Source organism: Oncorhynchus nerka, linkage group LG9b, assembly GCF_034236695.1.
Source record: "Oncorhynchus nerka isolate Pitt River linkage group LG9b, Oner_Uvic_2.0, whole genome shotgun sequence".
Lineage (NCBI taxonomy): Eukaryota > Metazoa > Chordata > Actinopteri > Salmoniformes > Salmonidae > Oncorhynchus > Oncorhynchus nerka.
The window spans coordinates 52,288,946-52,361,034 of NC_088424.1; the positions used below are offsets into that span (position 1 = coordinate 52,288,946).

The following is a 72,089-nucleotide window of genomic DNA, read 5'->3' on the forward strand; positions in this document are numbered from 1 at the left end:
GTCTGGAGGTGAGGGGCCGGTAGGTCTGACTGTGAGGGGCCGGTAGGTCTGGAGGTGAGGGGCCGGTAGGTCTGGAGGTGAGGGGCCGGTAGGTCTGACTGTGAGGGGAGGGGCCGGTAGGTCTGGAGGTGAGGGGCCGGTAGGTCTGGAGGTGAGGGGCCGGTAGGTCTGGAGGTGAGGGGCCGGTAGGTCTGACTGTGAGGGGCCGGTAGGTCTGGAGGTGAGGGGCCTGTAGGTCTGGCGGTGAGGGGCCGGTAGGTCTGGCGGTGAGGGGCCGGTAGGTCTGGCGGTGAGGGGCCGGTAGGTCTGGAGGTGAGGGGCCTGTAGGTCTGGCGGTGAGGGGCCGGTAGGTCTGGCGGTGAGGGGCCGGTAGGTCTGACTGTGAGGGGCCGGTAGGTCTGACTGTGAGGGGCCGGTAGGTCTGACTGTGAGGGGCCGGTAGGTCTGGCGGTGAGGGGCCGGTAGGTCTGGAGGTGAGGGGCCTGTAGGTCTGGCGGTGAGGGGCCGGTAGGTCTGGAGGTGAGGGGCTGTAGGTCTGGGTAGGTCTGGCGGTGAGGGGCCGGTAGGTCTGGCGGTGAGGGGCCGGTAGGTCTGACTGTGAGGGGCCGGTAGGTCTGACTGTGAGGGGCCGGTAGGTCTGGCGGTGAGGGGCCGGTAGGTCTGGAGGTGAGGGGCCGGTAGGTCTGGCGGTGAGGGGCCGGTAGGTCTGGAGGTGAGGGGCCGGTAGGTCTGGCGGTGAGGGGCCGGTAGGTCTGGCGGTGAGGGGCCGGTAGGTCTGGCGGTGAGGGGCCGGTAGGTCTGGCGGTGAGGGGCCTGTAGGTCTGGCGGTGAGGGGCCGGTAGGTCTGGCGGTGAGGGGCCGGTAGGTCTGGCGGTGAGGGGCCGGTGTCGGCCTTATCATATTTAAATAAAAGTGATTAAAAAAATTCTCAATTTACAATTACATTCAGCATCAGTATGTTTGATTGAATCAAATGGTGGATGATAATAATAGGATTGAACTGTAATGAATGACTATAATAGGATTGAACTGTAATGACTATAATAATAGGATTGAACTGTAATTAATGACTATTATAAGATTGAACTGTAATGAATGACTATTATAAGATTGTTATGGAGACCAGATTCATTTCCAAATCGTTTTTATTTTTCTATCACTATACTGAATGAGAAGTTATTTTCTGTCCAGTTATTTTCTGTCCAGCTCCGTCAGTTCTTGATCCAGCGTATCCATTTCCTTTCATGTTGATGGTAAATTACGTTTGGTTGGACAGATTGATCCTCTAATAAAAGAAATAGACGACACTTTTCAACTAACTTCCCGATTCACTGAATGACTACTGAAGAGTGTCTGGCTGGTGTCAACGTTTGCTTTATAGTTTTCTATTGAATATCAAGGTATTTGTTATGATTGACATGTCCCTCTGTCTCTCTGCAGGTCTGCCTTACATCTCAGGTCTGATGGGCAGCGAGGATCAGGACATCTCTGAGGACAACTCTTACCAGCCTAGACCAACGGTCAACTAAGGAACTACGGTGGGCAGAGGTGGACAGAGTTACCTGGACTCTACTGTAGTAGAGACCAGCCAGTCCCACTTATCCCTGGGTGAATAACCACTGCAGAACCCAGCCTGTCTCTTCAGGGATTATAGTTTAGCTCTGTGGCCTCTCCAGGACTCACTCGGGCATCTTAAAACTCTCAACTGGAACAACAAACATTTTAGACTGAAAAGTAATCTCACCGTAGTGTTCACAAACAGCCAACTGGACTAGCAGTATTCCTCTGAACTTTCCTTCTGGACCTGACCAGTAGCTGTTCTGTACTGTAGGGGAGTTGGGTTGAACAGCAGCCATCAGGACCCATTTCTACTATAGATCAATATGTTGCTTTGCTGTCGCAGAGTATCGGTCAATTCGGTGTACAGCATTACTGTCAACATGAGGGAGGTTCTACAGTAACAGTCCATTGTCTCTCTCTCTCTCTCTCTCAATCAGCACCTTCTCACAGTCATACTGCAGTTGATTCAGTGGGTTGATTCAGTGGGTTGATTCAGTGAGTTGATTCAGTGAGTTGATTCAGTGAGTTGATTCAGTGGGTTGATTCAGTGGGTTGATTCAGTGGGGTTGATTCAGTTGGTTGATTCAATTATGTTGATTCAGTTGGCTGATTCAGTTGGTTGATTCAGTTGGTTGATTCAATTATGTTGATTCAGTTGGCTGATTCAGTTGGTTGATTCAATTATGTTGATTCAGTTGGCAGGATTCAGTTGGCAGGATTCAGTTGGCAGGATTCAGTTCAACAGTGCCTATATGATTGAGTACATATCTACACTGACACACACACGGGTCCAGGATACGTACATACCCCTCTTGAGAAAAGTCCGATAATACACTATTATACCATCTGTTGTGAATGTCCAAAAACAATACATTATTGAACTTAATTGACACACGATTTATGCTGATTACAGCCCGCTGGGCATATACACTGGTTGAATCAGCGTTGTTTCCACGGCATTTCAATGAAATGACTTGGAAACAACATGGAACAGACGTTGAATGGCCGTCTGCCCAGTGGGAGGTGACCTGTCATCAGAACAGCTTTTGTTTGGAGGTGAGTTGTCTGCCCAGTGGGAGGTGACATGTCATCAGAACAGCTTTTGTTTTGAGGTGAGTTGTCTGCCCAGTGGGAGGTGACATGTCATCAGAACAGCTTTTGTTTTGAGGTGAGTTGTCTGCCCAGTGGGAGGTGACATGTCATCAGAACAGCTTTTGTTTTGAGGTGAGTTCTATTGTGTGTTTTATTCCAGTGTTGGGAACATTTAGTTCCAGTGTGGTAGTCATTGAGTGTTGTAGTAATAATATGACATTGTGTTGCTTTAAACTACATGTTGTGTGTTTTTGATTACGTGTTCTAATGTAAATTGCATTGCAAGTAAAAATAAGGATTTGTGGGGGAATTTATTAAATTTAAAACGAATCAGGATTGTGAAAAGGGATACCTTGCGATATGGATAAACTGAATGGAATAAATACTGAGCAACAATATAAACGCAACCATTTTACTGAGTTACTGGTCATATGACTTCGTTAGGGCCTAATCTATGGATCTCACATGACTGTGTAGGGCCACAGCCGTGGGTGGTCCTTGGCGAAGGACAAATGCACTGTGTAGGGCCACAGCCGTGGGTGGTCCTTGGCGAAGGACAAATGCACTGTGTAGGGCCACAGCCGTGGGTGGTCCTTGGCGAAGGACAAATGCTCTGTGTAGGGCCACAGCCGTGGGTGGTCCTTGGCGAAGGACAAATGCTCACTAACAGGGATGTAAAACACATTGTGCTCAAAATTAGATAGAAATAATATTTTTGTACGTAATGGAACATTTCTGGGACTCTTTACATGTTTACATCTTTACAACTCTTTACATGTTGTGGTTATATTTTTGTTCAGTGTATATGAATAGTAGAATATAATTCCTGGGTGATATTCAGGTTACTGGACAGACAGAGGTGATTCTACGTCTCAAACAATAGAACTAGAATCATTAGAGCAGAATCATTCTAATTCTACAGGGGAAACATTTTGCACAGGGTGACTAGGAAACTGCCTTATAGGAAGGAAAACATTTTATCTCTTGAAAAATTGTTTTGTATTCATTGCTTTTTATTTCCAATATATTGTGAAGTGACTTTTTTTTTCTTTCCTTACTGTTCATGTCTCTGTTTTTTTGCTCATTCTCTGGGAAGTATAGTAAACATATTTCACACTACTGTCATACACTGTGTGTTTGTTTGTCTACCTTGTCAGAGTTTCAATCTCCCCAAATGAATGCAATCCCTGATGAGAGCCTGTCCAGTAGTGGAACGAGACCCCAGGAGGCTGGTGGCACCTTAATTGGGGAGGACAGGCCCGTGGTAACGCCTGGAGTGGAATGGGAGCAAATACATCAAACACATGGTTTCCATTCTATTCGCTCCCTTCTGGACATTATTATGAGCTGTCCTCCCCTCAGCAGCCTCCTGTGGAGACGGCGTAATGAAATACGTCACAACGTCAACAGGGCATTAGCTGACAGTTGGCCAAGTATTCTAAACTTTGGAAACGGCGAGATTATTTGGAGATTGGACGGTAGTTATCTAAGTCAGAAAGATCTCCCCCTTTATGTAAAGGGAGGACATTCCAGATCAGATGACACTAGAAACAATTGTCAAGTTAAAAATGTAGGTCAGTGATTCTGCAATAAGTGGGGCAGAGAGCTGCAATAAGTAGGGCAGAGAGCTGCAGAGAGCTGCAGTAAGTAGGGCAGAGAGCTGCAGTAAGTAGGGCAGAGAGCTGCAGTAAGTAGGGCAGAGAGCTGCAGTAAGTAGGGCAGAGAGCTGCAATAAGTAGGGCAGAGAGCTGCAGTAAGTAGGGCAGAGAGCTGCAGTAAGTAGGGCAGAGAGCTGCAGTAAGTAGGGCAGAGAGCTGCAGTAAGTAGGGCAGAGAGCTTGTTTTGTAGGGCAGAGAGCTGCAGTAATAGGGCAGAGAGCTGCAGTAAGTAGGGCAGAGAGCTGCCTTAAGTAGGGCAGAGAGCTGCAGTAAGTAGGGCAGAGAGCTGCAGTAAGTAGGGCAGAGAGCTGCAGTAAGTAGGGCAGAGAGCTGCAGTAAGTAGGGCAGAGAGCTGTCATAGGGCAGAGAGCTGCAATAAGTAGGGCAGAGAGCTTGTCAGAGTTTAGGGCAGAGAGCTGCATGCAAGTAGGGCAGAGAGCTGCAATAAGTAGGGCAGAGAGCTGAGGCTGTAGGGCAGAGAGCTGCAGTAATAGGGCAGAGAGCTGCAGTAAGTAGGGCAGAGAGCTGCAGTGGAAGTAGGGCAGAGAGCTGCAATCAAAGGGCAGAGAGCTGCAATTCTAGGGCAGAGAGCTGCAGTAATTAGGGCAGAGAGCTGCAGTAAGTCAGGGCAGAGAGCTGCAATAAGTAGGGCAGAGAGCTGCAATAAGTAGGGCAGAAGCTGCAAGTAGGGCAGAGAGCTGCAGTAAGTAGGGCAGAGAGCTGCAAAGTTGGCAGAGAGCTGCAGTAATAGGGCAGAGAGCTGCAGTAAGTAGGGCTAGAGCTGCAGTAAAGGGCAGAGAGCTGCAGTAAAGGCAGAGAGCTGCAGTAAGTAGGGCAGAGAGCTGCAATAAGTCAAGGACAAAGCTGCAGTAAGTAGGGCAGAGAGCTGCAGTAATTAGGGCAGAGAGCTGCAGTAAGTAGGGCAGAGAGCTGCAATAAGTAGGGCAGAGAGCTGCAGTAAGTAGGGCAGAGAGCTGCAGTAAGTAGGGCAGAGAGCTGCAGTAAGTAGGGCAGAGAGCTGCAGTAAGTAGGGCAGAGAGCTGCAGTAAGTAGGGCAGAGAGCTGCAGTAAGTAGGGCAGAGAGCTGCAGTAAGTAGGGCAGAGAGCTGCAGTAAGTAGGGCAGAGAGCTGCAGTAAGTAAGGCAGAGAGCTGCAGTAAGTAGGGCAGAGAGCTGCAGTAAGTAGGGCAGAGAGCTGCAGTAAGTAGGGCAGAGAGCTGCAGTAAGTAGGGCAGAGAGCTGCAGTAAGTAGGGCAGAGAGCTGCAGTAAGTAGGGCAGAGAGCTGCAGTAAGTAGGGCAGAGAGCTGCAGTAAGTAGGGCAGAGAGCTGCAATAAGAAGGGGTCAAGTGAATCAGCACATTTTGGATGTTTTAACATTAGTCTTTAGCAAAGCCTTTAGTACATCATAGACATCAAATGGTTGAAATTAAAATAAAGTATGTTTAGTCTGTTAGTGCATCATTTTCTACAATCTGTTCTGACTGCAGGGCTCCCTCTAGTGGGAATGATATGCATTTTCAGAGACTATCCTTTCAAACAGGTGGCCAGCTGAAGCAAAACAGCTATTAAAAGCACCACAAATCACTGCACCATGGCATGAGCAGGCAGTGGTGGATAAAGTATCCAAATGTCATACTTGAATAAAAGTAAAGATACCTTAATAGAAAATGACTCAAGTGAAAGTCACCCAGAAATACTACTTGAGTAAAAGTCTAAATGTATTTGGTTTTAAATACACTTAAGTATAAATCATTCAAATTCCTTATATTAAGCAAGCAAGACAGCACAATTTTCTTGTTTTTTTTAAATATACGGATAGCCAGGGGCACGCTCCAACACTCAGACATCATTTATAAATGAAGCATGTTTAGTGAGTCCTCCAGATCAGAGGCAGTAGGGATGACCAGGGATGTACTCTGTTTAGTAAAAAATCAAAATATAATCAATTTTAAATTCAGGCTGTAAACAGGATAAAATGTGGAAGGAGTCAAGAGGTGTGAATACTTTCTGAAGGTGCTGTATCTTTCAAAATGCATCGTCGATGTTGATTAATTAGTGAAGAAATTAAGAATTAAAATAGGCTTCTTCAATAGGAACAGCTTCTGTCTTTTGTTTAAATAGCAGGAAACAAATCATTCAGCCAACATCCTTCTGGTTATTGATTATGGCGATGTCATCTAGATGAATGCAGCTGCCACTGTATTGAAGCCAGTTCATCCTAGTGCATTGCACTTAATTACGGGCGACAGGTTCGGTACACTTAGCATTGTGAATCAGAATGTGTGCTGGCCCTCCTATGGAGAGCCCTTTGATCTCCACTGAGTTGATTTTTTGCAGCTCGTGTGTAGAATGATCTACGATGCACTTTAAAATGTGAAGAATTGGTGCCTCTAGGGCATTACAGACGGTTGTTAGGGCACCCTCTAGGGCATTACAGACGGTTGTTAGGGAACCCTCTAGGGCATTACAGACGGTTGTTAGGGAACCCTCTAGGGCATTACAGACGGTTGTTAGGGAACCCTCTAGGGCATTACAGACGGTTGTTAGGGAACCCTCTAGGGCATTACAGACGGTTGTTAGGGAACCCTCTAGGGCATTACAGACGGTTGTTAGGGAACCCTCTAGGGCATTACAGACGGTTGTTAGGGAACCTCTAGGGCATTCTGTTGTTAGGGAACCCTCTAGGGCATTACAGACGGTTGTTAGGAACCCTCTAGGGCATTACAGACGGTTGTTAGGAACCCTCTAGGGCATTACAGACGGTTGAGGGAACCCTCTAGGGCATTACAGACGGATGTTAGGGAACCCTCTAGGGCATTACAGACGGTTGTTAGGGAACCCAAGGGCATTACATCGGTTGTTAGGGAACCCTCAGGGCATTACAGACGGTTGTTAGGGAACCCTCTAGGGCATTACAGACGGTTGTTAGGGAACCTCTAGGCATTACAGACGGTTGTTAGGGACCCTCTAGGGCATTACAGACGGTTGTTAGGGGACCATCTAGGGCATTACAGACGGTTGTTAGGGAACCCTCTAGGGCATTACAGACGGTTGTTAGGAACCCTCTAGGGCATTACAGACGGTTGTTAGGGAACGCTCTAGGGCATTACAGACGGTTGTTAGGGAACCTCTAGGGCATTACAGACGGTTGTTAGGGAACCCTCTAGGGCATTACAGACGGTTGTTAGGGAACCCTCTAGGGCATTACAGACGGTTGTTAGGGAACCCAAATGGCATTACAGACGGTTGTTAGGGGAACCTCTAGGGCATTACTGGTTGTTAGGGGATTAGGGCATTACAGACGGTTGTTAGGGAACCCTCTATGGCATTACAGACGGTTGTTAGGGAACCCTCTAGGGCATTACAGACGGTTGTTAGGGAACCCTCTAGGGCATTCAGACGGTTGTTAGGGAACCCTCTAGGGCATTACAGACGGTTGTTAGGGAACCCTCTAGGGCATTACAGACGGTTGTTAGGGAACCTTCTAGGGCATTACAGACGGTTGTTAGGGAACCCTCTAGGCATTTCAGACGGTTGTTAGGGAACCTCTAGGCATTACAGACGGTTGTTGGCCCTCCTAGGGAGACGGTTGATTCCTCTAGGGCATTACAGACGGTTGTTAGGGAACCCTCTAGGGCATTACAGACGGTTGTTAGAACCGGTTGTTAGGGAACTCTAGGGCATTACAGACGGTTGTTAGGGAACCCTCTAGGGCATTACAGACGGTTGTTAGGGAACCCTCTAGGGCATTACAGACGGTTGTTAGGGAACCCTCTATGGCATTACAGACGGTTGTTAGGGAACCCTCTAGGGCATTACAGACGGTTGTTAGGGAACGCTCTAGGGCATTACAGACGTTTGTTAGGGAACCCTCTAGGGCATTACAGACGGTTGTTAGGGAACCCTCTAGGGCATTACAGACGGTTGTTAGGGAACCCTCTAGGGCATTACAGACGGTTGTTAGGGAACCCTCTAGGGCATTACAGACGGTTGTTAGGGAACCCTCTAGGGCATTACAGACGGTTGTTAGGGAACCCTCTAGGGCATTACAGACGGTTGTTAGGGAACCCTCTAGGGCATTTCAGACGGTTGTTAGGGAACCCTCTAGGGCATTACAGACGGTTTTAGGGTACCCTCTAGGGCCGTCTCTAGGGCCGTCTGTAACGGTTGTTAGGGGACCCTCTAGGGCATTACAGACGGTTGTTAGGGAACCCTCTAGGGCATTACAGACGGTTGTTAGGGAACCCTCTAGGGCATTACAGACGGTTGTTAGGGAACCCTCTAGGGCATTACAGACGGTTGTTAGGGAACCCTCTAGGGCATTTCAGACGGTTGTTAGGGAACCCTCTAGGGCATTTCAGACGGTTGTTAGGGAACCCTCTAGGGCATTACAGACGGTTGTTAGGGAACCCTCTAGGGCATTTCAGACGGTTGTTAGGGAACCCTCTAGGGCATTACAGACGGTTGTTAGGGAACCCTCTAGGGCATTACAGACTGTTGTTAGGGGACCCTCTAGGGCATTTCAGACGGTTGTTAGGGAACCCTCTAGGGCATTACAGACGGTTGTTAGGGAACCCTCTAGGGCATTTCAGACGGTTGTTAGGGGACCATCTAGGGCATTACAGACGGTTGTTAGGGAACCCTCTAGGGCATTACAGACGGTTGATAGGGAACCCTCTAGGGCATTACAGACGGTTGTTAGGGGACCCTCTAGGGCATTACAGACGGTTGTTAGGGAACCCTCTATGGCATTACAGACGGTTGTTAGGGAACCCTCTAGGGCATTACAGACGGTTGTTAGGGAACCCTCTAGGGCATTTCAGACGGTTGTTAGGGAACCCTCTAGGCCTAGGGCATTACAGACGGTTGTTAGGGAACCCTCTAGGGCATTACAGACGGTTGTTAGGGAACCTTCTAGGGCATTACAGACGGTTGTTAGGGAACCCTCTAGGGCATTTCAGACGGTTGTTAGGGAACCCTCTAGTGCATTACAGACGGTTGTTAGGGAACCCTCTAGGGCATTACAGACGGTTGTTAGGGAACCCTCTAGGGCATTACAGACGGTTGTTAGGGAACCCTCTATGGCATTACAGACGGTTGTTAGGGAACCCTCTAGGGCATTACAGACGGTTGTTAGGGAACCCTCTAGGGCATTACAGACGGTTGTTAGGGAACCCTCTAGGGCATTACAGACGGTTGTTAGGGAACCCTCTAGGGCATTTCAGACGGTTGTTAGGGGACCCTCTAGGGCATTACAGACGGTTGTTAGGGAACCCTCTAGGGCATTACAGACGGTTGTTAGGGAACCCTCTAGGGCATTTCAGACGGTTGTTAGGGAACCCTCTAGGGCATTACAGACGGTTGTTAGGGAACCCTCTAGGGCATTACAGATGGTTGTTAGGGAACCCTCTAGGGCATTACAGACGGTTGTTAGGGAACCCTCTAGGGCATTTCAGATGGTTGTTAGGGAACCCTCTAGGGCATTTCAGACGGTTGTTAGGGGACCATCTAGGGCATTTCAGACGGTTGTTAGGGAACCCTCTAGGGCATTACAGACGGTTGTTAGGGAACCCTCTAGGGCAATTCAGACGGTTGTTAGGGAACCCTCTAGGGCCTTTCAGACGGTTGTTAGGGAACCCTCTAGGGCAGGGCAAAGGCTGGCCCTGGGGGTGGTATGCGGCCCGCGATCTGATTCAAATCGACCCGCGGAATCATCCTCAGATCACATAATGAATTGAGACTGAATTGAGGCCATAGCGGGACTTCCTGTACTTGTTCCCGTCCTCGGGGTTGTCTACGATAGCCCTGTATGTGGTAGCCCTGATGAGGGAGGGCCTAGTCTGCTTTCTTGAGGGTAGAATAACAGTGGTCTAGAACTTTATCTCCCCTAGTGGCTTTGAAGACGTGTTGATGGATGTTGTGCATTACGTGTCTTAATGATGTGAAATTCAAATCGCCAGCAACCGGAAAAGCAGCCTTTTGGATTTAAGTTAGCTTGTTATTTTTCAAGTCCTGAGGTAGAATGTATACAATAGTCACGATAATAGCAAAAAACTCCCTCGGGAGGTGGAAAGGTCGGTATTTGACTATCAGGCATTCCAAGAAGGGTTACACAGTGTAACAATGTCTCAGCCTCCAGTATTTATGCTGTAATAGATTGTGTTGGGGGCCTAGGGTCAGTCTGTTATATCTGGAGTACTTCTCCTGTCTCATCCAGTGTCCTGTGTGAATTTAAGTATGCTCCCTCTAATTCTCTCTCTCTCTTTCTCTCTCCCTTTCACTCTCTTTTCTCTCTGAGAACTTGAGCTCTAGGACCATTCCTCAGGACTACCTGGTCTGATGACTCCTTGCTGTCTCCAGTCCACCTGGTCATGCTGCTGCTCCAGTTTCAACTGTTCTGCCTGCGGCAATGGAACCCTGACCTGTTCACTAGACGTGCCACCTGTCCCAGACCTGCTGAACCCTGACCTGTTCACTTGACGTGCCACCTGTCCCAGACCTGCTGAACCCTGACCTGTTCACTTGACGTGCCACCTGTCCCAGACCTGCTGAACCCTGACCTGTTCACTAGACGTGCCACCTGTCCCAGACCTGCTGAACCCTGACCTGTTCACTAAACGTGCCACCTGTCCCAGACCTGCTGAACCCTGACCTGTTCACTAGACGTGCCACCTGTCCCAGACCTGCTGAACCCTGACCTGTTCACTAGACGTGCCACCTGTCCCAGACCTGCTGAACCCTGACCTGTTCACTAGACGTGCCACCTGTCCCAGACCTGCTGAACCCTGACCTGTTCACTAGACGTGCCCCCTGTCCCAGACCTGCTGAACCCTGACCTGTTCACTAGACGTGCCACCTGTCCCAGACCTGCTGAACCCTGACCTGTTCACTAGACGTTCCACCTGTCCCAGACCTGCTGAACCCTGACCTGTTCACTAGACGTGCCACCTGTCCCAGACCTGCTGAACCCTGACCTGTTCACTAGACGTTCCACCTGTCCCAGACCTGCTGTTTTGGACCCTCTTTCTACTGCACCTGCTGTCTCTAACTCTGAATGATCAGCTATGAAAAGCCAACTGACATTTACTCCTGAGGTGCTGACCTGTTGCACCCTCTACAACCACTGTGATTATTATTATTTGACCCTGCTGGTCATCTATGAACATTTGAACATCTTGGCCATGTTCTGTTATAATCTCTACCCGGCACAGCCAGAAGAGGACTGGCCACCCCACATAGCCTGGTTCCTCTAGGTTTCTTCCTAGGTTCTGGCCTTTCTAGGGAGTTTTTCCTAGCCACCGTGCTTCTACACCTGCATTGCTTGCTGTTTGTGGTTTTAGGCTGGGTTTCTGTACAGCACTTTGAGATATCAGCTGATGTAAGAAGGGCTTTATAAATAAATAGGTTTGATTGATTGATTGATCCAGTACGGCGCCATTTGAACAGATTAGAAATAATCATTAGGACAAGCATTTGTCATCATTGTGATGTCTCCAGATTGAGTTTAGATGTAGTAAACTTTAGCTAACTAGCTAAGATTGAGGCTAGAGCACTCAATTGTTACCTAGCTAAGGTTAGCATTGCTAGCTATTTCTGACCAACATTGCTAGCTGATGGCATCATTGGCATCTCTCTAAAGTAAAGATGACGACTTCATAATGATAGCAAAGTTGTTTTCCATTAATTATTTGTCTACTTTAGAAATGTCATCGTATTTCCAGGCCACTCTAGTGTACATTTGACAAAACCGTCATTAGCCAGAAAGACTTGGCATTTAACCATCGGCCGGACAACAATATGCCAGGGCGTCTGAAGAACTCTCCAGTTGTCATTACAATAACAGACCACCAGGTGGCGATAGTTGTTCTCTCTCGCTCTCTTTTCACTGTTCTCATGTGTAAACCCCTCTAATAAGCACAGTGACTGTAGGGAAAATCAAACCTTGAGTTGATTAAAACCACATTCACATTAAACCTAGAGAATAAATCACAGAACACATGTTCATATGACTCCTATCAGAATACCAATTATCTCTGATTGGACCAATGTTTAGAACCTCTAGTAATGGGGCTGGCTTATTGGCTTGGCTACAGTGTATTGTTAGAGATAGAAGTACGAATGATTCCCAAATGGGCACCCTATTCCCTAAATAGAACACTGCTGGTGGTGCACTATGTAGAGAAAATGGTACCATTCGAAACACAACTTCTAACTAGGCCTGCCTAACGGCTATTTGAAATACCCTGAGAGGTGTAAGTATTAGAGGTAGTTTACAATGACTGAAGAGTGCTGGTTCAAAGAGCATTACATATCCCTCTCAGAGGATACCTAAGGCAATTGTTGTAAAACCGGCATTATAATAATTGTGAACCACATCACATGTGATTGTTTCTACTGGCTCTGCCTAAAGGCCCAGGATTTGTGACACAGGGAGTAGAACACTTACCTCTGTTCTGCAGGATCATCGAATCAGCTGCTCTCACTCTCTTTCTCTCTCTCTGCATTGGTCGGCTACTTTCGTGGCAGCGAATGGGATATTCTCCCTGATTATCATCGCTTCTTCCCAATAACGCAGCAGTTCTATCCACATTCCCTTCTCCACACAGCTCTTTAAAAATATCTCTAATTGACAACAGGAGCATTATTTGTTTCTTGTTAGCAGTGTCGTAGTGGTGGCTGTAGAAGTGGGTATACCCTAATAATTAGGGTAAGTAGGTATACCCACCCACTAATTATACCCTCTTCTCTAGGCACCACTACACCACTGCATAGGGCTGATGGAGAGACAGCAGTCACACACAGCATGATGTTAAAGGATAAGCAGTCCATAAACTCAGACACAATAAGCCAGTAGGTCCCAATCATAAGAATACAAAAACACAACCGTTAACTTCTTGACACACCCATCCCGTTAGCGGGATCATTTTCATCAACACCCGCTGAATTGCAGTGTGCCAAATTCAAATTAAATTACTAAAAATATTTAATTTTCATGAAATCACAAGTGCGATATAGCAAAACACAGCTTAGCTTGTTGTTAATCCACCTGGCGTGTCAGATTTCAAAACAGCTATTCGACGAAAGCATAACAAGCGTTTATGTAAGAACATCTCTCTCAGTAGACAAAACATTACAAACAGCTAGCAGCCAAGTAGATTGGTCACGAAAGTCAGAAAAGCAATAGATTAAATCGCTTACCTTTGATGATCTTCGGATGTTTGCACTCACGAGACTCCCAGTTACACAATAAATGTTCCTTTTGTTCCATAAAGATGATTTTTATATCCAAAATACCTCCATTTGTTTGGCGCATTATGTTCAGAATTACACAGGCTCGAGCGGTCACAACATCGCACACGAAAATTCCAAATAGTATCCGTAATGTCCACAGAAACATGTGAAACGTTTTTTATAATCAATCCTCAGGTTGTTTTTAAATATATAATCGATAATATATCAACCGGGACTGTCGCGTTTTCAATAGGAGAGGGAGAGACAATGGCGGCCCCACTCTGTTGCCCAAGCAAAACTCTGCGAACACCCAGCTATCCACTGACGCGATGTTATCTTTCTCGCTCATTTTTCAAAATAAAAGCCTGAAACTATGTCTAAAAACTGTTGACACCTTGGGGAAGCCATAAGAAAAGGAATGAATCTGGTTGATATCCCTTTAAATGGAGGCAAGGCATCTAATGGAACAGAGAGCTTTCAGGAAAAACAGCACTTCCTGTTTGATTTTCCTGCAATATCAGTTCTGTTATACTCACAGACAATATTTTGACCGTTTTTGAAACTTTAGAGTGTTTTCTTTCCTAATCTGACAATTATATGCATATTCTAGTTTCTGGGCCTGAGAAATAGGCAGTTTCAAATGGGTACGTTTTTTAGCCAAAAACGTTTTTTAGCCAACAATTTCTAAGATTTGACATAATTACAGTTACAGTTCATATAAGGAAATCAGTCAATTTAAATAAATTCATTAGGCCCTAATCTATGGATTTCACATGACTGGGCAGGGGAGCAGCCATGGGTGGGCCTGGGAGGCATAGAGTTTTTACCCACAAAAGGGCTTTATTACAGACAGAAATACTCCTCAATTTTATCAGCTGTCTGGGTGGCTGGTATCAGACGATCCCGCAGGTGAAGAAGCAGGAAGTGGAGTTCTTTGGCTGGCGTGGTTACACGTGGTCTGAGGTTGTGAGGCCGGTTGGATGTACTGCCAAATTCTCTAAAACGATGTTGGAGGCGGCTTATGGTAGAGAAATTAACATAAAATTATCTGGCAACAGCTCTGGTGGACATTCCTGCAGTCAGTATGCCAATTGCACGCTTCCCCAAAACTTGAGAAATCTGTGGCATTGTGTTGTCTGGCAAAACTGCACATTTTAGAGTGGCCTTTTATTGTCCCAAGCACAAGGTGCACCTGTGTAATGATCATGCTGTTTAATCAGATTCTTGATATGCCACACCTGTCAGGTGGATGGATTATCTTGGCGAAGGAGAAATGCTCACTAACAGGGATGTAAACAAATTTGTGCCCAACAATTTTGAGAGAAATAAGCTTTTTGTACATATGGAACATTTCTGTGATCTTTTATTTCAGCTCATCAAAAATGGGACCAACACTTTACATGTTGCGTTCAGTATACTTCCATTCATTTTTTAAGCGTTTCCAGGTTACCTTCAGATTAGTTCCGTGACACTTGTGGGGGTCGTAAAGAGTCGTGAGAGTCTCCATATTGCAACAACACATCATCAGTAGGATAGAACTAACCTGTCTCACCACGGTCTAATCCCAGTTCCCTATTAGTGGGTGAACAATCCAACGCTTGGTGAATTCTGCTTCACAATGACAGGAAGAGCCGACATCGAAGGATCATATTCATTTGTAGCGCGCAACTCAATATTAGGAAGGTGTTCCTAATATTTTGTACACTCAGTGTATATGATTTTTGTAAAACTAATACAGCTCTCTAACAAATACACATTTAACACAAATCCTTTATAGACATGTTTCCCTCTATGAGTCTGCAGGTTGAAATGGTTAGATCTTTAAACATGGAAAACGTCTAAAGAACACTATGAGGCGCTCCTAGAACGTTGCAGCGCTAACATGGTGTCAGTATTCTGTGAATGACAGCATCTCTTATATTGCAGAGGGTCGTTACTAATGGTGCCAGTACAGTGAAGTATTCTGTGAATGACAGCATCTCTTTTAATGCAGAGGGTCATTACTAATGGTGCCAGTACAGTGAAGTATTCTGTGAATGATAGCATCTCTTTTACTGCAGAGGGTCGTTACTAATGGTGCCAGTATTCTGTGAATGACAGCGTCTCTTATATTGCAGAGGGTCGTTACTAATGGTGCCAGTACAGTGAAGTATTCTGTGAATGACAGCATCTCTTATATTGCAGAGGGTCGTTACTAATGGTGCCAGTATTCTGTGAATGACAGCGTCTCTTATATTGCAGAGGGTCGTTACTAATGGTGCCAGTACAGTGAAGTATTCTGTGAATGACAGCGTCTCTTTTACTGCAGAGGGTCGTTACTAATGGTGCCAGTACAGTGAAGTATTCTGTGAATGACAGCTAATGGTGCCAGTACAGTCTCTTTTACTGCAGAGGGTCGTTACTAATGGTGCCAGTACAGTGAAGTATTCTGTGAATGACAGCATGTCTTTTACTGCAGAGGGTCGTTACTAATGGTGCCAGTACAGTGAAGTATTCTGTGAATGACAGCATCTCTTTTACTGCAGAGGGTCGTTACTAATGGTGCCAGTACAGTGAAGTATTCTGTGAATGACAGCATCTCTTTTATTGCAGAGGGTCGTTATTAATGGTGCCAGTACAGTGAAGTATTCTGTGAATGACAGCATCTCTTATATTGCAGAGGGTCGTTACTAATGGTGCCAGTATTCTGTGAATGACAGCATCTCTTTTATTGCAGAGAGTGCCAGTATTCTTACTAATGGTGCCAGTACAGTGAAGTATTCTGTGAATGACAGCATCTCTTTTACTGCAGAGGGTCGTTACTAATGGTGCCAGTACAGTGAAGTATTCTGTGAATGACAGCATCTCTTATATTGCAGAGGGTCGTTACTAATGGTGCCAGTATTCTGTGAATGACAGCATCTCTTTTACTGCAGAGGGTCGTTACTAATGGTGCCAGTACAGTGAAGTATTCTGTGAATGACAGCATCTCTTATATTGCAGAGGGTCGTTACTAATGGTGCCAGTACAGTGAAGTATTCTGTGAATGACAGCGTCTCTTATACTGCAGAGGGTCGTTACTAATGGTGCCAGTACAGTGAAGTATTCTGTGAATGACAGCGTCTCTTTTACTGCAGAGGGTCGTTACTAATGGTGCCAGTACAGTGAAGTATTCTGTGAATGACAGCATCTCTTTTACTGCAGAGGGTCGTTACTAATGGTGCCAGTACAGTGAAGTATTCTGTGAATGACAGCATGTCTTTTACTGCAGAGGGTCGTTACTAATGGTGCCAGTACAGTGAAGTATTCTGTGAATGACAGCGTCTCTTATACTGCAGAGGGTCGTTACTAATGGTGCCAGTACAGTGAAGTATTCTGTGAATGACAGCGTCTCTTTTACTGCAGAGGGTCGTTACTAATGGTGCCAGTACAGTGAAGTATTCTGTGAATGACAGCATCTCTTATATTGCAGAGGGTCGTTACTAATGGTGCCAGTATTCTGTGAATGACAGCATCTCTTTTATTGCAGAGAGTCGTTACTAATGGTGCCAGTACAGTGAAGTATTCTGTGAATGACAGCATCTCTTTTACTGCAAAGGGTCGTTACTAATGGTGCCAGTACAGTGAAGTATTCTGTGAATGATAGCATCTCTTATATTGCAGAGGGTCGTTACTAATGGTGCCAGTATTCTGTGAATGACAGCATCTCTTTTACTGCAGAGGGTCGTTACTAATGGTGCCAGTACAGTGAAGTATTCTGTGAATGACAGCATCTCTTATATTGCAGAGGGTCGTTACTAATGGTGCCAGTACAGTGAAGTATTCTGTGAATGACAGCATCTCTTTTACTGCAGAGGGTCGTTACTAATGGTGCCAGTACAGTGAAGTATTCTGTGAATGACAGCATGTCTTTTACTGCAGAGGGTCGTTACTAATGGTGCCAGTACAGTGAAGTATTCTGTGAATGACAGCATCTCTTATATTGCAGAGGGTCGTTACTAATGGTGCCAGTACAGTGAAGTATTCTGTGAATGACAGCATCTCTTTTATTGCAGAGGGTCGTTACTAATGGTGCCAGTACAGTGAAGTATTCTGTGAATGACAGCATCTCTTTTACTGCAGAGGGTCGTTACTAATGGTGCCAGTACAGTGAAGTATTCTGTGAATGACAGCATCTCTTATATTGCAGAGGGTCGTTACTAATGGTGCCAGTATTCTGTGAATGACAGCATCTCTTATATTGCAGAGGGTCGTTACTAATGGTGCCAGTATTCTGTGAATGACAGCATCTCTTTTACTGCAGAGGGTCGTTACTAATGGTGCCAGTACAGTGAAGTATTCTGTGAATGACAGCGTCTCTTTTACTGCAGAGGGTCGTTACTAATGGTGCCAGTACAGTGAAGTATTCTGTGAATGACAGCATCTCTTTTACTGCAGAGGGTCGTTACTAATGGTGCCAGTACAGTGAAGTATTCTGTGAATGACAGCATGTCTTTTACTGCAGAGGGTCGTTACTAATGGTGCCAGTACAGTGAAGTATTCTGTGAATGACAGCAGCATCTCTTATATTGCAGAGGGTCGTTACTAATGGTGCCAGTACAGTATTCTGTGAATGACAGCATCTCTTTTACTGCAGAGGGTCGTTACTAATGGTGCCAGTACAGTGAAGTATTCTGTGAATGACAGCATCTCTTATATTGCAGAGGGTCGTTACTAATGGTGCCAGTATTCTGTGAATGACAGCATCTCTTTTACTGCAGAGGGTCGTTACTAATGGTGCCAGTACAGTGAAGTATTCTGTGAATGACAGCATCTCTTTATTGCAGAGGGTCGTTACTAATGGTGCCAGTACAGTGAAGTATTCTGTGAATGACAGCGTCTCTTATACAGTGAAGTATTCTGTGAATGAAGCGTCTCTTTTACTGCAGAGGGTCGTTACTAATGGTGCCAGTACAGTGAAGTATTCTGTGAATGACAGCGTCTCTTTTACTGCAGAGGGTCGTTACTAATGGTGCCAGTACAGTGAAGTATTCTGTGAATGACAGCATCTCTTATATTGCAGAGGGTCGTTACTAATGGTGCCAGTATTCTGTGAATGACAGCATCTCTTTTATTGCAGAGAGTCGTTACTAATGGTGCCAGTACAGTGAAGTATTCTGTGAATGACAGCATCTCTTTTACTGCAAAGGGTCGTTACTAATGGTGCCAGTACAGTGAAGTATTCTGTGAATGACAGCATCTCTTATATTGCAGAGGGTCGTTACTAATGGTGCCAGTATTCTGTGAATGACAGCATCTCTTTTACTGCAGAGGGTCGTTACTAATGGTGCCAGTACAGTGAAGTATTCTGTGAATGACAGCATCTCTTATATTGCAGAGGGTCGTTACTAATGGTGCCAGTACAGTGAGGTATTCTGTGAATGACAGCGTCTCTTATACTGCAGAGGGTCGTTACTAATGGTGCCAGTACAGTGAAGTATTCTGTGAATGACAGCATCTCTTATATTGCAGAGGGTCGTTACTAATGGTGCCAGTACAGTGAAGTATTCTGTGAATGACAGCGTCTCTTTTATTGCAGAGAGTCGTTACTATATATCAGGGTATAAACAGAGGCTATTAATCTGTTAGTCCTTAGTAAACAGACTAATGGGGTCGATTTAAAGATATATCAGGATATAAACAGATGCTATTAGACCTTATTCAATTCAAAAGACTAATGGGGTTGATCAACACATGTTGAATCAGCTCGAGCTGTGGCTGTGTAAGGCATTAACTAAAGATGACCGTCTCCAACTGAAAATAAGAAAATAATACCAACAATGCTAACAGGACAAGACGTTGTTCGGGCTTCTTTCCAAGTCCCATATAGTACCATCATAACTCCAGGAGAGAAGGCTCCTAATATAACCCCAGGAGAGAAGGCTCCTAATATAACCCCAGGAGAGAAGGCTTGGCTCCTAATATAACCCCAGGAGAGAAGGCTTGGCTCCTAATATAACCCCAGGAGAGAAGGCTTGGCTCCTAATATAACCCCAGGAGAGAAGGCTTGGCTCCTCATATAACCCCAGGAGAGAAGGCTCCTAATATAACCCCAGGAGAGAAGTATTCTGTGAATGGCTCTCTAATATAACCCCAGGAGAGAAGGCTGAATGGCTCTCTTAATAAAACCCCAGGAGAGAAGTATTCTTGGCTCCTAATATAACCCCAGGAGAGAAGGCTTGGCTCCTCATATAACCCCAGGAGAGAAGGCTTGGCTCCTCATATAACCCCAGGAGAGAAGGCTCCTAATATAACCCCAGGAGAGAAGGCTTGGCTCCTCATATAACCCCAGGAGAGAAGGCTCCTAATATAACCCCAGGAGAGAAGGCTTGGCTCCTCATATAACCCCAGGAGAGAAGGCTCCTAATATAACCCCAGGAGAGAAGGCTCCTAATATAACCCCAGGAGAGAAGGCTTGGCTCCTAAGATAACCCCAGGAGAGAAGGCTTGGCTCCTAATATAACCCCAGGAGAGAAGGCTTGGCTCCTCATATAACCCCAGGAGAGAAGGCTAACTAAATATAACCCCCAGGAGAGAAGGCTTGGCTCCTAATATAACCCCAGGAGAGAAGGCTTGGCTCCTCATATAACCCCAGGAGAGAAGGCTCCTAATATAACCCCAGGAGAGAAGGCTTGGCTCCTAATATAACCCCAGGAGAGAAGGCTTGGCTCCTCATATAACCCCAGGAGAGAAGGCTCCTAATATAACCCCAGGAGAGAAGGCTTGGCTCCTAATATAACCCCAGGAGAGAAGGCTTGGCTCCTAATATAACCCCAGGAGAGAAGGCTTGGCTCCTAATATAACCCCAGGAGAGAAGGCTTGGCTCCTAATATAACCCCAGGAGAGAAGGCTTGGCTCCTAATATAACCCCAGGAGAGAAGGCTTGGCTCCTCATATAACCCCAGGAGAGAAGGCTCCTAATATAACCCCAGGAGAGAAGGCTTGGCTCCTAATATAACCCCAGGAGAGAAGGCTTGGCTCATAATATAACCCCAGGAGAGAAGGCTTGGCTCCTAATATAACCCCAGGAGAGAAGGCTTGGCTCCTAATATAACCCCAGGAGAGAAGGCTCCTAATATAACCCCAGGAGAGAAGGCTTGGCTCCTCATATAACCCCAGGAGAGAAGGCTCCTAATATAACCCCAGGAGAGAAGGCTTGGCTCCTCATATAACCCCAGGAGAGAAGGCTCCTAATATAACCCCAGGAGAGAAGGCTTGGCTCCTAATATAACCCCAGGAGAGAAGGCTTGGCTCATAATATAACCCCAGGAGAGAAGGCTTGGCTCCTAATATAACCCCAGGAGAGAAGGCTTGGCTCCTAATATAACCCCAGGAGAGAAGGCTTGGCTAACCCCAGGAGAGAAGGCTCATATAACCCCAGGAGAGAAGGCTTGGCTCCTCATATAACCCCAGGAGAGAAGGCTCCTAATATAACCACAGGAGAGAAGGCTTGGCTCCTAATATAACCCCAGGAGAGAAGGCTTGGCTCCTCATATAACCCCAGGAGAGAAGGCTTGGCTCCTAATATAACCCCAGGAGAGAAGGCTTGGCTCCTAATATAACCCCAGGAGAGAAGGCTTGGCTCCTCATATAACCCCAGGAGAGAAGGCTCCTAATATAACCCCAGGAGAGAAGGCTTGGCTCCTCATATAACCCCAGGAGAGAAGGCTCCTAATATAACCCCAGGAGAGAAGGCTCCTAATATAACCCCAGGAGAGAAGGCTTGGCTCCTAATATAACCCCAGGAGAGAAGGCTCCTAATATAACCCCAGGAGAGAAGGCTTGGCTCCTAATATAACCCCAGGAGAGAAGGCTTGGCTCCTAATATAACCCCAGGAGAGAAGGCTTGGCTCCTAATATAACCCCAGGAGAGAAGGCTTGGCTCCTAATATAACCCCAGGAGAGAAGGCTTGGCTCCTAATATAACCCCAGGAGAGAAGGCTTGGCTCCTCATATAACCCCAGGAGAGAAGGCTCCTAATATAACCCCAGGAGAGAAGGCTTGGCTCCTAATATAACCCCAGGAGAGAAGGCTTGGCTCCTAATATAACCCCAGGAGAGAAGGCTTGGCTCCTAATATAACCCCAGGAGAGAAGGCTTGGCTCCTCATATAACCCCAGGAGAGAAGGCTCCTAATATAACCCCAGGAGAGAAGGCTCCTAATATAACCCCAGGAGAGAAGGCTTGGCTCCTAATATAACCCCAGGAGAGAAGGCTTGGCTCCTCAGGCCAGTGCTGGGAAAAGAGTTAGGGTTAGAAAAGTTTGTCTGACTGTTTGTGTCTTTGTTTCGGGTTAGAATTCATAATAAGTCCAGAGTTCTCAAAATAATTATACAAAAAAACTTTCCAAAAGTTTTCAAACCAGCCCAAAAATATAGATATCAATACAATTCTCCCAGAAGTCCCCAAATGTTTGAAATTCTGAAATTCTAAGGCAAAGGTGGCACATATCCTGTTGGTGCCAGAGTGAGGAGAGGAAGTTGATACTAAAACTGTATAACAATGATAAATACAGTCAGTTACCCTCTGGTTCATTGGCCATCGTGGCTACTTAGCTGGACAGGATATGCTACTTAGCTGGACAGGATATGCTACTTAGCTGGACAGGATATGCTCTCAAATGTCTCTCGCGTGTAGGACCAGTTTTCTGTAGACGATCACGCACATAAAAACACACTAAATACATTCATTGAAATTGACGTGCCGTTAAAAACAAAGACTGCAGTTTGAACTGCTTGTTGTGTCGTCCTTTTTGGTAAACGTGATTTCTCTGTAGAACTCTCTAGACTTTAGGAGAAGCATTCATCTTCCTCCTCTTCATCAGTTGACAGTAGGCACCTGGTTGAGGCTGTACTCCTTGGCTTTGAGCCGGAGGTTAGCGATGCTGTTAGCCATGTTCATCCCCTGGGCTGAGGTGGTGGGAGAACAGGTGGGGGGGTACGCTGCCATGGCACTAGAGAGTTAGGGAGAAAATAGAGTAATTATTAAACTATATATTAACCCTAACCACTAACCCTAAACCCTAACCACAAACCCTAAACCCTAACTCTAACCACTAACTCTAAACTCTAACCACTAACCCTAACCACTAACTCTAACCCTAACCACTAACTCTAAACTCTAACCCCTAACCCTAACCACTAACTCTAACCCTAACCCCTAACCACTAACTCTAACCCTAACCCCTAACCACTAACTCTAACCCTAACCCCTAATCCTAACCCCTAACCACTAACCCTAACCACTAACCCTAACCCCTAACCCTAACCACTAACTCTAACCCTAACCCTAACCCTAACTCTAACCCTAACCACTAACTCTAACCCTAACCACTAACCCTAACCCCTAATCCTAACCCCTAACCACTAACTCTAACCCTAACCACTAACTCTAACCCTAACCACTAACTCTAACCCCTAATCCTAACCACTAACCACTAACTCTAACCCTAACCACTAACCCTAACCACTAACCCTAACCCCTAACCCTAACCCCTAACCACTAACTCTAACCCTAACCCTAACCACTAACTCTAACCCTAACCACTAACCCCTAACCACTAACTCTAACCCTAACCACTAACTCTAACCCCTAACCACTAACTCTAACCCTAACCACTAACCCTAACCACTAACTCTAACCCTAACCACTAACTCTAACCACTAACCCTAACCCTAACCACTAACCCTAAACCCTAAACTCTAACCCTAACCCTAAACTCTAACCTCTAACCCTAACCACTAACCCTAAACCCTAAACTCTAACCACTAACCCTAAACCCTAAACTCTAACCCCTAACCATAACCACTAACCCTAACCCTGCCATGGCACTAGAGAGTTAGTTTAATAATTACTCTATTTTCTCCCTATCTATTAACCCTAAACCCTAACCCCTAACCCTAACCACTAACCCTAACCACTAACTCTAAACCCTAAACTCTAACCCCTAACCACTAACCCTAAACCCTAACCACTAACCCTAACCACTAACTCTAAACCCTAAACCCTAACCCTAACCACTAACCCTAACCACTAACTCTAAACCCTAAACTCTAACCACTAACCCTAAACTCTAATCACTAACTCTAACCCCTAACTCTAGGCCTAAACCCTACACCTAACCACTAACCCCTAACTCTAGCCCTAAACCCTAACCCTAACCCCTAACTCTAACCCTAATCCCTAAGCCTTCAACCCTAACCCTAACCCTTAATCCTATACCCTACCCCCTAACCCATAGCCCCTAACCCCAACCCCTAACCACTAACCCTTCAACCCTAAACCCTAACCCTAAACCCTAACCCATAGCCCCTAACCCCAACCCCTAACTCTAGCCCTAAACCCTAACCACTAACCCTTCAACCCTAACCCCTAACCCTTAACCCCGAACCTAAATCTAAATACTAACTCTAAACCTCTAACCCATAACCCCCAACCCTAACCCTTCAACCCGAACCATAATCCTAACCATTCAACCTTAACCCCTAACCACAACCCTAACCCTTCAACCCCGAACCTAAATACTAACTCTAAACCCCTAACCCATAACCATAACCACAACCCTCAAAATGGCGGTTTAGCCTTCTGTCAGTGATTCAATTTACAGAGTGATTCTTGATATGATTGTATTTTTATTTTTTTAAACATTGCATTTTCAATGAATAGAAAAATGTGTAATATATGACTTCCATTGCACACAACGACATCCTTGTCAAGAGAAAGGAAAGGAAACGATTTTAACCAGTTTCAGACAGTATTTACAGTGGAGCTTGCATGGGCATTCCCATGGGTAAATATAGTAGTATGTTTACAGCATAGGGACTGTGAACTCTGCATAGGGACTGTGAACTCTGCGTAGGGACTGTGAACTCTGCATAGGGACTGTGAACTCTGCATAGGGACTGTGAACTCTGCATAGGGACTGTGAACTCTGCATAGGGACTGTGAACTCTGCGTAGGGACTGTGAACTCTGCGTAGGGACTGTGAACTCTGCGTAGGGACTGTGAACTCTGCGTAGGGACTGTGAACTCTGCGTAGGGACTGTGAACTCTGCGTAGGGACTGTGAACTCTGCGTAGGGACTGTGAACTCTGCGTAGGGACTGTGAACTCTGCGTAGGGACTGTGAACTCTGCGTAGGGACTGTGAACTCTGCATAGGGACTGTGAACTCTGCATAGGGACTGTGAACTCTGCATAGGGACTGTGAACTCTGCATAGGGACTGTGAACTCAGTATACAGCGCCTTCGGAAGGTATTCACACCACTTGACTTTTTTCTTTTTTTTTTACTCTACAGCCTTATTCTAAAATGGATTAAATAAAAAAAATGGAATCAACAATCTACATACAATAATGATATTGAGGAAACAGTTTTTTAGACATTTTTGCGAATGTATTAACTTGTTAAGGATAGGGGGCGGTATTTCCCCTTTGGATGAATTGCGTGCCCATAGTGAACTGCATAAAAATCTGTCCTCAACAAAAACAAAACACCTTTATTACATAATTATTCAGACCCTTTGCTATGAGACTTGAAATTAAGCTCAGGTGCATCCTGTTTCCATTGATCATCATTGAGATATGGCTACAGCTTGATTGGAGTCCACCTGTGGTAAATTCAATTGATTGGACATGATTTGGAAAGGCACACACCTGTCTTTATAAGGTCCCACAGTTGACAGTGCATGTCAGGGCAAAAACCAAGCCATGAGGTCGAAGGAATTGGCCGTAGAGCTCAGAGACAGGATTGTGTCGAGGCACAGATCTGGGGAAAGGTACCAAAAATGTCTGCAGCATTGAAGGTCCCCAAGAGCACAGGGGCCTCCATCATTCTTAAATAGAAGAAGTTTGTAACCACCAAGACTCTTCCTAGAGCTGGCCGCCCGGCCAAACTGAGCAATCGGGGGAGAAGGGCCTTGGTCAGGGAGGTGACCAACAACCCAATGGTCACTCTGACAGAGCTCCAGAGTTCCTCTGTGTATATGGGAGAACCTTCCATTTACATTTACGTCATTTAGCAGACACTCTTATCCAGAGCGACTTACAAATTGGTGCATTCACCTTATGACATCCAGTGGAACAGTAGCGCATCTAAATCTTTTAAGGGGGGGTGAGAGGGATTACTTTATCCTATCCTAGGTATTCCTTAAAGAGGTGGGGTTTCAGGTGTCTCCGGAAGGTGGTGATTGACTCCGCTGTCCTGGCGTCGTGAGGGAGTTTGTTCCACCATTGGGGGGCCAGAGCAGCGAACAGTTTTGACTGGGCTGAGCGGGAACTGTACTTCCTCAGTGGTAGGGAGGCGAGCAGGCCAGAGGTGGATGAACGCAGTGCCCTTGTTTGGGTGTAGGGCCTGATCAGAGCCTGGAGGTAGTGAGGTGCCGTTCCCCTCACAGCTCCGTAGGCAAGCACCATGGTCTTGTAGCGGATGCGAGCTTCAACTGGAAGCCAGTGGAGAGAGCGGAGGAGCGGGGTGACGTGAGAGAACTTGGGAAGGTTGAACACCAGACGGGCTGCGGCGTTCTGGATGAGTTGTAGGGGTTTAATGGCACAGGCAGGGAGCCCAGCCAACAGCGAGTTGCAGTAATCCAGACGGGAGATGACGAGTGCCTGGATTAGGACCTGCGCCGCTTCCTGTGTGAGGCAGGGTCGTACTCTGCGGATGTTGTAGAGCATGAACCTACAGGAACGGGCCACCGCCTTGATGTTAGTTGAGAACGACAGGGTGTTGTCCAGGATCACGCCAAGGTTCTTAGCGCTCTGGGAGGAGGACACAATGGAGTTGTCAACCGTGATGGCGAGATCATGTCCAGAAGGACAACCATCTCTGCAGCCCTCCACCAATCAGACCTTTATGGTAGAGTGGACAGATGGAAGCCGCTCCTTAGTAAAAGGCTCATGACAGCCTGCTTGGAGTTTGCCAAAAGGCACATAAAGGACTCTCAGACAATGAGAAACAAGATTCTCTGGTCTGATGAAACCAAGATTGAACTCTTTGGCCTGAATGCCAAGCGTCACATCTGGAGGAAACCTGGCACCATCCCTAGAGGGAATCATGGTGGTGGCAGCATCATGCTGTGGGGATGTTTTTCAGAAGCAGGGACTGGGAGACTAGTCAGGATCGAGGAAAAGATGAACGTCTTTGAGTGGCCCAGCCAGAGCCCGGACTTGAACCCAATCAAATCTCTCTGGAGAGACCTGAAAATAGCTGTGCAGAGACGCTCCCCATCCAACCTGGCAGAGCTTGAGAGGATCTGCAGAGAAGAATGGGAGAAACTCCCCAAATACAGATGTGCCAAGCTTGTAGCGTCATACCCAAGAAGACTTGAGGCTGTAATCGCTGCCAAAAGGTGCTTCAACAAAGAATTTTGTATTACATCCCAGCCTGTATCTGACATACAGTACAGTATGGTTTAAAACCCAAATCAAAAGAGGTGAGACAGTTACCTGTCCTTACCTGTAGGGTGAAGAGGAGCCCCAGGACAGGTAGTCGTTGGGTCGAGGTGCGATTGGCTGCTCCACTGCCGTGAGGTCACGAGAGTAGGACTTTATCATGGAGGAATTTTTACTGGCTAGCATAGCACGCTCGTTACGACGGAACTTAGCCCTCCTGTTCTGAAACCACACCTGGGAGAGAGGGGACAGGAGAACATCGTTAGAGAGAGAGGACAGGAGAACATCGTTAGAGAGAGAGGGGACAGGAGAACATTGTTAGAGAGAGAGAGGACAGGAGAACATTGTTAGAGAGAGAGAGGACAGGAGAACATCGTTAGAGAGGGAGGACAGGAGACATCGTTAGAGAGAGAGAGAGAGGACAGGTGAACATCGAGAGGGAGAGAGGGCAGGTGAACATCATTAGTGAGAGAGAGAGAGAGAGAGAGAGAGAGAGAGAGAGAGGTAAACATCGAGAGAGAGAGAGAGGTTAACCCTGACACACCTGTACCTGTCCCTCAGTGAGGTTAACCCTGACTGTCATCTGTCCCTCAGTGAGGTTAACCCTGACTCTCACCTGTCCCTCAGTGAGGTTAACCCTGACTCTCACCTGTACCCCATACCTCAGTGAGGTTAAACCTGAGTCTCACCTGTACCCCATACCTCAGTGAGGTTAACCCTGACTCTCACCTGTACCCGTGTCTCAGTGAGGTTAACCCTGACTCTCACCTGTACCCCATACCTCAGTGAGGTTAACCATGACTCTCACCTGTACCTGTCCCTCAGTGAGGTTAACCCTGATTCTCACCTGTACCCCACCATACCTCAGTGAGGTTAACCCTGACTCTCACCTGTACCTGTCCCTCAGTGAGGTTAACCCTGACTCTCACCTGTACCCCATACCTCAGTGAGGTTAACCCTGATTCTCACCTGTACCCGTGTCTCAGTGAGATTAACTCTGACTCTCACCTGTACCCCATGCCTCAATGAGGTTAACCCTGTCTCTCACCTGTACCCCATACCTCAGTGAGGTTAACCCTGACTCTCACCTGTACCCCATACCTCAGTGAGGTTAACCCTGACTCTCACCTGTACCCCATCATACCTCAGTGAGGTTAACCCTGACTCTCACCTGTACCCCATACCTCAGTGAGGTTAACCCTGACTCTCACCTGTACCCCATACCTCAGTGAGGTTAACCCTGACTCTCACATGTACCCGTGTCTCAGTGAGGTTAACCCTGACTCTCACCTGTACCCGTGTCTCAATGAGGTTAACCCTGTCTCTCACCTGTACCCCATACCTCAGTGAGGTTAACCCTGACTCTCACCTGTACCCCATACCTCAGTGAGGTTAACCCTGACTATCACCTGTACCCCATACCTCAGTGAGGTTAACCCTGACTCTCACCTGTACCCCATACCTCAGTGAGGTTAACCCTGACTCTCACCTGTACCCGTGTCTCAGTGAGGTTAACCCCTGACTCTCACCTGTACCCCATACCTCAGTGAGGTTAACCCTGACTCTCACCTGTACCCCATACCTCAGTGAGGGTAACCCTGACTCTCACCGGTACCCGTACTTCAGTGAGGTTAACCCTGATTCTCACCTGTACCCGTGTCTCAATGAGGTTAACCCTGACTCTCACCTGTACCCCATACCTCAGTGAGGTTAGCCCTGACTCTCACCTGTACCCCATACCTCAGTGAGGTTAACCCTGACTCTCACCTGTACCCGTACTTCAGTGAGGTTAACCCTGACTCTCACCTGTACCCCATACCTCAGTGAGGTTAACCCTGACTCTCACCTGTACCCGTACCTCAGTGAGGTTAACCCTGACTCTCACCTGTACCCCATACCTCAGTGAGGTTAACCCTGACTCTCACCTGTACCCGTACCTCAGTGAGGTTAACCCTGACTCTCACCTGTACCCGTACCTCAGTGAGGTTAACCCTGACTCTCACCTGTACCCGTGTCTCAATGAGGTTAACCCTGACTCTCACCTGTACCCCATACCTCAATGAGGTTAACCCTGACTCTCACCTGTACCCGTGTCTCAGTGAGGTTAACCCTGACTCTCACCTGTACCCCATACCTCAATGAGGTTAACCCTGACTCTCACCTGTACCCCATACCTCAGTGAGGGTAACCCTGACTCTCACCTGTACCCGTACTTCAGTGAGGTTAACCCTGACTCTCACCTGTACCCGTGTCTCAATGAGGTTAACCCTGACTCTCACCTGTACCCCATACCTCAGTGAGGTTAGCCCTGACTCTCACCTGTACCGCATACCTCAGTGAGGTTAACCCTGACTCTCACCTGTACCCGTACTTCAGTGAGGTTAACCCTGACTCTCACCTGTACCCCATACCTCAGTGAGGTTAACCCTGACTCTCACCTGTACCCGTGTCTCAGTGAAGTTAACCCTGACTCTCACCTGTACCCCATACCTCAGTGAGGTTAACCCTGACTCTCACCTGTACCCCATACCTCAGTGAGGGTAACCCTGACTCTCACCTGTACCCGTACTTCAGTGAGGTTAACCCTGACTCTCACCTGTACCCGTGTCTCAATGAGGTTAACCCTGACTCTCACCTGTACCTGTGTCTCAGTGAGGTTAACCCTGACTCTGACCTGTACCCCATACCTCAGTGAGGTTAACCATGACTCTCACCTGTACCTGTCCCTCAGTGAGGTTAACCCTGACTCTCACCTGTACCCCATACCTCAGTGAGGTTAACCCTGACTCTCGCCTGTACCCCGTACCTCAGTGAGGTTAACCCTGAGTCTCACCTGCACCCATACCTCAGTGAGGTTAACTCTGACTCTCACCTGTACCTGTCCCTCAGTGAGGTTAACCCTGACTCTCACCTGTACCCCATACCTCAGTGAGGTTAACCCTGACTCTCGCCTGTACCCCATACCTCAGTGAAGTTAACTCTGACTCTCACCTGTACCTGTCCCTCAGTGAGGTTAACCCTGATTCTCACCTGTACCCCATACCTCAGTGAGGTTAACCCTGACTCTCACCTGTACCCCATACCTCAGTGAGGGTAACCTTGACTCTCACCTGTACCCGTACTTCAGTGAGGTTAACCCTGACTCTCACCTGTACCCGTGTCTCAATGAGGTTAACCCTGACTCTCACCTGTACCCCATATCTCAGTGAGGTTAGCCCTGACTCTCACCTGTACCCCATACCTCAGTGAGGTTAACCCTGACTCTCACCTGTACCCGTACTTCAGTGAGGTTAACCCTGACTCTCACCTGTACCCCATACCTCAGTGAGGTTAACCCTGACTCACACCTGTACCCGTGTCTCAGTGAAGTTAACCCTGACTCTCACCTGTACCCCATACCTCAGTGAGGTTAACCCTGACTCTCACCTGTACCCCATACCTCAGTGAGGGTAACCCTGACTCTCACCTGTACCCGTACTTCAGTGAGGTTAACCATGACTCTCACCCGTACCCGTGTCTCAATGAGGTTAACCCTAACTCTCACCTGTACCCCATACCTCAGTGAGGTTAGCCCTGCCTCTCACCTGTACCCCATACCTCAGTGAGGTTAACCCTGACTCTCACCTGTACCCGTACTTCAGTGAGGTTAACCCTGACTCTCACCTGTACCCCATACCTCAGTGAGGTTAACCCTGACTCTCACCTGTACCCGTACCTCAGTGAGGTTAACCCTGACTCTCACCTGTACCCCATACCTCAGTGAGGTTAACCCTGACTCTCACCTGTACCCGTACCTCAGTGAGGTTAACCCTGACTCTCACCTGTACCCGTGTCTCAATGAGGTTAACCCTGACTCTCACCTGTACCCATACCTCAGTGAGGTTAACCCTGACTCTCACCTGTACCCGTATCTCAATGAGGTTAACTCTGACTCTCACCTGTACCCGTACTTCAGTGAGGTTAACCCTGACTCTCACCTGTACCCCATACCTCAGTGAGGTTAACCCTGACTCTCACCTGTACCCGTGTCTCAATGAGGTTAACCCTGACTCTCACCTGTACCCATACCTCAGTGAGGTTAACCCTGACTCTTACCTGTACCCGTGTCTCAATGAGGTTAACTCTGACTCTCACCTGTACCCGTACTTCAGTGAGGTTAACCCTGACTCTCACCTGTACCCCATACCTCAGTGAGGTTAACCCTGACTCTCACCTGTACCCGTGTCTCAATGAGGTTAACCCTGACTCTCACCTGTACCCATACCTCAGTGAGGTTAACCCTGACTCTCACCTGTACCCGTGTCTCAATGAGGTTAACTCTGACTCTCACCTGTACCCGTACTTCAGTGAGGTTAACCCTGACTCTCACCTGTACCCGTACCTAAGTGAGGTTAACCCTGACTCTCACCTGTACTCCATACCTCAGTGAGGTTAACCCTGACTCTCACCTGTACCCGTACCTCAGTGAGGTTAACCCTGACTCTCACCTGTACCCCATACCTCAGTGAGGTTAACCCTGACTCTCACCTGTACCCCATACCTCAGTGAGGTTAACCCTGACTCTCACCTGTACCCGTACCTCAGTGAGGTTAACCCTGACTCTCACCTGTACCCCATACCTCAGTGAGGTTAACCCTGACTCTCACCTTTACCCGTACCTCAGTGAGGTTAACCTTGACTCTCACCTGTACCCGTGTCTCAATGAGGTTAACCCTGCGTGCCAGGTCCTCCCGTACGAAGGCGTCAGGGTAGTGTGTCCTCTCAAACACTCTCTCTAGTGCCTGCAGCTGACTGCTGTTGAAGGTTGTTCTGTTACGACGATGCTTCCTCTTCTTCTCCTCAGAACTCACATGCTCATCTAGAGAGAAACACACGTCAATATGAACACTGACAAACACACCAACAGGTCTATGGAAATGTAGCCCCATACACATTGAGAGCAGTACAGTACAGATTCAAATACATCATGATTACAGCCCTGCTACATATAACCAAATGTTGACTGTTGATTGTGTTTTTGTTCTAGACTTTTGGATTGACTTTTGCTTCAATTGTGTTTTATTTAGTTTCGATATTATTATAATTTCTGCTTTCAGATCCTGAACCTTTATGTGATAATACACAGTCATAATCATCCACGAGAAATACATACAAGATTATAACACATCTATTGTTATAATGGAACGTGAGAAACATGTTATTTGACCATTGAAAACCCTAAACCTCAACTAGCCAGTTAGTGTATTTCTGATCAGTGGTCGGCACATTGAAAACCCTAAACCTCAACTAGCCAGTTAGTGTATTTCTGATCAGTGGTCGGCACATTGAAAACCCTAAACCTCAACTAGCCAGTTAGTGTATTTCTGATCAGTGGTCGGCACATTGAAAACCCTAAACCTCAACTAGCCAGTTAGTGTATTTCTGATCAGTGGTCCACATTGAAAACCCTAAACCTCAACTAGCCAGTTAGTGTATTTCTGATCAGTGGTCGCACATTGAAAACCCTAAACCTCAACTAGCCAGTTAGTGTATTTCTGATCACGGCACATTGAAAACCCTAAACCTCAACTAGCCAGTTAGTGTATTTCTGATCAGTGGTCGGCACATTGAAAACCCTAAACCTCAACTAGCCAGTTAGTGTATTTCTGATCAGTGAGCACATTGAAAACCCTAAACCTCAACTAGCCAGTTAGTGTATTTCTGATCAGTGGTGACATTGAAAACCTAAACCTCAACTAGCCAGTTAGTGTATTTCTGATCAGTGGTCGGCACATTGAAAACCCTAAACCTACCTTTAGTGTATTTCTGATCAGTGGTCGGCACATTGAAAACCCTAAACCTCAACTAGCCAGTTAGTGTATTTCTGATCAGTGGTCGGAACATTGAAAACCCTAAACCTCAACTAGCCAGTTAGTGTATTTCTGATCAGTGGTCGGAACATTGAAAACCCTAAACCTCAACTAGCCAGTTAGTGTATTTCTGATCAGTGGTCGGCACATTGAAAACCCTAAACCTCAACTAGCCAGTTAGTGTATTTCTGATCAGTGGTCGGCACATTGAAAACCTAAACCTCAACTAGCCAGTTAGTGTATTTCTGATCAGTGGTCGGCACATTGAAAACCTAAACCTCAACTAGCCAGTTAGTGTATTTCTGATCCCGGATTGAAAACCCTAAACCTCAACTAGCCAGTTAGTGTATTTCTGATCAGTGGTCGGCACATTGAAAACCCTAAACCTCAACTAGCCAGTTAGTGTATTTCTGATCAGTGAGGCACATTGAAAACCCTAAACCTCAACTAGCCAGTTAGTGTATTTCTGATCAGTGGTCGGCTACATTGAAAACCCTAAACCTCAACTAGCCAGTTAGTGTATTTCTGATCAGTGGTCGGCACATTGAAAACCCTAAACCTCAACTAGCCAGTTAGTGTATTTCTGATCAGTGGTCGGCACATTGAAAACCCTAAACCTCAACTAGCCCTTTAGTGTATTTCTGATCAGTGGTCGGCACATTGAAAACCCTAAACCTCAACTAGCCAGTTAGTGTATTTCTGATCAGTGGTCGGCACATTGAAAACCCTAAACCCCTAAACCTCAACTAGCCAGTTAGTGTATTTCTGATCAGTGGTCGGCACATTGAAAACCCTAAACCTCAACTAGCCAGTTAGTGTATTTCTGATCAGTGGTCACATTGAAAACCCTAAACCTCAACTAGCCAGTTAGTGTATTTCTGATCAGTGGTCGGCACATTGAAAACCCTAAACCTCAACTAGCCAGTTAGTGTATTTCTGATCAGTGGTCGGCACATTGAAAACCCTAAACCTCAACTAGCCAGTTAGTGTATTTCTGATCACCGGCACATTGAAAACCCTAAACCTCAACTAGCCAGTTAGTGTATTTTGATCACCCTACATTGAAAACCCTAAACCTCAACTAGCCAGTTAGTGTATTTCTGATCAGTGGTCGGCACATTGAAAACCCTAAACCTCAACTAGCCAGTTAGTGTATTTCTGATCAGTGGTCGGCACATTGAAAACCCTAAACCTCAACTAGCCCTTTAGTGTATTTCTGATCAGTGGTCGGCACATTGAAAACCCTAAACCTCAACTAGCCAGTTAGTGTATTTCTGATCAGTGGTCGGCACATTGAAAACCCTAAACCCCTAAACCTCAACTAGCCAGTTAGTGTATTTCTGATCAGTGGTCGGCACATTGAAAACCCTAAACCTCAACTAGCCAGTTAGTGTATTTCTGATCAGTGGTCGGCACATTGAAAACCCTAAACCTCAACTAGCCAGTTAGTGTATTTCTGATCAGTGGTCGGCACATTGAAAACCCTAAACCTCAACTAGCCAGTTAGTGTATTTCTGATCAGTGGTCGGCACATTGAAAACCCTAAACCTCAACTAGTGAGTGTATTTCTGATCAGTGGTCGGCACATTGAAAACCCTAAACCTCAACTAGCCAGTTAGTGTATTTCTGATCAGTGGTCGGCACATTGAAAACCCTAAACCTCAACTAGCCAGTTAGTGTATTTCTGATCAGTGGTCGGCACATTGAAAACCCTAAACCTCAACTAGCCAGTTAGTGTATTTCTGATCAGTGGTCGGCACATTGAAAACCCTAAACCTCAACTAGCCAGTTAGTGTATTTCTGATCAGTGGTCGGCACATTGAAAACCCTAAACCTCAACTAGCCAGTTAGTGTATTTCTGATCAGTGGTCGGCACATTGAAAACCCTAAACCTCAACTAGCCAGTTAGTGTATTTCTGATCAGTGGTCGGCACATTGAAAACCCTAAACCTCAACTAGCCAGTTAGTGTATTTCTGATCAGTGGTCATTGAAAACCTAAACCTCAACTAGCCAGTTAGTGTATTTCTGATCAGTGGTCGGCACATTGAAAACCCTAAACCTCAACTAGCCAGTTAGTGTATTTCTGATCAGTGGTCGGCTACATTGAAAACCCTAAACCTCAACTAGCCAGTTAGTGTATTTCTGATCAGTGGTCGGCACATTGAAAACCCTAAACCTCAACTAGCCCTTTAGTGTATTTCTGATCAGTGGTCGGCACATTGAAAACCCTAAACCTCAACTAGCCAGTTAGTGTATTTCTGATCAGTGGTCGGCACATTGAAAACCCTAAACCCCTAAACCTCAACTAGCCAGTTAGTGTATTTCTGATCAGTGGTCGGCACATTGAAAACCCTAAACCTCAACTAGCCAGTTAGTGTATTTCTGATCAGTGGAGAGACATTGAAAACCCTAAACCTCAACTAGCCAGTTAGTGTATTTCTGATCAGTGGTGCACATTGAAAACCCTAAACCTCAACTAGCCAGTTAGTGTATTTCTGATCAGTGGTCGGCACATTGAAAACCCTAAACCTCAACTAGCCAGTTAGTGTATTTCTGATCAGTGGTCGGCACATTGAAAACCCTAAACCTCAACTAGCCAGTTAGTGTATTTCTGATCAGTGGTCGGCACATTGAAAACCCTAAACCTCAACTAGCCAGTTAGTGTATTTCTGATCAGTGGTCGGCTACATTGAAAACCCTAAACCTCAACTAGCCAGTTAGTGTATTTCTGATCAGTGGTCACATTGAAAACCCTAAACCTCAACTAGCCAGTTAGTGTATTTCTGATCAGTGGTCGGCACATTGAAAACCCTAAACCTCAACAAGTTAGTGTATTTCTGATCAGTGGTGCACATTGAGCCAGTTAGTGTATTTCTGATCAGTGGTCGGCACATTGAAAACCCTAAACCTCAACTAGCCAGTTAGTGTATTTCTGATCAGTGGTGCATTGAAAACCCTAAACCTCAACTAGCCAGTTAGTGTATTTCTGATCAGTGGTCGGCACATTGAAAACCCTAAACCTCAACTAGCCAGTTAGTGTATTTCTGATCAGTGGTCGGCACATTGAAAACCCTAAACCTCAACTAGCCAGTTAGTGTATTTCTGATCAGTGGTCGGCACATTGAAAACCCTAAACCTCAACTAGCCAGTTAGTGTATTTCTGATCAGTGGTCGGCACATTGAAAACCCTAAACCTCAACTAGCCAGTTAGTGTATTTCTGATCAGTGGTCGGCACATTGAAAACCCTAAACCTCAACTAGCCCTTTAGTGTATTTCTGATCAGCACATTGAAAACCCTAAACCTCAACTAGCCAGTTAGTGTATTTCTGATCAGTGGTCGGCACATTGAAAACCCTAAACCTCAACTAGCCAGTTAGTGTATTTCTGATCAGTGGTCGGCACATTGAAAACCCTAAACCTCAACTAGCCAGTTAGTGTATTTCTGATCAGTGGTCGGCACATTGAAAACCCTAAACCTCAACTAGCCAGTTAGTGTATTTCTGATCAGTGGTCGGCACATTGAAAACCCTAAACCAGCCAGTTAGTGTATTTCTGATCAGTGGTCGGCACATTGAAAACCCTAAACCTCAACTAGCCCGTTAGTGTATTTCTGATCAGTGGTCGGCACATTGAAAACCCTAAACCTCAACTAGCCAGTTAGTGTATTTCTGATCAGTGGTCGGCACATTGAAAACCCTAAACCTCAACTAGCCAGTTAGTGTATTTCTGATCAGTGGTCGGCACATTGAAAACCCTAAACCTCAACTAGCCAGTTAGTGTATTTCTGATCAGTGGTCGGCACATTGAAAACCTAAACCTCAACTAGCCAGTTAGTGTATTTCTGATCAGTGGTCACATTGAAAACCCTAAACCTCAACTAGCCAGTTAGTGTATTTCTGATCAGTGGTCGGCACATTGAAAACCCTAAACCTCAACTAGCCAGTTAGTGTATTTCTGATCAGTGGTCGGCACATTGAAAACCCTAAACCTCAACTAGCCAGTTAGTGTATTTCTGATCAGTGGTCGGCACATTGAAAACCCTAAACCTCAACTAGCCCTTTAGTGTATTTCTGATCAGTGGTCGGCACATTGAAAACCCTAAACCTCAACTAGCCAGTTAGTGTATTTCTGATCAGTGGTCGGCACATTGAAAACCCTAAACCTCAACTAGCCAGTTAGTGTATTTCTGATCAGTGGTCGGCACATTGAAAACCCTAAACCTCAACTAGCCAGTTAGTGTATTTCTGATCAGTGGTAGCACATTGAAAACCCTAAACCTCAACTAGCCAGTTAGTGTATTTCTGATCAGTGGTCGGCACATTGAAAACCCTAAACCTCAACTAGCCAGTTAGTGTATTTCTGATCAGTGGTCGGCACATTGAAAACCCTAAACCTCAACTAGCCAGTTAGTGTATTTCTGATCAGTGGTCGGCACATTGAAAACCCTAAACCTCAACTAGCCAGTTAGTGTATTTCTGATCAGTGGTCGGCACATTGAAAACCCTAAACCTCAACTAGCCAGTTAGTGTATTTCTGATCAGTGGTCGGCACATTGAAAACCCTAAACCTCAACTAGCCAGTTAGTGTATTTCTGATCCACATTGAAAACCTAAACCTCAACTAGCCAAGTTAGTGTATTTCTGATCAGTGGTCGGCACATTGAAAACCCTAAACCTCAACTAGCCAGTTAGTGTATTTCTGATCAGTGGTCGGCACATTGAAAACCCTAAACCTCAACTAGCCCTTTAGTGTATTTCTGATCAGTGGTCGGCACATTGAAAACCCTAAACCTCAACTAGCCAGTTAGTGTATTTCTGATCAGTGGTCGCACATTGAAAACCTAAACCTCAACTAGCCAGTTAGTGTATTTCTGCACATTGAAAACCCTAAACCTCAACTAGCCAGTTAGTGTATTTCTGATCAGTGGTCGGCACATTGAAAACCCTAAACCTCAACTAGCCAGTTAGTGTATTTCTGATCAGTGGTCGGCACATTGAAAACCCTAAACCTCAACTAGCCAGTTAGTGTATTTCTGATCAGTGGTCGGCACATTGAAAACCCTAAACCTCAACTAGCCAGTTAGTGTATTTCTGATCAGTGGTCGGCACATTGAAAACCCTAAACCTCAACTAGCCAGTTAGTGTAATTCTGATCAGTGGTCGGCACATTGAAAACCCTAAACCTCAACTAGCCAGTTAGTGTATTTCTGATCAGTGGTCGGCACATTGAAAACCCTAAACCTCAACTAGCCAGTTAGTGTATTTCTGATCAGTGGTCGGCACATTGAAAACCCTAAACCTCAACTAGCCAGTTAGTGTATTTCTGATCAGTGGTCGGCACATTGAAAACCCTAAACCTCAACTAGCCAGTTAGTGTATTTCTGATCAGTGGTCGGCACATTGAAAACCTAAACCTCAACTAGCCAGTTAGTGTATTTCTGATCAGTTGTCGGCACATTGAAAACCCTAAACCTCAACTAGCCAGTTAGTGTATTTCTGATCAGTGGTCGGCACATTGAAAACCCTAAACCTCAACTAGCCAGTTAGTGTATTTCTGATCAGTGGTCGGCACATTGAAAACCCTAAACCTCAACTAGCCAGTTAGTGTATTTCTGATCAGTGGTCGGCACATTGAAAACCCTAAACCTCAACTAGCCAGTTAGTGTATTTCTGATCAGTGGTCGGCACATTGAAAACCCTAAACCTCAACTAGCCAGTTAGTGTATTTCTGATCAGTGGTCGGCACATTGAAAACCCTAAACCTCAACTAGCCAGTTAGTGTATTTCTGATCAGTGGTCGGCACATTGAAAACCCTAAACCTCAACTAGCCAGTTAGTGTATTTCTGATCAGTGGTCGGCACATTGAAAACCCTAAACCTCAACTAGCCAGTTAGTGTATTTCTGATCAGTGGTCGGCACATTGAAAACCCTAAACCTCAACTAGCCAGTTAGTGTATTTCTGATCAGTGGTCGGCACATTGAAAACCCTAAACCTCAACTAGCCAGTTAGTGTATTTCTGATCAGTGGTCGGCACATTGAAAACCCTAAACCTCAACTAGCCAGTTAGTGTATTTCTGATCAGTGGTCGGCACATTGAAAACCCTAAACCTCAACTAGCCAGTTAGTGTATTTCTGATCAGTGGTCGGCACATTGAAAACCCTAAACCTCAACTAGCCAGTTAGTGTATTTCTGATCAGTGGTCGGCACATTGAAAACCCTAAACCTCAACTAGCCAGTTGCACATTGAAAACCCTAAACCTCAACTAGCCAGTTAGTGTATTTCTGATCAGTGGTCGGCACATTGAAAACCTAAACCTCAACTAGCCAGTTAGTGTATTTCTGATCAGTGGTCGGCACATTGAAAACCCTAAACCTCAACTAGCCAGTTAGTGTATTTCTGATCAGTGGTCGGCACATTGAAAACCCTAAACCTCAACTAGCCAGTTAGTGTATTTCTGATCAGTGGTCGGCACATTGAAAACCCTAAACCTCAACTAGCCAGTTAGTGTATTTCTGATCAGTGGTCGGCACATTGAAAACCCTAAACCTCAACTAGCCAGTTAGTGTATTTCTGATCAGTGGTCGGCACATTGAAAACCCTAAACCTCAACTAGCCAGTTAGTGTATTTCTGATCAGTGGTCGGCACATTGAAAACCCTAAACCTCAACTAGCCAGTTAGTGTATTTCTGATCAGTGGTCGGCACATTGAAAACCCTAAACCAGTTAGTGTATTTCTGATCAGTGGTCGGCACATTGAAAACCCTAAACCTCAACTAGCCAGTTAGTGTATTTCTGATCAGTGGTCGGCACATTGAAAACCCTAAACCTCAACTAGCCAGTTAGTGTATTTCTGATCAGTGGTCGGCACATTGAAAACCCTAAACCTCAACTAGCCAGTTAGTGTATTTCTGATCAGTGGTCGGCACATTGAAAACCCTAAACCTCAACTAGCCAGTTAGTGTATTTCTGATCAGTGGTCGGCACATTGAAAACCCTAAACCTCAACTAGCCAGTTAGTGTATTTCTGATCAGTGGTCGGCACATTGAAAACCCTAAACCTCAACTAGCCAGTTAGTGTATTTCTGATCAGTGGTCGGCACATTGAAAACCCTAAACCTCAACTAGCCAGTTAGTGTATTTCTGATCAGTGGTCGGTTATTAATAATATACAGTGATTATTAGGGGCAAACTTTAGGCCTACGATTTCAGTTATTAATAATATACAGTGGCTTCAGAAAACATTCTGATCCCTTTTTTCCCACATTTTGTTACGTTACAGCCCACTTGGAGTTTGCCAAAGGCACCTAAAGACTCTCAGACCATGAGAAACAAGATTCTCTGGTCAGATGAAACAAAGATTGAACTCTTCGGCCTGAATGCCAAGCTTCACGTCTGGAGGAAACCTGGCACCATCCCTACGGTGAAGCATGGTGGTGGAAGCATCATGCTGTGGGGATGTTTTTCAGGGACTGGGAGACTAGTCAGGATCGAGGGAAAGATGAACTGAGCCAGGTACAGAGAGATCCTTGATGAAAACCTGCTCCAGAGCGCACAGGACCTCAGATTGGGGCGAAGGTTGACCTTCCAACAGGACAACGACCCTCAGCACACAGCCAAGACAACGCAGGAGTGGCTTTGGGACAGGTCTCTGAATGTCCTTGAGTGGCCCAGACAGAGCCCGGACTTGAACCCGATCGAACATCTCTGGAGAGACCTGAAAATAGCTGTTCAGCGACGCTCCCCATCCAACCTGGCAGAGCTTGACAGGATCTGCAGTGAAGAATGGGAGAAACTCCCCAAATACAGGTGTGCCAAGCTTGTAGCGTCATACCAAAGAAGACTCGAGGCTGTAATCACTGCCAAAGGTGCTTCAACAAAGAACTGAGTAAAGAGTCTGAATTCTTATAGAAATGTGATATTTCGTTAAAAAAAATATATAACTTAGCAACAAAAACCTGTTTTTGCTTTATCATTATGGGGTATTTTACAATAAGGCTGTCATCTAACAAAATGTGTAAAAAAAAGTGTTATTTCAAATATAATTTGTGTTTACAAAAGGTTTCTGCGTAGATCTACTAAGTTTTACTCCCAATGGTCCCAGTCTGTGGGCCGTCTGTCTCTTGATGTTACTAGAGAACCCTCCTGTCAGAGGAGACGCTCATTCCTCCGACACACTTCTCATCAATCACTAATTAAACCATAAAGCCTCAGGGACACAGACCAGACCCCGCTACAGACCATGCTACACAGCCAGCTACAGATCTGGCTACGGAGCCCCTACAGACCAGACCCCGCTACAGACCATGCTACAGGTCTGGCTACGGAGCCCCTACAGACCAGACTACACAGCCATTACAGACCCGACTACACCTATAAGCTATCGAACAGAGACTTGGGATTCTCTCTCTGAGAATTGACACTTAATAAGAGGAAACAGAAATAACAGAGCTCTCACTAGTTCGGCTTACATCCAACCAGTCAGAGCATTGAAATAACAGAGCTCTCACTAGTTCGGCCTACATCCAACCAGTCAGAGTATTGAAATAAGAGAGCTCTCACTAGTTCGGCCTACATCCGACCAGTCAGAGTATTGAAATAACAGAGCTCTCACTAGTTCGGCCTACATCCAACCAGTCAGAGTATTGAAATAACAGAGCTCTCACTAGTTCGGCTTACATCCGACCAGTCAGAGTATTGAAATAACAGAGCTCTCACTAGTTCGGCCTACATCCAACCAGACAGAGCATTGAAATAACAGAGCTCTCACTAGTTCGGCCTACATCCGACCAGTCAGAGTATTGAAATAACAGAGCTCTCACTAGTTCGACCTACATCCGACCAGTCAGAGTATTGAAATAACAGAGCTCTCACTAGTTCGGCCTACATCCGACCAGTCAGAGTATTGAAATAACAGAGCTCTCACTAGTTCGACCTACATCCGACCAGTCAGAGTATTGAAATAACAGAGCTCTCACTAGTTCGGCCTACATCCGACCAGTCAGAGTATTGAAATAACAGAGCTCTCACTAGTTCGACCTACATCCGACCAGTCAGAGTGTTGAAATAACAGAGCTCTCACTAGTTCGACCTACATCCAACCAGTCAGAGTATTGAAATAACAGAGCTCTCACTAGTTCGGCCTACATCCAACCAGTCAGAGTATTGAAATAACATCATTGGTCAACGAATAAAACTGCTAAGTTTGACCCCTGGATCCATGACATGAATTCGTGTGCAATCTAATAGCACCATGTCCTGCTGGTGGAAATGCATTCCTATGAATGCAGCTGGAGACTGGAACGAGCTGCAACAAACACTCAAACTTTTAAAAAACAGTTTTATCTCCATCTCTTCATTCAAAGACTCAATCATTGACACTCTTACTGACAGTTGTGGCTGCTTCGCGTGATGTATTGTTGTCTCTACCTTCTTGACCTTTGTGCTGTTGTCTGTGACCAATAATGTTTGTACCATGTTTTGTGCTGCTACCATGTTGTTGTCATGTTGTGCTGCTACCATGTTGTTGCCATGTTGTGTTGCTACCATGTTTTTGTCATGTTGTGTTGCTACCATGTTGTTATCATGTTGTGTTGCTACCATGTTGTTGTCATGTTGTGTTGCTACCATGTTGTTGTCATGTTGTGTTGCTACCATGTTGTTGCCATGTTGTGTTTCTACCATGTTGTTGTCATGTTGTGTTGCTACCATGTTGTTATCATGTTGTGTTGCTACCATGTTGTTGTCATGTTGTGTTGCTACCATGTTGTTGTCATGTTGTGTTGCTACCATGTTGTTGCCATGTTGTGTTGCTACCATGTTGTTGTCATGTTGTGTTGCCACCTTGCCATGTTGTGTTGCTGCCATTTTGTGTTGTCATGTGTTGCTGCCATGCTGTGTTGTCATGTGTTGCTACCATGTTGTCATGTGTTGCTACCATGTTGTCATGTGTTGCTACCATGTTGTCATGTGTTGCTGCCATGTTGTGTTGTCATGTGTTGCTGCCATGTTGTGTTGTCATGTGTTGCTGCCATTTTGTGTTGTCATGTGTTGCTGCCATGCTGTGTTGTCGTGTGTTGCTGCCATGCTGTGTTGTCATGTGTTGCTACCATGCTGTGTTGTCATGTGTTGCTGCCATGCTGTGTTGTCGTGTGTTGCTGCCATGCTGTGTTGTCGTGTGTTGCTACCATGCTGTGTTGTCGTGTGTTGCTACCATGCTGTGTTGTCGTGTGTTGCTACCATGCTGTGTTGTCGTGTGTTGCTACCATGCTGTGTTGTCGTGTGTTGCTGCCATGCTGTGTTGTCATGTGTTGCTGCCATGCTGTGTTGTCATGTGTTGCTGCCATGCTGTGTTGTCGTGTGTTGCTACCATGCTGTGTTGTCGTGTGTTGCTACCATGCTGTGTTGTCGTGTGTTGCTGCCATGCTGTGTTGTCATGTGTTGCTGCCATGCTGTGTTGTCATGTGTTGCTGCCATGCTGTGTTGTCGTGTGTTGCTACCATGCTGTGTTGTCATGTGTTGCTACCATGCTGTGTTGTCATGTGTTGCTGCCATGCTGTGTTGTCATGTGTTGCTACCATGCTGTGTTGTCATGTGTTGCTACCATGCTGTGTTGTCATGTGTTGCTGCCATGCTGTGTTGTCATGTGTTGCTACCATGCTGTGTTGTCATGTGTTGCTACCATGCTGTGTTGTCATGTGTTGCTGCCATGCTGTGTTGTCATGTGTTGCTGCCATGCTATGTTGTTGTCTTAGGTCTCTCTTTATGTAGTGTTGTCTTAGGTCTCTCTTTATGTAGTGTTGTGTTGTCTCTCTTTATGTTGTGTTGTGGTCTCTCTTTATGTAGTGTTGTCTTAGGTCTCTCTTTATGTAGTGTTGTCTTAGGTCTCTCTTTATGTAGTGTTGTCTTAGGTCTCTCTTTATGTAGTGTTGTCTTAGGTCTCTCTTTATGTAGTGTTGTCTTAGGTCTCTCTTTATGTAGTGTTGTCTTAGGTCTCTCTTTATGTAGTGTTGTCTTAGGTCTCTCTTTATGTAGTGTTGTCTTAGGTCTCTCTTTATGTAGTGTTGTGGTGTCTTAGGTCTCTCTTTATGTAGTGTTGTGTTGTCTTTAGGTCTCTCTTTATGTAGTGTTGTCTTTAGGTCTCTCTTTATGTAGTGTTGTGTCGTCTCTCTTTATGTAGTGTTGTCTTAGGTCTCTCTTTATGTAGTGTTGTCTTAGGTCTCTCTTTATGTAGTGTTGTCTTAGGTCTCTCTTTATGTAGTGTTGTGGTGTCTTAGGTCTCTCTTTATGTAGTGTTGTGTTGTCTTAGGTCTCTCTTGTTTCTCTCTTGTCGTAATGTGTGTTTTGTCCTATATTTTTATTTAATTTATTTAGTATTTTTTAAATCCCAGGCCCCCGTCCCCGCAGGAGGCCTTTTGCCTTTTGGCCGTCATTGTAAATAAGAAATGTGTCCTAAAGGTTCAATAAAACATTTAAATAAATAGAGATTTTAAATAATCAGCCTCATTCATCCAGCCGGCCTCTGAAGAAACACTCACATGATTCATTTAAGAGGCCTGTCAACATTCATTTCTGAACGACGGAAACAAACATAGAGCTGCATGTTTACACTAGATTGCGTCCAGAATTGACTCCTGTAAGAGCTCATTTATAGCCTGCTTTAGAGTTACAAGGGCACACTTTTTTAGGTTTGCATTGATTATTGGTGTTTACTAAAAGAATATGCTACTTTTTGAAGCATTAATTTAGCAATATTAAAAAAATATATATAAAAATAACCCTCACCTTCATAAATGGTTTTATTATACGTTTTTAAGCTCACACATTTTAAAATGGATTCCACTTGATTTTTGTTGGTCTAAAATATAGGCCTAGAATATACTCCTCTGTGTCTTTATGAGACAATGGGATTCTCACATTTATTACAGTACTCACTAAAGCTTAATTGTCGGCCTACACGTGTAGTGAGAACTCTGTTGTTGTTTATGTGCTGAACATAACACATTTGATGTGTGACACAGAATTAGGCCAAGCCTGGTTCCTGAAACGTAAGCCTAAAAGCATTCTTTCTATAAAAAAAAAATGCCGGCATAACAGATTAACTTTACACGGTTGTCTTTATTTAAAGAAAACTACTTATTTTCTGCTAATGATGTTTTTTTACAAGTAAAGACCAACAATTGACACGGCAACAGACCTACTGCATCGCAGGGTGATGACGTCATAATAACAGCTACTGTGGTCGTTCCACTGGTATATACGTATGAGTACACCGAGGTCCGAACCTCCTAAAATATTAAATAACAACTCAGTCAGGAGTCGCAATTTACTGTTGACAGTTGGAATAGTAAAATACGCAGGGTGCAATTCAGACACTTGGTTGTGCATCAGCAGTTTTCCTATTGTTACAGTGCCTTGAATAACCTTTTGCCACATTTCAGGCTTCAAACATAAAGATATAAAACTGTATTTTTTGAAGAATCAACAACAAGTGGGACACAATCATGAAGTGGAACGACATTTATTGATATTTCAAATTTTTTTAACAAATCAAAAAAAAATATTCCAAGTTAATACTTTGAAGCGCCACCTTTTGCTGCGATTACAGCTGTAAGTCATGAGTTTTTCGAGAGACTGTGCAAAACTTTTCGAGCTCAGTGAGGTTGGATGGAGAGCATTTGTGAACAGCAGTTTTTCAGTTCTTTCCACAGATTCTCGATTGGATTCAGGTCTGGACTTTGACTTGGCCATTCTAACACCTGGATATGTTTATTTTTGAACCATTCCATTGTAGATTTTGCTTTATGTTTTGGATCATTGTCTTGTTGGAAGACAAATCTCTGTCCCAGTCTCAGGTCTTTTGCAGACTCCATCAGGTTTTCTTCCAGAATGGTCCTGTATTTGGCTCCATCCATCTTCCCATCAATTTTAACCATCTTCCCTGTCCCTGCTGAAGAAAAGCAGGCCCAAACCATGATGCTGCCACCACCATGTTTGACAGTGAGGATGGTGTGTTCAGGGTGTTGCTTTTATGCCAAACATAACGTTTTGCATTGTTGCCAAAAAGTTCAATTTTGATTTCATCTGACCAGAGCACCTTCTTCCACATGTTTGGTGTGTCTCCCAGGTGGCTTGTGGCAAACTTTAAACAACACTTTTATGGATCTCTTTAAGAAATAGCTTTCTTCTTGCCACTCTTCCATAAAGGCCAGATTTGTGCAATATACGACTGATTGTTGTCCTATGGACAGAGTCTCCCACCTCAGCTGTAGATCTCTGCAGTTCATCCAGAGTGATCATGGGCCTCTTGGCTGCATCTCTGATCAGTCTTCTCCTTGTATGAGCTGAAAGTTTAGAAACGGCCAGTTCTTGGTAGATTTGCAGTGGTCTGATACTCCTTCCAAATATTAACATGGGATGTTTAAAGCTTGGGAAATCTTTTTGTATCCAAATCCGGCTTTAAACTTCTTCACAACAGTATCTCGGACCTGCCTGGTGTGTTCCTTGTTCTTCATGATGCTCTCTGCTTTTAACGGACCTCTGAGACTATCACAGTGCAGGTGCATTTATACAGAGACTTGATTAGGTGGATTGTATTTATCATCATTAGTCATTTAGGTCAACATTGGATCATTCAGAGATCCTCACTGAACTTCTGGAGAGAGTTTGCTGCACTGAAAGTAAAGGGGCTGAATAATTTTGCACGCCCAATTTTTCAGTTTTTGATTTGTTAAAAAAGTTTGAAATATCCAATAAATGTCGTTCCACTTCATGATTGTGTCCCACTTGTTGTTGATTCTTCACAAAAATTTACAGTTTTATATCTTTATGTTTGAAGCCTGAAATGTGGCAAAAGGTCGCAAAGTTCAAGGGGGCCGAATACTTTTGCAAGGCACTGTATATGTTTGTAGCGGCTAATTGGATAGCTAATAGGCTATATGTTTGTAGTGGCTAATTGTATAACTAATAGGCTATGTGTTGTAGCGGCTAATTGTATAACTAATAGGCTATGTGTTGTAGCGGCTAATTGTATAACTAATAGGCTATATGTTTGTAGTGGCTAATTGTATAACTAATAGGCTATGTGTTGTAGCGGCTAATTGTATAACTAATAGGCTATGTGTTGTAGCGGCTAATTGAATAACTAATAGGCTATGTGTTGTAGCGGCTAATTGAATAACTAATAGGCTATGTGTTGTAGCGGCTAATTGAATAACTAATAGGCTATGTGTTGTAGCGGCTAATTGAATAACTAATAGGCTATGTGTTGTAGCGGCTAATTGAATAACTAATAGGCTATGTGTTTGTAGCGGCTAATTGAATAACTAATAGGCTATGTGTTGTAGCGGCTAATTGTATAGATAATGTGTTGTAGATCCATCGAGCTACAGCAACCAAGGTGATAATGGCTGGGGTCATTTTGCCTTGTTTTTGTTCTTCTCCAGATAGAATTTGAGAGTTTTTAAATTGTATAGAAATGCAGATTTGCTCTGAAGCACCCCAACTTTGCTCTGAAGCACCCCAACTTTGCTCTGAAGCACCCCAACTTTTCTCTGAAGCACCCCAACTTTGCTCTGAAGCACCCCAACTTTTCACTGAAGCACCCCAACTTTTCTTGGTGTGGAATTTTCATTGTTGGACATAAAAGTCTGTAAAAAAAACTCAGGAAATCAGCTCCAAGTGATTTAATTTGAAGAAATATGTTTCTAAGTAGAGCGACACGAAGTGATCGTATACAAATGTAAGCAAGGGTTGAAATGATTATGTTTTAGTCAAACATTATATCTGTTTGGGCTTATTGCTTTCAATTTGCAGTCTACAAATGACTTGTTATTAAGGCCATCCTTTCTAGAAAGAATCAGCTCCCAGCTGAATCTAGTTGATGATCCCTGGAATATATAGCATAGCCACTGGGGAAGTAGTTTGGACAAATGTTTTTTGGTCAGCGCTGGCACAGCAGACTGCTATATCAGTCCACTAATACAGTGTGATTAAAGGCCCAGTCCACTAATACAGTACGATTCAAGGCCCAGTCCATAGGTACAGTACCAGTCAAAAGTTTGGACACACCTAGTCATTCAAGGGTTTTTCTTTATTTAAAAAAAACTATTTTCTACATTGTAGTAACCAAAAAACTGTTAAACAAATTAAAATATATTTTAGATTCTTCAAAGTAGCCACCCTTTGCCTTGATGACAGCTTTGCACACTCTTTGCATTCTTTGCATTCTCTTAACCAGCTTCACCTAGAATGCTTGAAGGAGTTCCCACATATGCTGAGCACTTGTTGGCTGCTTTTCCTTCACTCTGCGGTCCAACTCATCCCAAACCATCTCAATTGGGTTGAGGTTGGGTGATTGTGGAGGCCAGGTCATCTGATGCATCACTCCATCACTCCTTCTTGGTCAAATAGTCCTTACACAGCCTGGAGGTCTGTTGGGTCACTGTCCTGTTGAAAAACAAATGATAGTCCCACTTAATGCAAACCAGATGGGATGGCGTATCGCTGCAGAATGCTGTGGTAGCCATGCTGGTTAAGTGTGCCTTGAATTCTAAATAATTCACAGACAGTGTCACCAGCAAAGCACCCCCACATCATCACACCTCCTCCTCCATGCTTCACGGTGGGAACCACACATGCGGAGATCATCCATTTACCTACTCTGTGTCTGACAGAGACATCACACCTCCTCCTCCATGCTTCACGGTGGGAACCACACATGCGGAGATCAACCGTTTACCTACTCTGTGTCTGACAGAGACATCACACCTCCTCCTCCATGCTTCACGGTGGGAACCACACATGGGGAGATCATCCGTTTACCTACTCTGTGTCTGACAGAGACATCACACCTCCTCCTCCATGCTTCACGGTGGGAACCACACATGCGGAGATCAACCGTTTGCCTACTCTGTGTCTCACAAAGACACGGCTATTGGAACCAAAAATTTAAAATGTGGACTCATCAGTCCAAAGGACATATTTCCACCGGTCTAATGCCCATTGCTCGTGTTTCTTGGCCCAAGCAAGTCTCTTCTTATTATTGGTGTCCTTTAGTAGTGTTTGCTTTGCAGCAATTTGACCATGAAGGCCTGATTCACGCAGTCTCCTCTGAACAGTTGATGTTGAGATGTGTCTGTTACTTGAACTCTGTGAAGCATTTATTTGGGCTGCAGTTTCTGAGGCTGGTATCTCTAATGAACTCATCCTCTGCAGCAGAGGGAACTCTGGGTCTTCCTTTCCTGTGGCGGTCCTCACGAGAGCCAGTTTCATCATAGCGCTTGATGGTTTTTCAGCATTGACTGACCTGGACTGTCGTTTCTCTTTGCTTATTTGAGCTGTTCTTGCCATAATATGGACTTGGTATTTTACCAAACAGAGCTATCTTCTGTATACCATCTCTACTGATTGGCTCAAAAGCATTATTAAGAAGAAAATAAATTCCACATATTACATTTTAACAAGGCACACCTGTTAATTGAAATTAATTCCAGGTGACTACATGAGGCTGGTTGAGAGAATGCCAAGAGTGTGCAAAGCTGTTATCAAGGCAAAGGGTGGCTCATTTGAAGAATCTTAAAAATAAAATATATTTGGATTTGTTTAACACGTTTTTGGTTACTACATGATTCCATATGTGCTATTTTATAGTTTTGATGCCTTCACTATTATTCTACAATGTAGAAAATCATTTAAAAAATAAAGAAAAACCCTTGAATGAGTCGGTGTGTCCAAACTTTTGACTGGTACTGTATAGAGATATATTTTTTACATATATATATATATTTTTTTTTTATCCAGGGGGATTTTTCATCACCCTCAGCACCCCTATTTCCCGAAGCTATTGTATAGAGGCTCTATAAAAAGGGTTGTGCTTGAGCAATCTAAATGAGTATAGAGGCTCTATAAAAAAAGAATAAAAGCACATGTTCGTTGTGCGCTATGAGTAGCTTTATGCGCCTCCATCCCTTTCCAAGTTATACAGGAAAGGTTATGAACGCATGAACGCATGAAGAAAACATTGGTGTTGTTTCACGGACGTGTGTTCACTAACGTGACAATTTTCTCTATCTGATATCACAGCGTATTACAGTTATTCTACACCGGAGGAAGGCCACACCATTCCCCTTTCTACTATACTCTCCTGCTGCGTCGTACCGCTGCCGCTGGTCAACCCCGGGGACTCCACCACGCTCCTTCCCGCATCCCCGGCGCTCTCATTGGCCTGAACCCCTACCATCTCCCGCACCTCCTCCAGATCCAACAGGTGGCTGACAGAGAAGTTTTTCTTGGCCTGCAGTGTTTCCAGTTTGGCTGATATCGGGCTCTCCAGGCGGCTCGTCAGTGAGTCTTGTCTGTCCATTACATGCGCATAGCCAGAAGTCATGACGCTGACTCAATACAGACGTCAAAACACCGATTAGCGTATAACAAACCTACTTAGCTAACTTATAGTCGACGCACAGAAAAATATCAAGAATAACTCCAAACCCATAACAGCGCTGGTTTCAACTCAAGACAGGGCTCGTTTTGTATGAATTTACAGATCCAAAGCCCTCCACTTTAAGCCAGATGTATGGTCCTCTGTTCGATTCCACTCGATAAGAGGCCCCTCACCTCGTCAAATAAAACCCCGAAACATATACAACACGACAACATTTGGCTTCTTCCTGGATATTCCCCGGATTTTTAAACACAAAGAGTAGTAGGCTATAGCAAGTTTCTCCTAGCCTGTGAGTCCAGACCGCGGTATGACTGAGCTGGGGTAAAAGTGTATCCTCTCCTCGCCTGTGAGTCCAGACCGCGGTATGACTGAGCTGGGGTAAAAGTGTATCCTCTCCTCGCCTGTGAGTCCAGACCGCGGTATGACTGAGCTGGGGTAAAAGTTTATCCTCTCCTCGCCTGTGAGTCCAGACCGCGGTATGACTGAGCTGGGGTAAAAGTGTATCCTCTCCTCGCCTGTGAGTCCAGACCGCGGTATGACTGAGCTGGGGTAAAAGTGTATCCTCTCCTCGCCTGTGAGTCCAGACCGCGTTATGACTATGAGCTGGGGTAAAAAGGAACGATGAGGTCTCACATTCGCGCGTTTTGAGTAAAATCTATCGCTCAACGCCCAGGACCCTGCGAGGCGGAGCGAGCCTCTGGTAACGGGAAGGGAACAGGCCGAAGTGAGTGTCACGCACAGGGCGGCTGAGAGGGGGAAATAAAGCACCATTTGAAGACCCTGGGGTAAACTGATCGCCCTAAAAAAAGGAGTCTGCAATTACGTGGCAATGCTTTCTGCGCTGACTCTGACAGTCCGTGTCCTCGTGTGTGAAGCACCCCACCCCCTTCAACAATGCACACCATCACACAAAACAGCGCCGATTAACCGACTTGCGTTTTGGTAGTTGGAAATTGGGGATTTTGATAATTGATGTCTATGCCTCTCAGTGTTTTCATTGCAGCCAAACTAATACACTGTATTCTGCCACATGGTAATACTTATAATTTATTTATGGCGGATAATATCTTTGAATAGAGCATTGTTTTGAATAGGTATGCCCACACAACATATTTCCCATGGCTGATTTACATGCACGCGCAATGTGATATGGTGCTACAACATGTCTGCAGTATATCAGTTGGAGGTTGTCATTTGACATTTTAAAATCATAGCTTTTGGCATAACTCTGTTTTGGATATATAGGCCAACCGTTTCTAAGTGCAGCACAAGCTGTGCGTAAAAGAAGCACCCTGTGTCTCTGCATAGCGGGGACCCCACATCGCCCAAAAAAAAAAAAAAAATGATAGCCTGTACGTGTGGTACATTTCTATTTCTGACTGCACAGGCTGGGTCTGCAGTCACAAGCAAACTACACAGAGGAAACTGGCTTTTGAAACTGTAAGTGTTGCGTGCGTTGTTCGCCTGGTCAGAGAGAGCGAGAGAAACAGGGAGAGAGAGGGGTCCCGTATGGTGGAATGGCATTCATTGGTCTGTTCTGAGCTCCAAGCTGCCTGCCTGGCCCAGCCAACCCATTTTAGCCCCGGGTCAGAGAGAGAGAGGACGAGGGGGGTCCCGTATGGTGGAATGACATCAATGGGCCTGTTTTGAGGTCCAAGCTGCCTGCCTGGCCCAGTCAACCCATCTCAGCCCCGGGTCAGAGAGAGAGAGGACGAGGGGGGTCCCGTATGGTGGAATGACATCAATGGGCCTGTTTTGAGGTCCAAGCTGCCTGCCTGGCCCAGTCAACCCATCTCAGCCCCGGGTCAGAGAGAGAGAGGACGAGGGGGGTCCCGTATGGTGGAATGACATCAATGGGCTTGTTTTGAGGTCCAAGCTGCCTGCCTCAGCCAGCCCATCTCAGCCCCGGGTCAGAGAGAGAGAGGACGAGGGGGGTCCCGTATGGTGGAATGACATCAATGGGCCTGTTTTGAGGTCCAAGCTGCCTGCCTGGCCCAGTCAACCCATCTCAGCCCCGGGTCAGAGAGAGAGAGGACGAGGGGGGTCCCGTATGGTGGAATGACATCAATGGGCCTGTTTTGAGGTCCAAGCTGCCTGCCTCAGCCAGCCCATCTCAGCCCCGGGCCCCCTGCCCCCCCCCCCCCCCCAAGAACACTTGATACCATCAAACGGCTGCAGATTGAATCCAGATGTGCGCGCGGTGCCTCTCTGCCTCGTTCTTTCCATGGATGTAATTAAAGCACAGCGCCAGGATTGGGCAGTCTACTCTTCCTCATTAGATCTCTACTCCTCATCTCTCCTCCTTTCGTTTCTTCTCTTTATCCCTGCGTGAAGCCAGAGTGCTCTGTTCATGCAGCCAGTGTTTTCTCGTCTATAAATCAGAGTGGACCAAATCTTGTCAACATGTGTTGCGAAGGAGAAAGGGGTTTTTCTCGGGTTTTTTTTCCCCCCTTCTATTGAGGTTCATTAAAAGCCGTGTTGTTTTAAACAATATCAACCACTCACACAGCATATTTCAATTTGAATGTTATCTTTTGGTTGAACAAATTCAGTAATATTTTACACACAGCAACACTTAATTAAAGGCCTATCATATTTGTTGCAATAATTATATGTAGTTGATAAATACCTTTGTTTTGCTTACGGTCATCCCGCCAATTATAGTGAAAGTAGGCCTACTTTTTACTGTAGTTTGCAGCCCAGACATAGAAAGTTACGGGTTGAGCCTAGCCTGATGCGTGTCTGCGGGAAAAAGTAAAGGCAAAGCACATATACAACTATTTAGTGTTCTTGATTACATCCCGTGTGAAGTGTAAAATACCATTATAAACAATACATTGATTAAAATAACACATTGGAGATGTGTAGCCTGTACATTTGAACGTTTCATGTAATCATTCAAACAAAAATGCAGACGTCTGATATTCAAATCCAAAAATCGAAAATAAAAATAATTATTAACAATTTACAATTATTAGGAGTTCATAAAAAATGTTTAAAATAATTGTTTTAATTTTAATTTTAATTCATAACTTCAGATATGGAGTTTCGAATGGTGTTTCTAGCTTACTATAACACACATTAGCATAGGCTACTACATCGACCCTCCCAATAAAATTTATCATTTATAGAGCTGAAATAACCCAAAATATCTTTTGACAACAGCTATAATGATGCTTTTATCAGCTTAATGAAAACGAAAATAATTTTAACAATTGTATTCGTATTTAATAATAATAATAATAAAATAAACATAGGTTAATAATGCCCGTGATTGCAGTTAAGAATTCGATGCTTATTTTCCCACGTTGATAAAAGCTGTAAACGGGGCTTCCTGTATAATTCAGAACAGATTTGGTTTGATGAGGAAACAATAGTGTAATTACCGACTGGGCAAAAACGGGTTGAAGCAACATCGTGTCCACCTCATTTCAACAACAAAAAACATCTATTACATTTTTAAAAATTAATTTAACCTTGATTTAACTAGTCAGTTAAGAACAAATTCTTATTTATAATGACGGCTTACCAAAAGGCAAAAGGCCTCCTGCGGGGACGGGGGCTAAAACAATCATATTTAAATATAGGACAAAACACACATGACGACAAGAGAGACAACACAACACTACATAAAGACAGACCTAAGACAACAACACAGCAGTACACGAAAACACAACATAGCAGCAACACAGCATGGCAGCAACACAGCATGGCAGCAACACAGCATGGTAGCAACACAGCATGGCAGCAACACACGACAACACAGCATAGCAGCAACACACGACAACACAGCATGGCAGCAACACAGCATGGCAGCAACACAGCATGGCAGCAACACACGACAACACAGCATGGCAGCAACACAGCATGGCAGCAACACATGACAACACAACATGGCAGCAACACATGACAACACAGCATGGCAGCAACACACGACAACACAGCATGGTAGCAACGCACGACAACACAGCATGGCAGCAACACACGACAACACAGCATGGTAGCAACACACGACAACACAGCATGGTAGGAACACACAACACAGCATGGCAGCAACACAGCATGGCAGCAACACAGCATGGCAGCAACGCAGCATGGCAGCAACACACGACAACACAACATAGCAGCAACACACGACAACACAGCATGGCAGCAACACACGACAACACAGCATGGCAGCAACACAGCATGGCAGCAACACAGCATGGCAGCAAAACATGACAACACAACATGGCAGCAACACACGACAACACAGCATGGTAGCAACACACGACAACACAGCATGGCAGCAACACAGCAAGGCAGCAACACATGACAACACAGCATGGCAGCAACACACGACAACACAGCATGGCAGCAACACACGACAACACAGCATGGTAGCAACACAACATGGCAGCAACACATGACAACACAGCATGGCAGCAACACAGCATGGCAGCAACACAGCATGGCAGCAACACATGACAACACAGCATGGTAGCAACACATGACAACACAGCATGGTAGCAACACAGCATGGCAGCAACACAGCATGGCAGCAACACAGCATGGCAGCAACACATGACAACACAGCATGGCAGCAACACATGACAACACAGCATGGTAGCAACACATGACAACACAGCATGGCAGCAACACATGACAACACAGCATGGTAGCAACACATGACAAGACAGCATGGCAGCAACACATGACAACACAGCATGGCAGCAACACATGACAACACAGCATGGCAGCAACACATGTTAACACAGCATGGCAGCAACACAGCAAGGCAGCAACACACGGCAACACAGCATGGCAGCAACACAGCATGGCAGCAACACACGACAACACAGCATGGCAGCAACACAGCATGGCAGCAACACAGACAACACAGCATGGCAGGCATGGCAGCAAACATGACAACACAACATGGCAGCAACACATGACAACACAGCATGGCAGCAACACACGACAACACAGCATGGCAGCAACACAGCAACACAGCAAGGCAGCAACACATGACAACACAGCATGGCAGCAACACACGACAACACAGCATGGCAGCAACACACGACAACACAGCATGGTAGCAACACAACATGGCAGCAACACATGACAACACAGCATGGCAGCAACACAGCATGGCAGCAACACAGCATGGCAGCAACACATGACAACACAGCATGGTAGCAACATGACAACACAGCATGGTAGCAACACAGCATGGCAGCAACACAGCATGGCAGCAACACAGCATGGCAGCAACACATGACAACACAGCATGGCAGCAACACATGACAACACAGCATGGTAGCAACACATGACAACACAGCATGGCAGCAACACATGACAACACAGCATGGTAGCAACACATGACAACACAGCATGGCAGCAACACATGACAACACAGCATGGCAGCAACACATGACAACACAGCATGGCAGCAACACATGACAACACAGCATGGCAGCAACACAGCAAGGCAGCAACACACGGCAACACAGCATGGCAGCAACACAGCATGGCAGCAACACACGACAACACAGCATGGCAGCAACACAGCATGGCAGCAACACACGACAACACAGCATGGCAGCAACACAGCATGGCAGCAAAACATGACAACACAACATGGCAGCATGACAACACAGCATGGCAGCAACACACGACAACACAGCATGGTAGCAGACAACACAGCATGGCAGCAAACATGACAACACAGCATGGCAGCAACACATGACAACACAGCATGGCAGCAACACATGACAACACAGCATGGCAGCAACACAGCAAGGCAGCAACACACGGCAACACAGCATGGCAGCAACACAGCATGGCAGCAACACAGCAACACAGCATGGCAGCAACACAGCATGGCAGCAACACACGACAACACAGCATGGCAGGCACAGCATGGCAGCAACACACGACAACACAGCATGGTAGCAACACAACATGGCAGCAACACATGACAACACAGCATGGCAGCAACACAGCATGGCAGCAACACAGCATGGCAGCAACACATGACAACACAGCATGGTAGCAACACATGACAACACAGCATGGTAGCAACACAGCATGGCAGCAACACAGCATGGCAACACAGCATGGCAGCAACACATGACAACACAGCATGGCAGCAACACATGACAACACAGCATGGTAGCAACACATGACAACACAGCATGGCAGCAACACATGACAACACAGCATGGTAGCAACACATGACAAGACAGCAAGCAACACATGACAACACAGCATGGCAGCAACACATGACAACACAGCATGGCAGCAACACATGTTAACACAGCATGGCAGCAACACAGCAAGGCAGCAACACACGGCAACACAGCATGGCAGCAACACAGCATGGCAGCAACACACGACAACACAGCATGGCAGCAACACAGCATGGCAGCAACACACGACAACACAGCATGGCAGCAACACAGCATGGCAGCAACACAGCATGGCAGCAACACACGACAACACAGCATGGCAGCAACACAGCATGGCAGCAAACATGACAACACAACATGGCAGCAACACATGACAACACAGCATGGCAGCAACACACGACAACACAGCATGGTAGCAACACACGACAACACAGCAAGGCAGCAACACATGACAACACAGCATGGCAGCAACACACGACAACACAGCATGGCAGCAACACACGACAACACAGCATGGTAGCAACACAACATGGCAGCAACACATGACAACACAGCATGGCAGCACACAGCATGGCAGCAACACAGCATGGCAGCAACATGACAACACAGCATGGCAGCAACACATGACAACACAGCATGGTAGCAACACAGCATGGCAGCAACACAGCATGGCAGCAACACAGCATGGCAGCAACACATGACAACACAGCATGGCAGCAACACATGACAACACAGCATGGTAGCAACACATGACAACACAGCATGGCAGCAACATGACAACACAGCATGGTAGCAACACATGACAACACAGCATGGCAGCAACACATGACAACACAGCATGGCAGCAACACATGACAACACAGCATGGCAGCAACACATGACAACACAGCATGGCAGCAACACAGCAAGGCAGCAACACACGGCAACACAGCATGGCAGCAACACAGCATGGCAGCAACACACGACAACACAGCATGGCAGCAACACAGCATGGCAGCAACACACGACAACACAGCATGGCAGCAACACAGCATGGTAGCAACACATGACAACACAACATGGCAGCAACACATGACAACACAGCATGGCAGCAACACACGACAACACAGCATGGTAGCAACACATGACAACACAGCATGGCAGCAACACATGACAACACAGCATGGCAGCAACACATGACAACACAGCATGGCAGCAACACATGACAACACAGCATGGCAGCAACACAGCAAGGCAGCAACACACGGCAACACAGCATGGCAGCAACACAGCATGGCAGCAACACACGACAACACAGCATGGCAGCAACACAGCATGGCAGCAACACACGACAACACAGCATGGCAGCAACACAGCATGGCAGCAACACAGCATGGCAGCAACACACGACAACACAGCATGGCAGCAACACAGCATGGCAGCAACACATGACAACACAACATGGCAGCAACACATGACAACACAGCATGGCAGCAACACACGACAACACAGCATGGTAGCAACACACGACAACACAACATGGCAGCAACACACGACAACACAGCATGGCAGCAACACACGATAACACAGCATGGTAGCAACACACGACAACACAGCATGGCAGCAACACACGACAACACAGCATGGCAGCAACACACGACAACACAGCATGGCAGCAACACACGACAACACAGCATGGCAGCAACACACAACACAGCATGGTAGACAACACAGCATGGCAGCAACAGCATGGCAGCAACACAGCATGGCAGCAAGCACACGACAACACAGCATGGCAGCAACACACGACAACACAGCATGGCAGCAACACACGACAACACAGCATGGCAGCAACACATGACAACACAGCATGGCAGCAACACACGACAACACAGCATGGTAGCAACACACGACAACACAGCATGGCAGCAACACAGCAAGGCAGCAACACATGACAACACAGCATGGCAGAAACACACGACAACACAGCATGGCAGCAACACACGACAACACAACATGGCAGCAACACACGACAACACAGCATGGTAGCAACACACGACAACACAGCATGGCAGCAACACAGCAAGGCAGCAACACATGACAACACAGCATGGCAGCAACACACGACAACACAGCATGGCAGCAACACACGACAACACAGCATGGCAGCAACACACGACAACACAGCATGGCAGCACACACGACAACACAGCATGGTAGCAACACGACAACACAACATGGCAGCACATGACAACACAGCATGGCAGCAACACAGCATGGCAGCAAGCATGGCAGCAACACAGCATGGCAGCAAACATGACAACACAGCATGGTAGCAACACATGACAACACAGCATGGTAGCAACACAGCATGGCAGCAACACAGCATGGCAGCAACACATGACAACACAGCATGGCAGCAACACATGACAACACAGCATGGCAGCAACACATGACAACACAGCATGGCAGCAACACATGACAACACAGCATGGTAGCAACACATGACAACACAGCATGGCAGCAACACATGACAACACAGCATGGCAGCAACACATGACAACACAGCAAGGCAGCAACACACGGCAACACAGCATGGCAGCAACACAGCATGGCAGCAACACACGACAACACAGCATGGCAGCAACACAGCATGGCAGCAACACATGACAACACAGCATGGCAGCAACACACAACAACACAGCATGGCAGCAACACACGACAACACAGCTTGGCAGCAACACATGACAACACAGCATAGCAGCAACACATGACAACACAGCATGGTAGCAACACATGACAACACAGCATGGTAGCAACACAGCATGGCAGCAACACATGACAACACAGCATGGCAGCAACACATGACAACACAGCATGGTAGCAACACAACATAGCAGCAACACATGACAACACAGCATGGCACCAACACATGACAACACAGCATGGTAGCAACACAGCATGGCAGCAACACATGACAACACAGCATGGCAGCAACACATGACAACACAGCATGGTAGCAACACATGACAACACAGCATGGTAGCAACACAGCATGGCAGCAACACATGACAACACAGCATGGTAGCAACACAGCATGGCAGCAACACATGACAACACAGCATGGCAGCAACACATGACAACACAGCATGGCAGCAACACAACATAGCAGCAACACATGACAACACAGCATGGTAGCAACACAGCATGGCAGCAACACATGACAACACAGCATGGTAGCAACACACGACAACACAGCATGGCAGCAACACACGACAACACAGCATGGCAGCAACACATGACAACACAGCATGGCAGCAACACATGACAACACAGCATGGCAGCAACACAGCATGGTAGCAACACACGACAACACAGCATGGCAGCAACACACGACAACACAGCATGGTAGCAACACACGACAACACAACATGGTAGCAACACATGGCAACACAGCATGGTAGCAACACAGCATGGCAGCAACACAGCATGGCAGCAACACACGACAACACAGCATGGCAGCAACACAGCATGGCAGCAACACAGCATGGCAGCAACACACGACAACACAGCATGGCAGCAACACAGCATGGCAGCAACACATGACAACACAACATGGCAGCAACACATGACAACACAGCATGGCAGCAACACACGACAACACAGCATGGTAGCAACACACGACAACACAACATGGCAGCAACACACGACAACACAGCATGGCAGCAACACACGATAACACAGCATGGTAGCAACACACGACAACACAGCATGGCAGCAACACACGACAACACAGCATGGCAGCAACACACGACAACACAGCATGGTAGCAACACACGACAACACAGCATGGCAGCAACACACGACAACACAGCATGGTAGGAACACACAACACAGCATGGCAGCAACACAGCATGGCAGCAACACAGCATGGCAGCAACGCAGCATGGCAGCAACACACGACAACACAACATAGCAGCAACACACGACAACACAGCATGGCAGCAACACACGACAACACAGCATGGCAGCAACACATGACAACACAACATGGCAGCAAACACGACAACACAGCAGCAACACACGACAACACAGCATGGCAGCAACACAGCAAGGAGCAACACATGACAACACAGCATGGCAGCAACACACGACAACACAGCATGGCAGCAACACACGACAACACAACATGGCAGCACCACACGACAACACAGCATGGCAGCAACACAGACAACACAGCATGGCAGCAACACAGCAAGGCAGCAACACATGACAACACAGCATGGCAGCAACACATGACAACACAGCATGGCAGCAACACACGACAACACAGCATGGCAGCAACACACGACAACACAGCATGGCAGCAACACATGACAACACAGCATGGTAGCAACATACGACAACACAACATGGCAGCAACACATGACAACACAGCATGGCAGCAACACACACAGCAAGACAACACAGCATGGCAGCAACACATGACAACACAGCATGGCAGCAACACATGACAACAACACAAACAGCATGGCAGCAACACAGCATGGCAGCAACACATGACAACACAGCAGCAGCAACACATGACAACACAGCATGGTAGCAACACATGACAACACAGCATGGCAGCAACACATGACAACACAGCATGGCAGCAACACATGACAACACAGCATGGCAGCAAACATGACAACACAGCATGGCAGCAACACATGACAACACAGCAAGGCAGCACACAGCAACACAGCATGGCAGCAACACAGCATGGCAGCAACACACGACAACACAGCATGGCAGCAACACAGCATGGCAGCAACACAACAACACAGCATGGCAGCAACACATGACAACACAGCATGGCAGCAACACACAACAACACAGCATGGCAGCAACACACGACAACACAGCATGGCAGCAACACATGACAACACAGCATGGCAGCAACACATGACAACACAGCATGGTAGCAACACATGACAACACAGCATGGTAGCAACACAGCATGGCAGCAACACATGACAACACAGCATGGCAGCAACACATGACAACACAGCATGGTAGCAACACAACATAGCAGCAACACATGACAACACAGCATGGCAGCAACACATGACAACACAGCATGGTAGCAACACAGCATGGCAGCAACACATGACAACACAGCATGGCAGCAACACATGACAACACAGCATGGCAGCAACACATGACAACACAGCATGGTAGCAACACAGCATGGCAGCAACACATGACAACACAGCATGGCAGCACACATGACAACACAGCATGGCAGCAACACAGACAACACAGCATGGCAGCAACACACATAGCAGCAACATGACAACACAGCATGGTAGCAACACAGCATGGCAGCAACACATGACAACACAGCATGGCAGCAACACATGACAACACAGCATGGCAGCAACACACGACAACACAGCATGGCAGCAACACATGACAACACAGCATGGCAGCAACACATGACAACACAGCATGGCAGCAACACAGCATGGCAGCAACACACGACAACACAGCATGGCAGCAACACACGACAACACAGCATGGTAGCAACACATGACAACACAGCATGGCAGCAACACAGCATGGTAGCAACACAGCATGGCAGCAACACATGACAACACAGCATGGCAGCAACACATGACAACACAGCATGGTAGCAACACAACATAGCAGCAACACATGACAACACAGCATGGTAGCAACACAGCATGGCAGCAACACATGACAACACAGCATGGCAGCAACACATGACAACACAGCATGGTAACAACACATGACAACACACCATGGTAGCAACACAGCATGGCAGCAACAGATGACAACACAGCATGGTAGCAACACAGCATGGCAGCAACACATGACAACACAGCATGGCAGCAACACATGACAACACAGCATGGCAGCAACACACGACAACACAGCATGGCAGCAACACACGACAACACAGCATGGCAGCAACACATGACAACACAGCATAGCAGCAACACATGACAACACAGCATGGTAGCAACACATGACAACACAGCATGGTAGCAACACAGCATGGCAGCAACACATGACAACACAGCATGGCAGCAACACACGACAACACAGCATGGTAGCAACACACGACAACACAACATGGCAGCAACACACGACAACACAGCATGGCAGCAACACACGATAACACAGCATGGTAGCAACACACGACAACACAGCATGGCAGCAACACACGACAACACAGCATGGCAGCAACACACGACAACACAGCATGGTAGCAAACACGACAACACAGCATGGCAGCAACACACGACAACACAGCATGGCAGCAACACAGCATGGCAGCAACACAGCATGGCAGCAACACACAACACAGCATGGCAGCAACACACGACAACACAACATAGCAGCAACACACGACAACACAGCATGGCAGCAACACACGACAACACAGCATGGCAGCAACACATGACAACACAACATGGCAGCAACACACGACAACACAGCATGGTAGCAACACACGACAACACAGCATGGCAACACAGCAAGGCAGCAACACATGACAACACAGCATGGCAGAAACACACGACAACACAGCATGGCAGCAACACACGACAACACAACATGGCAGCACCACACGACAACACAGCATGGTAGCAACACACGACAACACAGCATGGCAGCAACACAGCAAGGCAGCAACACATGACAACACAGCATGGCAGCAACACACGACAACACAGCATGGCAGCAACACACGACAACACAGCATGGCAGCAACACACGACAACACAGCATGGTAGCAACACACGACAACACAGCATGGTAGCAACATACGACAACACAACATGGCAGCAACACATGACAACACAGCATGGCAGCAACACAGCATGGCAGCAAGCATGGCAGCAACACAGCATGGCAGCAACACATGACAACACAGCATGGTAGCAACACATGACAACACAGCATGGTAGCAACACAGCATGGCAGCAACACAGCATGGCAGCAACACATGACAACACAGCATGGCAGCAACACATGACAACACAGCATGGTAGCAACACATGACAACACAGCATGGCAGCAAACATGACAACACAGCATGGTAGCAACACATGACAACACAGCATGGCAGCAAACATGACAACACAGCATGGCAGCAAACATGACAACACAGCAGGCAGCAGCAACACAGCATGGCAGCAACACAGCATGGCAGCAACACACGACAACACAGCATGGCAGCAACACAGCATGGCAGCAACACACGACAACACAGCATGGCAGCAACACATGACAACACAGCATGGCAGCAACACACAACAACACAGCATGGCAGCAACACATGACAACACAGCATGGCAGCAACACATGACAACACAGCATGGCAGCAACACATGACAACACAGCATGGCAGCAACACATGACAACACAGCATGGTAGCAACACAGCATGGCAGCAACACATGACAACACAGCATGGCAGCAACACATGACAACACAGCATGGTAGCAACACAACATAGCAGCAACACATGACAACACAGCATGGCAGCAAACATGACAACACAGCATGGTAGCAACACAGCATGGCAGCAACACATGACAACACAGCATGGCAGCAAACATGACAACACAGCATGGTAGCAACACATGACAACACAGCATGGTAGCAACACAGCATGGCAGCAACACATGACAACACAGCATGGTAGCAACACAGCATGGCAGCAACACATGACAACACAGCATGGCAGCAACACATGACAACACAGCATGGCAGCAACACAACATAGCAGCAACACATGACAACACAGCATGGTAGCAACACAGCATGGCAGCAACACATGACAACACAGCATGGTAGCAACACACGACAACACAGCATGGCAGCAACACACGACAACACAGCATGGCAGCAACACATGACAACACAGCATGGCAGCAACACATGACAACACAGCATGGCAGCAACACAGCATGGTAGCAACACACGACAACACAGCATGGCAGCAACACACGACAACACAGCATGGTAGCAACACAGCATGGCAGCAACACATGACAACACAGCATGGCAGCAACACATGACAACACAGCATGGCAGCAACACACGACAACACAGCATGGCAGCAACACATGACAACACAGCATGGTAGCAACACAGCATGGCAGCAACACATGACAACACAGCATGGCAGCAACACATGACAACACAGCATGGCAGCAACACACGACAACACAGCATGGTAGCAACACACGACAACACAGCATGGCAGCAGACAACACATGCATAGCAGCAACACATGACAACACAGCATGGTAGCAACACATGACAACACAGCATGGTAGCAACACAGCATGGCAGCAACACATGACAACACAGCATGGCAGCAACACATGACAACACAGCATGGTAGCAACACAACATAGCAGCAACACATGACAACACAGCATGGCAGCAACACATGACAACACAGCATGGTAGCAACACAGCATGGCAGCAAACATGACAACACAGCATGGCAGCAACACATGACAACACAGCATGGTAGCAACACATGACAACACAGCATGGTAGCAACACAGCATGGCAGCAACACATGACAACACAGCATGGTAGCAACACAGCATGGCAGCAACACATGACAACACAGCATGGCAGCAACACATGACAACACAGCATGGCAGCAACACAACATAGCAGCAACACATGACAACACAGCATGGTAGCAACACAGCATGGCAGCAACACATGACAACACAGCATGGTAGCAACACACGACAACACAGCATGGCAGCAACACACGACAACACAGCATGGCAGCAACACATGACAACACAGCATAGCAGCAACACATGACAACACAGCATGGCAGCAACACACGATAACACAGCATGGTAGCAACACACGACAACACAGCATGGCAGCAACACACGACAACACAGCATGGCAGCAACACACGACAACACAGCATGGTAGCAACACACGACAACACAGCATGGCAGCAACACACGACAACACAGCATGGCAGCAACACACGACAACACAGCATGGCAGCAACACAGCATGGCAGCAACACAGCATGGCAGCAACGCAGCATGGCAGCAACACACGACAACACAACATAGCAGCAACACACGACAACACAGCATGGCAGCAACACACGACAACACAGCATGGCAGCAACACATGACAACACAACATGGCAGCAACACACGACAACACAGCATGGTAGCAACACACGACAACACAGCATGGCAGCAACACACGACAACACAGCATGGCAGCAACACATGACAACACAGCATGGCAGCAACACATGACAACACAGCATGGCAGCAACACAGCAAGGCAGCAACAACAACACAGCATGGCAGCAACACATGGCAGCAACACACGACAACACAGCATGGCAGCAACACAGCATGGCAGCAACACACGACAACACAGCATGGCAGCAACACAGCATGGCAGCAACACAGCATGGCAGCAACACACGACAACACAGCATGGCAGCAACACAGCATGGCAGCAACACATGACAACACAACATGGCAGCAACACATGACAACACAGCATGGCAGCAACACACGACAACACAGCATGGTAGCAACACACGACAACACAACATGGCAGCAACACATGACAACACAGCATGGCAGCAACACACGACAACACAGCATGGTAGCAACACACGACAACACAACATGGCAGCAACACACGACAACACAGCATGGCAGCAACACACGATAACACAGCATGGTAGCAACACACGACAACACAGCATGGCAGCAACACACGACAACACAGCATGGCAGCAACACACGACAACACAGCATGGTAGCAACACACGACAACACAGCATGGCAGCAACACACGACAACACAGCATGGTAGGAACACACAACACAGCATGGCAGCAACACAGCATGGCAGCAACACAGCATGGCAGCAACGCAGCATGGCAGCAACACACGACAACACAACATAGCAGCAACACACGACAACACAGCATGGCAGCAACACACGACAACACAGCATGGCAGCAACACATGACAACACAACATGGCAGCAACACACGACAACACAGCATGGTAGCAACACACGACAACACAGCATGGCAGCAACACAGCAAGGCAGCAACACATGACAACACAGCATGGCAGAAACACACGACAACACAGCATGGCAGCAACACACGACAACACAACATGGCAGCACCACACGACAACACAGCATGGTAGCAACACACAACAACACAGCATGGCAGCAACACAGCAAGGCAGCAACACATGACAACACAGCATGGCAGCAACACACGACAACACAGCATGGCAGCAACACACGACAACACAGCATGGCAGCAACACACGACAACACAGCATGGTAGCAACACACGACAACACAGCATGGTAGCAACATACGACAACACAACATGGCAGCAACACATGACAACACAGCATGGCAGCAACACAGCATGGCAGCAAGCATGGCAGCAACACAGCATGGCAGCAACACATGACAACACAGCATGGTAGCAACACATGACAACACAGCATGGTAGCAACACAGCATGGCAGCAACACAGCATGGCAGCAACACATGACAACACAGCATGGCAGCAACACATGACAACACAGCATGGTAGCAACACATGACAACACAGCATGGCAGCAACACATGACAACACAGCATGGTAGCAACACATGACAACACAGCATGGCAGCAAACATGACAACACAGCAAGGCAGCAACACATGCAACACAGCATGGCAGCAACAGCATGGCAGCAACACACGACAACACAGCATGGCAGCAACACAGCATGGCAGCAACACACGACAACACAGCATGGCAGCAAACATGACAACACAGCATGGCAGCAACACACAACAACACAGCATGGCAGCAACACACGACAACACAGCATGGCAGCAACACATGACAACACAGCATAGCAGCAAACATGACAACACAGCATGGTAGCAACACATGACAACACAGCATGGTAGCAACACAGCATGGCAGCAACACATGACAACACAGCATGGCAGCAACACATGACAACACAGCATGGTAGCAACACAACATAGCAGCAACACATGACAACACAGCATGGCAGCATGACAACACAGCATGGTAGCAACACAGCATGGCAGCAACACATGACAACACAGCATGGCAGCAACACATGACAACACAGCATGGTAGCAACACATGACAACACAGCATGGTAGCAACACAGCATGGCAGCAACACATGACAACACAGCATGGTAGCAACACAGCATGGCAGCAACACATGACAACACAGCATGGCAGCAACACATGACAACACAGCATGGCAGCAACACAGCATGGCAGCAACACATGACAACACAACATGGCAGCAACACATGACAACACAGCATGGCAGCAACACACGACAACACAGCATGGTAGCAACACACGACAACACAACATGGCAGCAACACATGACAACACAGCATGGCAGCAACACACGACAACACAGCATGGTAGCAACACACGACAACACAACATGGCAGCAACACACGACAACACAGCATGGCAGCAACACACGATAACACAGCATGGTAGCAACTGCGACAACACAGCATGGCAGCAACACACGACAACACAGCATGGCAGCAACACACGACAACACAGCATGGTAGCAACACACAACACAGCATGGCAGCAACACAGCAACACAGCATGGTAGGAACACACAACACAGCATGGCAGCAACACAGCATGGCAGCAACACAGCATGGCAGCAACACAGCATGGCAGCAACACACGACAACACAACATAGCAGCACGACAACACAGCATGGCAGCAACACACGACAACACAGCATGGCAGCAACACATGACAACACAACATGGCAGCAACACACGACAACACAGCATGGTAGCAACACACGACAACACAGCATGGCAGCAACACAGCAAGGCAGCAACACATGACAACACAGCATGGCAGAAACACACGACAACACAGCATGGCAGCAACACACGACAACACAACATGGCAGCACCACACGACAACACAGCATGGTAGCAACACACAACAACACAGCATGGCAGCAACACAGCAAGGCAGCAACACATGACAACACAGCATGGCAGCAACACACGACAACACAGCATGGCAGCAACACACGACAACACAGCATGGCAGCAACACACGACAACACAGCATGGTAGCAACACACGACAACACAGCATGGTAGCAACATACGACAACACAACATGGCAGCAACACATGACAACACAGCATGGCAGCAACACAGCATGGCAGCAAGCATGGCAGCAACACAGCATGGCAGCAACACATGACAACACAGCATGGTAGCAACACATGACAACACAGCATGGTAGCAACACAGCATGGCAGCAACACAGCATGGCAGCAACACATGACAACACAGCATGGCAGCAACACATGACAACACAGCATGGTAGCAACACATGACAACACAGCATGGCAGCAACACATGACAACACAGCATGGTAGCAACACATGACAACACAGCATGGCAGCAACACATGACAACACAGCAAGGCAGCAACACACGGCAACACAGCATGGCAGCAACACAGCATGGCAGCAACACACGACAACACAGCATGGCAGCAACACAGCATGGCAGCAACACACGACAACACAGCATGGCAGCAACACATGACAACACAGCATGGCAGCAACACACAACAACACAGCATGGCAGCAACACACGACAACACAGCTTGGCAGCAACACATGACAACACAGCATAGCAGCAACACATGACAACACAGCATGGTAGCAACACATGACAACACAGCATGGTAGCAACACAGCATGGCAGCAACACATGACAACACAGCATGGCAGCAACACATGACAACACAGCATGGTAGCAACACAACATAGCAGCAACACATGACAACACAGCATGGCACCAACACATGACAACACAGCATGGTAGCAACACAGCATGGCAGCAACACATGACAACACAGCATGGCAGCAACACATGACAACACAGCATGGTAGCAACACATGACAACACAGCATGGTAGCAACACAGCATGGCAGCAACACATGACAACACAGCATGGTAGCAACACAGCATGGCAGCAACACATGACAACACAGCATGGCAGCAACACATGACAACACAGCATGGCAGCAACACAACATAGCAGCAACACATGACAACACAGCATGGTAGCAACACAGCATGGCAGCAACACATGACAACACAGCATGGTAGCAACACACGACAACACAGCATGGCAGCAACACACGACAACACAGCATGGCAGCAACACATGACAACACAGCATGGCAGCAACACATGACAACACAGCATGGCAGCAACACAGCATGGTAGCAACACACGACAACACAGCATGGCAGCAACACACGACAACACAGCATGGTAGCAACACACGACAACACAACATGGTAGCAACACATGGCAACACAGCATGGTAGCAACACAGCATGGCAGCAACACATGACAACACAGCATGGCAGCAACACATGACAACACAGCATGGTAGCAACACAACATAGCAGCAACACATGACAACACAGCATGGACAACACAGCATGGCAGCAACACATGACAACACAGCATGGCAGCAACACATGACAACACAGCATGGTAACAACACATGACAACACACCATGGTAGCAACACAGCATGGCAGCAACACATGACAACACAGCATGGTAGCAACACAGCATGGCAGCAACACATGACAACACAGTATGGCAGCAACACATGACAACACAGCATGGCAGCAACACACGACAACACAGCATGGCAGCAACACACGACAACACAGCATGGCAGCAACACATGACAACACAGCATAGCAGCAACACATGACAACACAGCATGGTAGCAACACATGACAACACAGCATGGCAGCAACACATGACAACACAGCATGGTAGCAACACAACATAGCAGCAACACATGACAACACAGCATGGCAGCAACACATGACAACACAGCATGGTAGCAACACAGCATGGCAGCAACACATGACAACACAGCATGGCAGCAAACATGACAACACAGCATGGTAGCAACATGACAACACAGCATGGTAGCAACACAGCATGGCAGCAACACATGACAACACAGCATGGTAGCAACACAGCATGGCAGCAACACATGACAACACAGCATGGCAGCAACACATGACAACACAGCATGGTAGCAACACATGACAACACAGCATGGTAGCAACACAGCATGGCAGCAACACATGACAACACAGCATGGTAGCAACACATGACAACACAGCATGGTAGCAACACAGCATGGCAGCAACACATGACAACACAGCATGGCAGCAACACATGACAACACAGCATGGTAGCAACACAACATAGCAGCAACACATGACAACACAGCATGGGACCAACACATGACAACACAGCATGGTAGCAACACAGCATGGCAGCAACACATGACAACACAGCATGGCAGCAACACATGACAACACAGCATGGTAGCAACACAACATAGCAGCAACACATGACAACACAGCATGGCACCAACACATGACAACACAGCATGGTAGCAACACAGCATGGCAGCAACACATGACAACACAGCATGGCAGCAACACATGACAACACAGCATGGTAGCAACACATGACAACACAGCATGGTAGCAACACAGCATGGCAGCACACATGACAACACAGCATGGTAGCAACACAGCATGGCAGCAACACATGACAACACAGCATGGCAGCACACATGACAACACAGCATGGCAGCAACACAACATAGCAGCAACACATGACAACACAGCATGGTAGCAACACAGCATGGCAGCAACACATGACAACACAGCATGGTAGCAACACACGACAACACAGCATGGCAGCAGCAACCTGCGACAACACAGCATGGCAGCAACACATGACAACACAGCATGGCAGCAACACATGACAACACAGCATGGCAGCAACACAGCATGGTAGCAACACACGACAACACAGCATGGCAGCAACACACGACAACACAGCATGGTAGCAACACACGACAACACAACATGGTAGCAACACATGACAACACAGCATGGTAGCAACACAGCATGGCAGCAACACATGACAACACAGCATGGCAGCAACACATGACAACACAGCATGGTAGCAACACAACATAGCAGCAACACATGACAACACAGCATGGTAGCAACACAGCATGGCAGCAACACATGACAACACAGCATGGCAGCAACACATGACAACACAGCATGGTAACAACACATGACAACACAGCATGGTAGCAACACAGCATGGCAGCAACACATGACAACACAGCATGGTAGCAACACAGCATGGCAGCAACACATGACAACACAGTATGGCAGCAACACATGACAACACAGCATGGCAGCAACACACGACAACACAGCATGGCAGCAACACACGACAACACAGCATGGCAGCAACACATGACAACACAGCATAGCAGCAACACATGACAACACAGCATGGTAGCAACACATGACAACACAGCATGGTAGCAACACAGCATGGCAGCAACACATGACAACACAGCATGGCAGCAACACATGACAACACAGCATGGTAGCAACACAACATAGCAGCAACACATGACAACACAGCATGGCAGCAACACATGACAACACAGCATGGTAGCAACACAGCATGGC

General features: G+C 46.6%; 2 protein-coding genes across 4 annotated transcripts in view; one reads left to right on the plus strand and one right to left on the minus strand.

Moving 5' to 3' along the window:
- The window catches only part of mfsd12a (major facilitator superfamily domain containing 12a), a 37,904-nt gene extending 34,127 nt beyond the window's left edge, over positions 1-3,777 (plus strand). For all 3 annotated transcript variants that reach the window (XM_065013850.1, XM_065013848.1, XM_065013849.1), the window contains one exon: positions 1,441-3,777. In XM_065013850.1, coding sequence (XP_064869922.1) covers positions 1,441-1,492 — 52 coding nt within the window. In that variant the 3' untranslated portion in view covers positions 1,493-3,777. The remainder of the gene's footprint in view (positions 1-1,440) is intronic.
- A 17,660-nt stretch (positions 3,778-21,437) lies between these two features.
- On the minus strand, positions 21,438-51,076 carry LOC115126830 (paired mesoderm homeobox protein 1-like). The gene is made up of 4 exons (XM_065013851.1): positions 49,956-51,076; positions 31,633-31,805; positions 27,012-27,181; positions 21,438-22,511 (listed from the first exon to the last, which is right to left on the minus strand). Exons 1-4 carry the CDS (start codon positions 50,182-50,184, stop codon positions 22,379-22,381), a joined length of 705 nt encoding a protein of 234 aa, XP_064869923.1. The 5' UTR covers positions 50,185-51,076; the 3' UTR covers positions 21,438-22,378.
- Positions 51,077-72,089: the final 21,013 nt, after the last annotated feature.

What these genes read in the sequence shown, in the direction of transcription:
- LOC115126830 (XM_065013851.1), bottom strand. Translation starts at nt 50,184, where the DNA reads ATGACTTCTGGCTATGCGCATGTAATGGACAGACAAGACTCACTGACG. An exon ending in GGGGTTGACCAGCGGCAGCG is followed by an intron (nt 31,806 to 49,955) that starts GTACGACGCAGC and finishes GTTTCTCTCTAG; the next exon opens with ATGAGCATGTGAGTTCTGAG. An exon ending in GGCTCCTCTTCACCCTACAG is followed by an intron (nt 22,512 to 27,011) that starts GTAAGGACAGGT and finishes CTAACTCTCTAG; the next exon opens with TGCCATGGCAGCGTACCCCC.